Here is a 72,089-nt window from a genome sequence, read left to right as displayed (position 1 = left end):
TCTGAAAGATAAACTTGATTATTGTTTTATTTATATTTTAATATTTTTAACATTGTCAATTTAAACCGAACAATAGCAACAAGTGATCCAACATAGATATGCGGGTGAAGGATGCATCCCATCAATAGCGATCCAGTGATCCAACATAGGTCTGTGGATGAACGATGCGCCCTATCAATCCGAATTTTGAAACTATGGAAGTGAGAGTACTTAGCTAACTAACATTTGTCAAACCGACCCGTCATTGGCCCGAAAGGGACTAAATTGAGTCAAAACCAGTCCGCAATTGAATGAGTTGTGCTGATTTTTGAAAAATAAATAAAAATATAAATAATTGTTTGAAAATATGATATGTACTATAAAATCTTGAAAAAAGTTTGTGCAAGGTTAACCTTATATTGTTAATGAAAGGTACATCTCAAAAATCCTATAGTGGAGAGTGTTTCTACATAGGAGAACCCTCAAACTAATCATCTCAACCTTGAGATGAATGGACATGAAGAAAAAAAAAGAGTTCTAAGTTCAAAAAATAATACCTATTGTAAAAAGTCATCTAAACCGTCTGTTTTCAAGATTTTCAAATGTTTATTGATATGCTCGATCAGTACCATTTTGTTATTTTAAAATTTCTAACTTGAGACAAAAAGAGATTTGAAGCCATCATAAAATTTTTGATGCCCAAACCACATCTCTATGTAAATTTTATAGGTGCACCTGACTTCTACAGTATAAGGAGGCAACCTTATACAAACCCCACCTTAAATCTTTTACAATTTTGGGAACCATTTTTTATGTGGCCAAAGCCTGTATATGTATAAATGCGGGCCTAATAATAAATCTATTTTTTAGATGGATTTTTTGAGTTAATTTTTAAGAACATGTAATCGCTAACGAAATATAGGGTTCTTTCCGTTATTCCCCTAAATACCCCTAAAAAGAATATATACCATCAGTAGTGACTTGGCGATTCTAGCCACGTGGACGCCACGTGTACGGAACTTAATGGAGCTATCGTAAAGGTACGGCTTTGAATAGTTTAAATATCCGGGTAAGGGACAAGAGAGTCCACAGGTTCGTAACTGAAACCTAAAAAAGGGTAAAACCCTAATTTCCTCTGCAGGTTTTCGGCGTGATTAACAAACCCTCCTTCGATTTTCTGTCTGTCTGCAATTTCTGTCATGATTCCGGCCATGTCCTGGTTTTTCCGGCGTTTCCCTGTTATTTCCGGTGGCTATCCGGTTGGTTTCTCTCCCTCCTCTGAAATGCGTCATGTAATGTTTGTGGCTTTGTCGTCATTTTAACTTCGTATTTATGAGGAATAGCTAGCATTTCCGGTCCTTGTTTACTTTCCGGCCATTTTCCCATTTTTCCGGTGAGATTACATCCGGGCTTCTTCATTTTCTTTTTTCTTGGGTCCAAGCTTTTGTACGAGCTTCTCTGGTGTGATTCGAGCTATCATTCGTCTTGTTGTTTTGTTTTCCGGCGAGATACTTGTACTTTCGGCCATTACTAAGATAGGCATTGAAGTTCATGGCGGACGGATTCTTGTCTACTCATCTTCTCAAGCCTGAGTGAATCTTATGTATAGCCTAGTAGACGTTCCATTTCTGGTAAAATATAGCGACTACCGTCTTTTTTGCAACATTTTTGGTTGTTAGCTATTTTCAGGTGAAAATTTCAGCCATCTCAATTGGCAATATATTTATTTAACCTCATTTATCCTGTTCAAAAATAACCTACAGCTCTTCTCTATCTTTTCCTTGCAAGATTTTGGCTTTTCCACATTTTCTGGCTAGATTCCGGCTGTCATCCAAATTTTCCGGCGAGCTCCTTATTTTTCAAGTGATTATAGGGTGAGCCAACTACTCGTTATCCTTCTTATGTAATAGGGGACATATCTGTTATTACATTTTATAGTTTCCATTTTCTGGTGATATTTACCCTACCAGCGGACTTATCTTGATTCTGGAGACCTTTCTTTTAGATTCGCAGCTTTATTTTTTTCGAAACCTGATCTTGTTTATTCACCTTGTTACCATGATCCTTCTTCCTTCTTTATTCTTGTGATCTTTTATTTTCTCTTTACGGAAATCGTATTCGCAGAATTTCAGTGAAGGTTTGTTTGCGAACTTTTTTTTCCTGCCAAAGGTTCTCAGTGGCGCTTTTTGTGCAATGATGATGGCTTCCGCTTTTATAGACAGCATCGGGAAAATGCCCTCTGAGAATTTCCCTGCTTACCCTTCCTATGGCTGGCTAAGTCCAAGGATCTCTTTCAGCCGTGACTTTGTCGATGATGGCCTGAAAATAGCGGGAGATTCACCAAAAAACTCACCAGAATATGTTTCAGAGGAGCTGGAAAATGAGATTTGTAGCCAAGATTTTGAGTTTTGCCTTGAAGATCCGGTGACCATGTTGCCTGCTGATGAGCTCTTCTCAGATGGCAAGCTTGTTCCTCTCCAAATGAATAATAATCCAGTGAAAAATGTAGCTTCCACTGCTGTAGAAAGGCATAGAGAAACTCTATCCCTAGACCTCTCTGGCACTGATTCATGCATTCTTTCTCCCAAGGCTCCAAGATGTTCTAGCAGGTGGAAAGAACTATTGGGGCTTCGGAAGGCCTCTCAGCAACACCCCAAACCAGAGAATATACAGAAGAATTACTCCATAAAAACTCTAACTAACCCCAAATCTTCATTAAAGCAGCTTCTCAGAGGCTCTGGAGAATCAAATCCTAAGTCTTCGGCGGATGCATCAATGAGCTTGCCTTTACTCAGGGAGGTGGACTCAGAGTCTGTTTCACACTCTTCTCGATTCTCACTTTCTTCGAATACCTCTGATCAAGAGGATTTGCCGAGGTTTTCTTTCGATTCAGATAAGCCAAATTCCAACATTCTCAATAGAATCCCACCTAAAGTAAAAGCTGTTAAGCTCCGACGTGTTGAAAAACTGGACAATCAAAGGGGAGGAGGAGGCTCTGATACCTCGAAGCTATCAGAAAACCAGAGGGCAAGAGTTGGTAGGAGCCCATTAAGGAGATCTGCTGATCAAGGTGCCCCAATAAGAGGTGTTTCAGTGGATAGCCCAAGAATGAATTCTTCAGGGAAAATTGTGTTTCAGGGCTTAGAGAGAAGTTCGAGCAGCCCCAGTAGCTTCAATGGGAAGGATTACTATTATGGTAATTACAGGTTGAAGGACAACTTTAGGGGAATGGAGAGGTCTTACTCTGCAAATGTTAGGGTTAGGGTTTCCCCCGTTTTGAATGTCCCTGTTTGTTCACGTAGGTCTTCTTCGAAGCAGGGGTGTAGCTCATCAAAGGGTAACATATTTGGGCTTAGTCATAAGCTTTTCTCACCCCAAAAGAAGGATATTTCTTCGAGAACTAACAAAGGACGTAACGACAGCAAATCAGGGGTTTCTTCGTGAGGAAATGGAGGGATTTTTTGAAGAAAGAAGAGGTAGTTTTGAAGATATTTGCGGTTTATTTGAGCGGGGTACGGTTTTTAACCTTTTTCTTTTCTTTCTTTGGTTTAATTGCTGTTCTTCATCATACTTGTGAATGTACATATTGGTTGCAAGTTGAGGTTTTTGTGAAAAAATCTGATGTCTTTTTTCGTAGTTTCGCCAATGGGATTTTTATTGGAGGCTGGAAATTAACGTTGAGTATGGGGAGACCAATGAGGTATATGGACTTTTGGGTTTATCTGTTTCAATGAAGTGGGTATGTACACACATTGGCCTCTAATGATTTGCAACAGTATTGAACAAATTGGCGTGTGAATTATACACACATGTTGTATAATTTATGTTCTCTATTACTTGAATTGGTGTTAATTGGCTATTGTTTCAATAGGAAACACCACCAGCCTAGAAACCAAATATTCAATTTGATCTGGTATCTTACAAATTTTGGAGCATATATATGGGGATGGGTCACTTTTTCGCTTTGCGACTTTGCTTTTGTGAACCATGCTTAGTTTTAGGAAACTGTGACTGGTCTGTTTTTTGTAAACCATGCTTAGATTTTTTTTTTCTCAATGCTCTGTTCTATTTTTTTTTTACTTTTTATTTTTTTGGTCAAGGCCTGTAGCATATGAGGCCATTTTGGGTTTTTGTGCCAACTGGATCTGTTATTACATGATCGGTTTAGCCTTGTATTTTTTTTGAAATGAGTGCTTATTTTGTATTGGCTATATTGGGAAATGATGAACCATTTGAAAATAATCCGAGGCATTTTGCCATGTGCTTATGCCCTTGTTGAATTATTGCACGTCAGTCTGATCCCACGTATTTTAATGTACTTCTACTACTGCTGCTTCTACTAATACAACTACTACTACACTATTACAATTAACACTAGTGTGTGTGGTGGTGGTGGAGATTATGATAAATAATAATAGTATTTGAGTAATTGTTGCACCACTACTACCACTAATGCTACCATAATATCATTGATGATGATGGCGGTGTTGGTGATGATAATGGTGAATTGTAGCATTTTGCCTTGATCCATTATAACCCCAAAAATAAGGATGATTGTGGTAGGAGTCCTGCCATTATTACCCGAGTTAAAAAAAAAGATGGGCACTTTGACTTGAAACCAGCCGAGTGGAACCGGAACTTGCAGGTACCCTGACCGATTTTCTCTTCTCCCCAAATCGGGACTTGGCCTATTGCTCCCATAAATCATTAGAAAAAAGTTATTTATTATAAAACTGTAAGTTTATGGAATGAGTTGAAGTTCCTATTCCTTTTTTAAACATTTTAAACTTCTTAAATTTTATTTACGTTTATTTTATTTACAATTTAGTAGGTTTAGATCGGAACCGGCCAGTGGCCGGTTTTGGTGATCGACTGGTATTTAAATTTTTTTCAAAAAAATATACATAAATTTCAAAAAATAAGGGAATTTTTTTTGTAATGTATTTTTTAATATTGTTTACATTATGGTAAAGATTAAAAATTTCTTTCGTCTTTAATGCTCACTTTAATTTCAAAAATTGATTTTTTTAAAATTGATTTTTTCATTAATTTTCAATTTCATTTGGATGTGTTTTGTTTTAATTATTCTTTATATACTTTTAATATTTTAGTAGATTCTTTTTTTGTATCTTTTTTATTTTTGCAACACTTTTTTGACCGGTAAGGACTTGTCCAGTTAGAACGGTTGAATCGGCCGGTTTACTTGTTAGGCCAGATAAACCGCTTCCGGGCTTATGTCCGGTTAACCGTTCCGATTCGATTTTGGGAAAAATGGTTTAAACAGACTATTTATATCATTATTTGCACCGATAGCCTTGCACAGATTACCATATGCTTTTTATTGACTTTTGTTTTGAATTGGAGCTGTGTTAGGGTCTTTTTGTTTGTTAGGTAGAGTTACCATGTACTGTGTTTGTAGAATGGTCAGTTTATGATGGGATTCCCATCGTGAGTCTTCAACAGCATCATCATAAGCCTCAGTTATTCTAGCTATCTTGTCCTCATGCCTTTCATTGCCCACTGTTTTACAGGAGGCCTCTGGCTAAGCTTAGCTGACACTGTCCACTCTCTTAATGGTTAATAGTGTCCTCTTTTTTGTCTCTATGCCCCGAAAGCACTGTATTCATGGATTCACTTTATAACTGTAGGCATGTACCTTCAGGTACATATATGTATTCGACTGTAGCCATGTAATCGTAGGCACTTACGTTTTAGCTGCACGAGTATTTTACTGAGTTTAACTACACTTCTAGAACTGTAGTTTTATACTTCGCTTTTTATCTAGCCATGTTTCGAAATGCTTCTAACACTCGGCAAGTCTGACTCGGATTCGCGGCCTACCAAGTCCAAAAGCAAGACCATGGGAACTGGTCAATTCCTGCTGCTCTCTTATGTAATTGTAAATTATTTTCTAGGTCTGGTTTGAGTCTCTCTAACTAATTTGGCCAGTTGAGTTGCGGGCGAGTCGCTTTGCTGAGCCGAAAACATGGCTTATATGTATGAATTTCTAGGTGTAGATCTACATATAGTTTCTTTCCCCCAAAACCTTGTACCTGTAGATGGTCATACATGCATTTTGATGTATATCTCACGGTTAAGGCAATATAACCATCTGTGCTTTTACTTATTTCCCTTGAGAATTATCCATCCTTGTACTTTTTCTGGCTTTAGATTCAGCCGAGTTGGATCGCTGACTTAGGCTTTGGGCCCTAGCGATTTGAGCCTGAGTCATTGTTTTCAAACATTGGGTCTGCATATGAAATTGGAATCCTGTGATAAGCAGTCCCGGCTCACTAGTGAGAAATTCATTTCCTCCATTTGGACTGGAGTTTTGAAACGCAGTGATCTAGAATCGGGAGCCATTGTTCTGGATAGGATATGGATGGGCCATCTATGTATGCAATTTTTTCTTTCTGGTTATTTTTAAATCTAATATTCACCAATTCTGCCGATACCGATTACGAGCTGATCTGGATTGATACAGTGAGTGGGTGATCCAAAATCCAATTCTGGGTTTTAAAACGTGATCTTAACCATCATCCATGGGAATATACAAGAAATAGTTTTGAATCTAATGCTTATTGACGGTCGAGTGCTGATGAATTTATGGTCAGTTCTCAACATTATTCATAAGCTACAATAATCGTGGCTTCCCTGTCTTCGTGGTCTGTCTATTACTACTAAGAGTGGATATGTGACATTGGAGCATACACTTGCATGATGTCTTTTTGTATCTTTTCGTAGCTGGAATTGTTTGGGTTGCACATGTTTTGTTTTGGTTTGGGATCTATTTTCTGCAAAATTTTACCAAAGATAATACTTGTTTTAATCCAATTTTTTTGTTTCTCTCTTCCACTTTAGATTCCAATCTCTCTCCTATTCTCCTTCAGCATCAATAGTTTCAAGTATTCTCTGTTTTTATGCCCTCTCTGGGCCTAGCTTCCCCTCTCTCGCATTTTGTATTTTTCTAGCCCCATCTTGCCTTTCTGCTCTCTGGCGTCAGCAGTTCCAATCATTCTCTCTTTTATTTCCTTCATCTTCTCCCTCTCTGGCCCTATCTTGCCTCTGTGTGTCACATTTTTCTCTCTCTAGCCCTAGCTTCCCTCTTTCTCTCACTAGTTCCCCCTCTCTCTAGTCTTAGCCTCCATCACTCGTGGTTTCTTATTCCATGGGGTGATGAATCTCTACTTCCTCCTCTCTCTCATGATTTCTCATTCGTTGGATTAATGATTTTAAAAAATGGATTAGTAACTTGGATTGGGCACTTCAATAACCATTGGATCGGTAAATTGGTGGTTTAGATAGTTATTTTAATGAGTGGAAAAAATTGTGGCTTGGCAAAAAACATGTAAAAAAATATTCGATCGGCAAAAAACTGTCTTGATTGGTGAATCGACAGTGTGGATATTTGTTTTACTGTAAAGAATTGCAGTTTTTTTTGTTTTGTAGAATTGTTGGTTCTTTTCTATATTCAACCGTTTTTTTATATATACGTAAAATTAGAACGGGATGACCGATTATCGGGTCGGACTGGACGATTTCGTATCAACTTGTTATTTTTTAAGTCATTGGTTTGGTTGTATGGACTCCAACTACCACATCTCTCTCTTGTCTTGGGTTGGTACAGTCAGAGTTTGAATCTCATATTAGAAAACATTGTTTGTACCAAAAAACGTCGGGTAAGTACGGAATTGTTCGGTCTGACTTGAGAATCGGTCATTTATTCTAGTTTTGTGTATATATAGGAAAATGGTCGAGTCTAGAAGGGAATTAATAGTTCTGCATAACAAAATAGTGATTCAACTCTTGATTCATTAATGGTTTTTGGCTGCTACACTATTTTTTCATGTATTTTTTTATTAGTTACAGTTTTTTTGCCTAGTAAAACAGCTATCTGGATCGTTGAATCACCAATTTGAATTGGTTTTTGGTTTGTACACTATTTTTTTTATGTATATTTTCACCATTTCATTGTTTTCCTCTCGCGAAATGGCTCTATGGACCGTTGAATCATCAATTTGAACTGGTTTTTATAGTACCTGATCCATTTTTTAAGTAATTGATCTAACCCACCGATTTGGACTAGTGCCCTGGCTAACCGATCCATTTTTTAAATCACTAATCCCTTCTTTTCTTAGTGAAGCTAGAGTTAGGGTTTGAATCTTATGTATGAAGCTAACCGATCCATTTTTTAAATCACTAATTCCTTCTTTTTCTAGTGAAGTTAGAGTCGGGGTTTAAATCTTTTGTCTGAATTGAGTATTTTTCAAGATTGGTTTCAGCTGGTGTGGAATCTCAGCATTACCCTATACCCCATATTAAATGTTCCCCAAGTAGTAACTCCATTTGTGTTGTTAATCACTGGGTTTTCTAAACCTCTAAGATATGTGAGCCAGGCTGTCCACCATAGAGTTTGTCGGGTAGTTGTACAGTGACTCTCTCTCTTTCTCTCTCTTCTGAGTGTGCGATTCCTCTCTCGAAGCTACCAAACGCTGCTGCGAGTTTTGGAACCGCATGTCCACGTTACCCTTCGTCTTGCGACCGTTTTCCTCTCCTCTCTCTCTCTCTCTCTTCGCTGGCGATAAATTCGAGTCTGGAGACTACCCAGATTCCTAGGAAAATAGTTTGAGAAAGCAATTTTTTCGTTGAAAATTGCGTAATGCTAGCCACGTATATTTGTCGACATTTGGAAGAGAAAATTACTGTAATCCCGTCTTGGAATTTATCTATGGGAGTCGCCCATTTTTTAATTTAAGAGACGAGAATGATTAATATAAGGAGAAAGAGTATAGAATGGGATCAGTTGATACAACGTGGTTACATTAATCTTGATCATTGGTTGTGGTTACATTAATCTTGATCATTGGTTGTGACATTGGGTGGCCGTAATTATTCTATTGATCAAGTTTGAACCTTAAAAGAAGTTTTTTTGAATTATGTGATACATCCAAATTATCAAATTTTTTGTTGTATACAATCCCTGTAAGGGATAGTATAACGAGACCATCTAGGTTTGATAAATAATGAATATAGATAAAATCTGAACTATCATATTTTCATAGGGTGGTTTAAAATATATATTTAATCTGAATTTTAGTCTTTGTTTAAAAAATTGGATTTTTAATCAATTTTGGGCATATTGGTACTTCTCAACTTGCTAACTAACTTACGGCAGATTCAAGTCCGGTCTTTAATTTGGTCATGTCATGTTGTTCATGTTCTCTCTGTAGATGGTATTGTCCATGTTCCTTCTCTCTCTAGAGAGACTACCGATTCTTTGATGTTAGAGATATGTTGGGCACTCTTTTAAGTGGGGTTGTTTCATCTAGATATTAGGGCTGCCACCGAGCTGGCCTGGGCTCGGTGAAAGTACCAAACTGCTTTGGTCTGGTCCAAAAACCCCACTAGAAAGCCCATACCGACCGGACCAAGTATGCCGTATTAAAACCCGGACTGGCCTGAAAGAATCTACTGGGCTGGAATTGGGTCCAGCTGATTAAGAAGGCTCTTTTTCTTATTTTTAGTCTTTTCAGACTTTTTTTTTGGTTGTAAGCCAAAAAAACATATGCTAAAATATCTTTTACTAAAAAAAAAAGAAATGTTAATATCTTTTAGAAAATTTAATATTTTAATATAATTTGTGGTATATATAATAAAAAGAGATGTTTGTTTTGAAATTGGTTTGTGGAGGGAATGGGTTTTTAGAGAGAGAGATTGGGTTTTTAGATAGGGAGCATTGGTTTTGGGTTTTTAGAGAGAAAATGAGAGATAGGATTTCTAGAGTGAAAATGGATTTCAAATTTTTTTAAAAGTATTTTTACATCTTTTTATTTTTATTTTTAGTTTTTTTTAATTACTACAAAGAAGAAGATTTATTTATTTTTTAAAAAATGTGCTTCAAGGCTGGGGTTTTGTTTGGGATGGGTCTTTATCTGGCTAGGCCAGAATATTTTGGACTTGCAGGCTAGTCTGGCCTGATGGCAAGTTTTCAGGCTTTTCCTGGTCATTTCGGGATGTTCGGTCTGACCAATAATGCTGCATTTATGTGGCCCAGCTCGACATGCAACTGACCAGGTTTAAGCCTGAGAGCCGCCAAGAATCGTGCCCCGGATCGGAAGCCCAAGGCCCGTCCTTGACCATTGGCAGCCCTGCTAGATGTGGACCTCTCTCTTTCTGTCCGAGTCCACATCCGGTGGTTCCTTTCTCATTTGCGGTGGGGTTGCTCTCTGTCTGTATGTTCTCTCTAGATTTGATGCAAGATGGGGTTTCTCTTAGTGATTTTGGAGTTGTCCGCTATTTTGGGGTTGTTTTGTCCGTTCACTGTAGATTTGAAAGTGAGAGGGCTTCGTTTCTTCTGTTCAGTGTTGATTTGAAAGTGACAGGGCTTCGGTTTTTCTGTTCACTGTTGATTTGAAAGTGAGAGGGCTTCTCACATGGTCCCCAGGGGATCATTGTGATTTAAACCCATTGTCTTTTTGTTGCCATATTTGGCTTATCCAGGCCTGGTCTATTTACTCATTTTGTTGTCATGTCTAAATGCGGAAATCATGGGGACCTGCATCCTTAGTCTTTATTTTTCTTGTTCGATTGATTTTACAGCTCTTGCTCCCCTGACCACTCTCACCACTTTTTTATTACTCTCAGCAGCCACTATATCCTTGCAATGAGAGAGAGAGTCAGATTTATGCGAGGGTAAAAAGAGAGAGAGGGAGGGAGGGAGGGAGGGAGAGAGCGATATCAAGATTCACATCTCTTAAACTCTTCTACATGTAGGATCTTAAAGAATCACCATTAAATTTGTCACAAATCTTTAGAAAAGTCAGGTCTCATGTTTATGTGATAATTTTTTTAGATATCTATATCAAATTAAATTGTGATCTATTAGGGTCCTACATATATAGGTACGGGAGGGTTTCACAGGATCATTACGGTGATCTTTTGGGGATTTACATATATGGGTGTGGGAGGGTCTCACAAGGTCATTTACCATATAGAGTAATGATCCTATGAGACCCTTCCACACCTATGTGTAGGATCTCAAAGGATCGTCATTAAATTTGACACAGGTCTTTAGAAAAGGCGTAGGACTTGACTTTTCTAAATGTGAGTAATGATTTTATGAGACCCTCCCACACCCATGTGTATAGGATCTCAAATGATCTCTATTAAATTTGGTACAAATCTTTAGAAAAGTTATCACATGGGTGTGGGACTTGATTTTTCTAGAGATCTATGTTAAATTTATTGGTCATCTTTTGGGGTCTTATATGTATGGGTGTGGGAGGCTTTTACAAGGTCATTTCCCAATTTCTGTGTATTACTTTTACCCCAATTTTTATAGGTTGGGCCATTCAAATAAGGGATTTGATCGATCTGGATCGGTATAGTGGGTGGGCGATTTAAAGCCCAATTTCAAGATTTAAAACATAATGTAGAACATATAATGTAGTATTGATTTTATGCAATGGTTGTATAATAATACGATGCAACAACTTTCAAATACTATATTATAGCCATTTGTTTGATCCAAATCTTGAAAGAGGGCATTGATTTCTTAGCTTTCTCTCTCTCTAACATTCTTGCTGTGCAACCCTCTTCGTAAGCTCTTGCTTTCTCTTTTATTCTGGGTGATATTTATCTAAGGCATCAACTTTCAACGATCAAAGTAAGGTGCATGTCAAAACTATATTGAAAGTTGCAGTTTTGGTGCTAGAAAGCCTTGCGATAACACAAACATCTATGGAAAAGTTTTACAAAGAGGCTAGTTACTTTTAATACAAAGAGGTTACAACCATTCTCGTCCATCAAATTGCAAATCAAATAGTTGTAAGTGTACTTGTGACTAAACTCAAAGTCCAACAAAATTTTTTTTGAACTTCGTGACATATGCCAAGCCATCCAATTGGACATATAATGGTTATGATTAATTGTGACGTCTTTTGTATGAAAGATAAATAGTCTCATAGTATACAATCCCAAAATCTATTGACAGCCAAATTATAAAATTTAAAGCGTTAAAGATAGCGTAGATCAAGTAGATCTATAAATAATTAAAATAATTAAATATGGGTGCGGTTTGTATAGAGCTGAGGTTCTATACAATCAAAGTGATACACATCTTTAAATTGTGTTGAGAAATGTGGTTTAAATACTGGAAATCTTATCAAAGCAATTAGCTGGTTCTTTGCTTTGTGCCCTTTTCATGGCGGATCGATTGACGTTTCGCCCTAGCCGTAAAAGTGCAAAGAATAGGACTAACCCAGAGGCGAGCATGTGCTTTGATCCGTTGGTGGTAGATGAACAGGCAATTATTCCTATAGATGACTCTGACGAGGATACAGGGGATTTTGTTATTGACTTGTCGGCGCTGGTGATGGAGGAGGATGGCGTCGAGGTTGATGATGCTGGGTCTTTTGATCCACAGTCTGCTTTGGTGCTTTCTGAGCCTATTGCTCCCCTTGCTACTTTGCCTGAAGTAGCCACATTGTCGGAAGCTATGGGTGGCGGTGCTGAGAATGACAGAGTTGAAAATGCTCTTTATCGGGTGGTTCTTGAAGATATGAGACTTGATTATGATGTCCCTATTGCTAAGGTTTATCAGGCAATCAAAGAAAAAAAAAAGAGTGAAGAAGCGAGCTGCTAAGGAAGTGCAAGCGCCGGGTAAGAACGTTGTGGAGGGTATGGAGGCTAACACTGATTTGAAGGTGCCTGAGGCTGTGATGATTGAAGAGATGCAGTTGCAGGCTACGGATATGGTGTAGAATGAGGCTACCGTCAAGTCTTCAGGCACTGTTCGTCACAAAGGGAAGAAAAAGGTGCTGCTAAAAGTTAAGGAAAAGAAGTCGGCTGCTCCTTCGAGATATTCAAGTAGACTGAAGGCAGGGGCGCATTGGTGATCAGGGAGTTGAATGCTAATGCTCTACTTGTAGTGAGTTTGGAGGAGTCTACTTTTGATGATGATGAATGTGATGCTGTGCTTGATGCGCCTTTTCAGGGGCCTCACGGTGAACGTTCAGGTTCATCTTCTAATAATTTCTGATGATCATTTTGAACTGGAATGTTAGAGGTTTAGGGGATTCTAGTAGGAAAAATGATGTTTTATTTTTTGTTAGGAAGTATAAACCAGATGTCCTTATTTTGCAAGAGACCAAACTTCCCAACCCTTCTGTGATAGGTGCTCGAGAAGTCTGGGGCTCTAGTTCGTTGTGTTTTGAGGGTATTGATTCTGTGGGGGCATCGGGTGGGCTGTGAGTGTTGTGGAATCCTCAGATTCTGCATAGTTTTGAGGTTTTAAAAGGGGATAGGTGGTTAGCTATACTCTTTAATGGTCCTGAGTCTGACTTTTTGTAGGGTCTTTTGAATGTTTATGGTCCAAACAATGTTGCTCTCAAAGCTGGGTTTCTCAATGAGTTATTGGGGGTTTTATCTTAGTTTCGATTTTCCTTTATTGTGGTGGTGATTTTAATTTAATTCGGTAGCTTGAGGATTTTTCCTCAGGAGGCCGGATTAACCGTACTATGAGATTGTTTAATGGTTTTATTCAAAACCATGGCTTGATGGATTTACCTTTGTTAGGAGCTTCTTTTACCTGGACCAATAATAGTTATGGGAATCTTATCATGACGAAAATTGATAGATTTTTTGTTTCTAATAATTTTTTGGAAAGGTTTCCTTTAGCCTCTGTGATAGCTTTGCCTAGATTGTCTTCAGACCATACACCTCATCTTCTTCAGCCCAAATGTTCTCTTAGAGGTCCAAAGCCTTTTATGCTGGAGATTGGCTGGTTGGATGAGATGGGTGTGATGGATCTTATTAGGACTTGGGAGAATGCGATTACTTTTAGCTCTATAGATTTTTGGCTGCACAAAAAATTGTTATATGTGAAGTACAAGCTGATTGAATGGAAGAAGGAAAATAAATATTAATTGGGGACTAAGATTGATAGTCTTTTGGAGGATATTAAAGGGATTGACCAAACTGTACAGATTGGAGGGGTTTACTCTGAGTTACTCGTTAGTGAGAGAATTGGGAAAATTAATACTCTGAATATACTTTGTAGGTCGGAGAAAATTTATTGGCGACAAAGTTCTTGAGTCGAATGGCTGAAAGAGGGCGGTCTGAACACATAATTTTTTCATTCTATTGCCTGTGCACGCAAGCGACAGAATGATCTCTCAGGTCTTACGATTCAAGGAGTAATGCAGGAGGATATTGATAGTCGCAATTTGGCGATAATTGAGCATTTTTGAAAGGCTTTTTCATTGGAAATATGCGCTACCCTTAGATTGGGTTGTATTTCTTTTAAAACTCTTTCAGAGACAGTTGCAGCACAACTTGAAGTTGAGGTCTCAATGGACGAACTGAAATTAGTTGTTTTTTCGTTGGCAGGAGATAAGGCACCTGGACCTGACGGCTTTCCTATGTGTTTTTTCCATAGGTTTTGGTCGATGTTGTTAGGGGAACTTTTATGTATAGTACGAAGTTTTTTGGATAGGGGAGAAATTTTTAGAGGTGTTAACTTTACTTTCATTGCTCTCATTCCAAAAAAATATATTATTAAGGAGTTCTCAAATATCAGACCTATTTTGTTATTATTTAATCTGTATAAAATTGTGACAAAGGTGCTGGCTATACGGTTGAAAAGAGTGCTGAACATTGTTATTTCTGATCCCTAAACAGTTTTTATTCAAAATATATTGATTACTGATAGTGTATTAATTGCTCAAGAATGTATCCACTCCAAGACTCAAAGCAAGGAACCAGGGGTTGTTATTAAACTGGACATGGAAAAGGCGTATGATTGAGTAGAGTGGTGCATTCTCATAGAAATTTTAAAATGCATGGGGTATGGTGAGAAATGGCGTAATTGGATTTATGGATGCCTCTCATCGACACATTTTTTGATTCTTATTGATGGTAGCCCCAAAGGCTTTTTTAAATCCTCTAGAGGTCTTCGTCAAGGAGACCCATTATCGCCATTTTTATTCACCATTTATGCGGAATGTTTTAGCCTGATGATATCTAATGTGGTAAACATGGGCAACTTTATTGGTTTCCAGGTGGGGCAAAATGGTCCTTATATTTTTTATCTACAATATGCATATGATACATTAATTTTCACAGAGACAAAGAAGGAGTAGATTGAATATCTAAGCCGGTTTCTAAGGTGTAGTGAGGTGGCAGTAGGTTTAAAAGCGAACATTGCAAAAACATCAATAGTGGGTGTTGATTGCAATAGTGCACTGATAGAGGAAGTTGCATTGTTGCTTGGATGTAGAGTTGACAAATTTCCCATAATTTATATGGACTCCCAATTTCTGATTCTAAGTTTCCTATTTCAGTATGGGATAGAGTGATTCAACGAGCTCAGACTAAACTGGATCTATGGAAGCAAAAATATTTATTACTAGGGGGAATAGTGACTTTGGTTAAATCTTACTTGTCAAATTTACCTATTTATCAGATGTCTCTGTTGAAGATGCTAGCAGGTATTGTTAAGAAAACTGAAAAGATGATGAGGTGTTTTTTATGGTGGTCTTCTGAAGAGAATAGGAAATATCATTTGTTTAGATGAGATAGAGTGTGTACCCCTAAAAGTGAAGGAGGTCTTGGTATTCGAAGAGTATCTCTAATGAATGAGGCCTTGCTAACGAAGTGGTGGTGGCGGAGTTTGTTGTGTAAGGATCAGCTTTGGTGTAAGGTCCTATTTGCAAAATATGGTAGTGACAGATTTGGAGTGTGGATTAGAGGTGGCAGAAGGAGTGCATCTAGATCTGTTTTTTGATAGCTTTAAAATATATTTCCATCTTTAATTATAAAATTTAACGTTTCAAAAATAGTTTAGATCGAGTAGATTTATGAAAACTTGAAAATTGACGGTCCAAAATGCGTTATAAGATGTATTATTTCTAAACCTTGAAATCCATTTTTTTTTTTCTCATGTCAATGTATCTTGATGTCGAGATGATCAATTTGATGATATCTGGACATCAAAACAACCTCTTCTAGCGAACGTTTTAATGTGGGCTCTAATTTGATTGTTGAGAGCTCAAGCTCTATATAATTTTTTTTAAAATATAAATGGTCTAGATAATGTCACACAAAATACACAACTTTTATAAGGAACAATCTTTTATTCTCTTTTTATCCAGAGGTCACATGATTTGATGGTCTTCTGTATTGATTGCTCTCTCCCTCTTTCTTCTCGCATTCTGTCTCAATATTCAAACTGCTCTTCTCCACTTATATTATCTCTCTAGGAAATTATTACATATTTTTTTAGTGAAATTTAAAGGTAACTTTTCTAAAACAATAAATGAAAAAAGAGAGACATGAAGCTTCAAGATTTCGTTTTTTAAAAGAGGGGCAAGTCAATCCATTTACCCCTCTACAAACAGTGGGAGGGCCAAAAAGTCACAAACAGCAAAATAAAATATTGTTTTTTTTTTTTTTTAATATTTCTCATAAGGCTTTTTAATAAAGATAAGGCTTCTATAGGTCCCCTGCCTTATCAATTTAAATGAGTCTCTCAAAAAATATATAAATCCATTTAAATATGGATTTTGGATTTAAAAATTTAAATATTAAAAAACTAGGCCTCATGATTATAAATATGAAAAAAATAAATTGTTAAAAACCTAGGCCTTGACACATCAATTAGTTTTTCAATAAAGAAAAAGTGGAGTGAGCAACATGTATTCTATATTTGTCTCCCCAGATGCACTTCACATTCATCTTAGAGATCATTGCAAAAAGGTGGTGGTCCCATCAAAATCGATAAATCAAAGATTGAAAACGTACATAAAAAAATATTACCTTTTTTTAAAAAAAATGATTTTTAATTCTTTTTAAAATTATTTTATAATTCACGTTCGCCATGGTATATAATGCAAAGGTCTAAAATTTTTGGATCCAAAATTGATCTTTTAGATGGATTTTGGAAGGAGGACTTATGTAAAGAAAAAGTTTATATAAATTGCAACTTCAAAATATAGAATCAAGGATGTACCTCAAATATTCATAGAAAAAAGGTTGTTTTAATGTTGAAAACCATCTTTGATCATCTTGACATTAAAATGTATGAATATAAAAAAAAAAAAAATTTTATCCTAAAAATAGTACATCTTACAACACATTGTTTAGATCATCCATTTTCAATATTGTCATGTGTTTATTGATCTAACTGATTTTAACCATTTTTGAAGTTTTAAATTTAGTAAATAGAAATGACAATAGATTTTTAGATAATCCTAAAAATATTTTACACCAAAATTACATGATAAAATTTAGAAGTGTGTCCCTATGAGATTGTTTAAGATTGGAACCTCATAAAAACTGCACCTCTTATATAAAGAACAAATGCTTCCTGCGAAGAGGTATAAAGCCTCTATCTTAAAGATGGATGCAAATAAGTGGTCCATCTAAAAACAATTGTAGCTAACGGTCTAAATATTTTATTAATATAATTATTATTTATAGTTTTTAAAATTTATTTATTTTTTTATATTCATAATCGTTTAAAATTATATATTCTTTAAAATTAAGATCAAATTATATTTAAAAATTATATTTATTGCCAATCCCGTATTTGTACATGTGCGGGCTTGGCCGCATGCTAACTGAGTCCCTCAAAAAGTTAAAAACCCTCTCTCTCGGCGACAATTTTGATTTTTTTTTTCTCACTTTTTGGAGTGATATTTAATGACAATGGAAAAAAACGAAACCCGATAAAAAAAAGAGGAAATCCAATAATAACAAGTTTTGTAGAATTATGGATTTTTTTTTTTCTAGCAATTTGGGGTTCTCTCTTTCTGTGTATGTGTATGCTTGGATGCATGCCCGTATCAATGTGTATACGGTATACCTATTTATGCATGCATGCATATCTATCTATGTTGATGCGTGCATGTATCAGTGGGTATACCTATTTATGCCTTCGTGCCTGCGTGTATGTGGATGGATGCATGTATCAATGTGTATGATTGTATACAAGGATTATGTATTTGAATCGGTGTCTGGCAGGGTTAAAAGACTCGGACGAGTCGGTTTGGTCTTGGCACCTTCCCGAGGCAATTTTACTGGCAAACTCGGCATTATTGGTTCTTAAAAAATTAACTTCTTATTATTACTAAATACTAAATGAGTAATAAATGATGCAAAAATTCGTTCCATATAATGTTATTTATTTTTTTGGTTTTTATGATGCTTTGTGAATTTTCCTTATTTTGTCCTCTAGCTTTCTGTTTTTCCCTTTTTTATGGATTTTTTTTGAATTCTTCAAAGCTATAAGTCAATTTGTTCCATTTTCCCAATTTTCCTATTTTTGTATGCTTTTATGTTTTAATTACTTCTTGAGATTTTTACTTTTTTTTACTCTTCTATTTATATTTTCCTATTTTTGCATACTCTTATTTTTTAATTACTTCTTAAGATTTTTACTTTTTTTTAAAAAAAGAATTAACAATTATTTTTTAAATTCTTTTTGCAATTCGGAACCCTTTTGGGCTCATACACAACTTGAGTGAGTCTTTAATTGCACACTAATGTATCATCTATGGAGATTATTATACATTAATTTACCAGGTATGTATGCATGCATATATGCATAGATAATGTTAATTTGACAAACAGGCTTTTGCCTAATATGAGAAGAATTCTACCATTGTGCCAACCTATTTTTTCCTGATTCAACTAGATCTTATCGCTAATCATCATCGTGCTGTAATTGAACCTTGAGACTGTTGAAGGGATCTGCATCTACATTACAATATGTTATGTAATTGGTTTTGTAAAAAAATTCATGTATTGGAACATATTATCTTCTGCTTGATTCACTTGAGGTGTTATTATAGTGATTGGAATGCTCAACATGTATTATGCAATTTTTTATTTCCACCAGGAAAACTTACATTTCCACCTTAAGCTGAAAATAGAATAATTTTAACTACTTGTGCTTTTAGTAGATGGGTAAGTTGTGACATGGTTGTCCTTCTTTTCATTTTCATCCTTTTATTAAGTCGGCTTCTTGATTAGGTATTATTTTCCATTTGACAACAGTATGCTAGGGATGTATGCACACACTTTCAGGTTTCGTTGAGTACTCTTGGCAAAACATCATCAACATCAACAATAGTAACTGAATTACATCATTGATAAAACACTGTAATAAAAAGAAAATAATGTCAATATATATGTGTGTGTGTGTGAGGAATGAACCAAAAGTAGGGAAGAGATTTCTTGGAGGACTTGGTACGCACTAGAGAGGGATTCTAGGAGAGTGGTGTGTCGAGAGAGAGTCGTAGAGAGGTTCTAGAAGGGAGTTCATGTTGGAAAATCTATAAGGAGATCCCAGAATTGTAGAACCACTCTTCTATTTGAATTAAGACTATACGAATATCATTGTGGGTAGGCTTCATTTCTACTCTAAAGGAAGTGTTGGACTTAACTTCTCACATTTTTTGGATCGCTTTTGCATGATTTTGGGTTGTTATGGATTTCGTTCTCATTTGAGTAGTTCTTTTTTTTTCATTTTTGTGGAATAATTTATTTGAGCAAGTGTTTCAAGTTGGGAATTTTTTTACTGCAGAACTGTAGCAATGGCTTCCAATGGTGGAGATGTGGCTTCATCCCAGTCAACATCAAAGCCATCTCCTTCTCCACCTCCTCTACGCAGTTCTAAATTTAGTCAAGTAAAAGTTGTTTTTTCTAGATGTCAGTTAATGTTTCCTTGGATCAATTATGTGTGTGTGTGTATGCTCTTCATTACCATACGTCTTGCTGGATGCATGTTTGGTTTGACACCTTTTTTATGTATCATTTACTATTTCTAGGTTCGGTTTATAGTTACTTCTTCTGATTATTTGCTTTCTCTAGATGTTCTTTTATTACGTGCTGTAATTTAAGACATTGACAGGAAAAGCTATATTTTTTTCTTCTTTTGAATAATTCTTGAATATGTTTGTTTTTTTTAATTAGGTTTTAGAATCAAAACTCATGTGAGTTATATGTTTGGAACCTTGGAATATAGTTATGTGCATTCGTCATGGATGCTGTTTTCAAGCACTTCCTTTCTGGTTTCTTTTAGTACATTGTGAATGGTGCCTATATACTGCATTATTTTACCAACATGGGTATGGGTATGTATTCTGATTCAACAAATGAAGTTAACTTGGTTCATAGGATAGTTCAGTGTAAGATCTGTCTAGCTCGATTATTTGAGTCATATATACATTGCAATTGTTGAAGATCCATGAAGCGAATTGAAGTTCAGAAGAATTTCGTGTTAAAGTAGATAATTTGGAAAATAACTAGAGTATCACTTTTCAGATTAATGAAGAATAACAAGACCCTGAAGTTAAAAGAAAATGAGCATAAAAAAACTTTCCCTTCTCAGAAATGGCTTTTTAAGAGTATATTTTACTGATGATGAAATTAAATGAATTTGGAGAAATAGAACTTTTATTTTTTATTTTTTACTTGTTTTTTTACTTTGAATTTTATGCTTCACAATGTTGGAGTCTCTAATTAGCTATCCATGTTGATGGACGAAAAATGAGTAGGTATAGATTCACAGATGGGTAAAGTGGCTTGCGCCATTTGATCCCATTATGCTCTGTAAAGGACATATCATTTTAATAGTCTTCTCACTATTTTCTGTTTTTATTACTATTATTTTTAATATTTGGTGTTATCCAGTACAAAAAACTCTAGATCACTTTATGTATGGCTGTATGCATGTCAAATAACATGAGCTTGTCATTGGATCTACACTTTCTTCATGCATATAGGCTATTACTGATGCTTGCATTTTGCTGTGTAAAAGAAATTATTGTGAAAATAACAACTGAAATGTGTTTGTTCTCCTCAATTAAGTGAACTTTGTTAGACAGGGACCGATGATTCACTAGTGAAGAGAGAAATGTTCTCTAATTGCCAGAAAGAACTATGTGCTTCCCTGAAGAGTGACAAAGTTAGAAGCTTGCTGACATTGTGGTTGGAAAGGTCTTCTACAACAACATATACTGTATTTTGATCAAGTGATTGAGTGAAAAATCGGAGCTCAAAGTATATCAAGTCCTTAATCTATTGCACCTATATCGTTGTTAAAAGAGAATTAAGAATATTACAACTACTATTCATGGTCCATGTCATGGGATTTGTGATTAACAGCGTAGTCAAGACAAAAATTATTCATGTTTCTTTAAAAAAAGAAAGACAAGAAATATTCGCATAAACTATTGGGAATCCCTTCGAAACAAGCTGCTGTAAGTGGTTATTTATAATATCTATCAATCTGTGTCTTGCTTTATTAAGCTATATGCTATTATATCATTGTAGCTTATAAGAGAAGGCTTATTATCGAAGTCTGAAACCATTTGGTCTTATTGAACTTTGGAACTTTGTGCTATTACTGCCACTGGACCTTATAATGTTAGCATCAGGAAAAGAATCTGGAACATTGGAAAATATTATATTTATAGCATTAGCATGCAGTATTCATTCATCATATAGCCTCTTGGAACTTAAGACTGAAAATCATTGTTTAAAAGACTGACTTAGAAAGTCTCTGTCTGATCTTACTGAGATTCAGTGGAACAGCTCCCAGAAGTTGACTTGCTGTTTTTGAAAACTGTACTTAAAAAGGGAAAAGTAGAAGGTATATTATTCTTTGTTCATGGAGAGTGAGCTTAATTTTTACATGTTGGACCTCGTGAAGATTTTTGGCTACCCAGTTTCTCCATGTCCCTTAGTGTACCTGGATGATACTTTGAGTCAGTTCAAGGACCCCAATTGCCGGTCTCAGCCACCCATGATCTTCCGGAGTACGTGGAATGATAGCCATCTGGCAAGACAAAAGATTAAAAGTAAGACTCCATCAGTTATTAATTTGAATAGATATACGAAGTTCATAAATTGAGAGTTCAAAAACAGTAGAAAGATGCACTCCAGATCTGATTCCCAGGGTTGTCCAATGTAAGGTTAGAAATATAGATTAAAGTTAAGAAAATTTAGAAAATTTTGTCTCAATCATTTTTTACATTCAGTATTCTATGAGTCTTCTTTTTATCGTTCAAAATTCATTTACTTATGATCACTTGATATTGGATGCCGGTAACACTGATCATTGTGTTACTTCATTTGCTAGATTCCATCCACATTATTTGCAACACGTTTTTCTTATGGCTACCTTTATGAGGCAAAATGTTTCCCACTGAACACATTACACTTGCATATTTACACGCTTTTCAACCTTTTATTTTTAAGCTCTGAAATCCATGTATCATTGCATTATATTTTCTGATTCAATATAAATACCCTTAATGGTAATTTTTTTGCTTAGTGGATGTGGATTAGTGGTTGCCTTTGAAGAAACAGGTAATGCTACTTCATTTTACTAAAATAAAGCTGACTTTGTAATCTGTTGTAGCCCAAATTACGAATTTTAGTGACGGGTGGAGCTGTTGGGTTCATTGGCACTCACTTAGTGGATAGATTAATGGAAATTGACAAAAATGAGGTAATTCTGATTCTTTATGCTTGGGGGATATGGTTTCTCTCTTTTTTTGCCTATAAGAATCTAAATACGCATTTTTTGCTTCATGAGATATGGATTTGTTTTTTACTTGATTCCTATGCTTGACATCGCTTGGTCGGTTCAGGTTATTGTGGTTTGTTCATTGGTTCGAAGGACAACCTTAGGAAATGGATTGGGCATCCAAAATTTGAACTTATTCATCATGGTATATCCTTTATTTATGTGTTTTTGTGAGAAAAAAGGCATATCATTTATTTATTGTTCATAATTGTTTGGAAATACCACGGGAAAATTCTTGAGTGGCAATTCATCATTGATATTTCATAATTGTTTGATCTTGCTTCAAACATGTGAATTTTTTATTCTACATTGTTACGTGCTATTCACATCTTCGAAACTTTAATTGACGATGGCATGGACTGCTGAATCAGTGCTTTTTTCTGCTTGCAGATGTGACTGAACCTTTATTGATTGAAGTCGATCAAATTTATCACCTCTCATGCTCAGCTTCTCTCATCTTCTACAAGTACAGCCCTGTAAAGGTGAGTCCTTTCCGCACCTGCAAATATTGAAAGTAAACTACAGTCCTATGGACTCTAGAAAAACCACATTTCTTTGGGTCATTACCCTCCATGAATGGAGGTTGATTGAGAGAAGGGGTCGCCCACCAATACAAGGCATGTCTCCTCCTTTATCATTTTCCATTATTTCTGTGCACCGTGATGACCAAATGGACTACAATGTTTACTTGGTTGATTAAATTATAGTACATTTTCTCTATAGCATATTCGTGACGTGTTAAATCCATCTCATTTCTTGTAGTTAGCTCCATTCCCATATATTTCATACAGCACATTGTACCTTTATCACTGCTTTAAAAAAGATCTAAGGGTAGCCAATATCTGATATCTATAGGGACCAGCAAAGATAAGCCTGGAGTGTTTGTGTTTCATTCGTTTGTTTGCTCTTCATTTGACATCATGTCGCTTAGTAAAGAGTGTGTGGAACAGACAATAAAGACAAATGTTATCGGCACTCTAAATATGCTGGGACTTGCTAAGCGAGTTGGAACAAGGTCAGATGGTCTAAGTTTTCTTTTCATTTGGTTAATGCTTCTTTTGGTTTCTAATAGGATGGTGTTCGATTTAAAGCAGAATCTTGCTAACATCAACCTCTGAAGTCATTGAGCATCCTCAGAAGGGAGAGTATTGGGGCAACGTCAGCCCAATTGGTATGTTTAGTGCCTCATTGGCTAAATGTTCTAGCTGCTTCCTCTTGTATGTCTAAGAGTTAAGACTTTACCGCATGGACGGTTACATGTTTCTTGAAATTTTATGGTTTGTCATGAGTTATTTCATCACAATACAGGGGTTAGGGGTTGCTATGATGAAGGAAAACGTGTGGCAGAGATTCTGATGTTTGATTATCATAGGCAGCATGGCATAGATAAAGTTTTATTTTCTTCTATTAGGTTTATATTAGTTTGATTTTTCTGTATAGATAGCATTAAAATGTGATTTTTATTTTTTGTTTTGTTTAATAGAGATTCGTATTGCTAGAATCTTCAACACTTATGGACCTCGCACGAACATTGATGATGGTCGTGTTGTTAACAATTTTATAGTGCAGGCACTCAGGTAAGTATGAAACTTGCTTTTTACATGATAGACCGTACTAATTTTTCATTTGGTTTCTCTTAGATAAACTACAAGTAAATTCATTTCATACTGGAACCTTGCGAAATTTGGTATTGAATTATTGATTTGGTATCTCAATGGAATGGATCAATGTCAATTTTACAGTTTAAGTAGCACAAATTTAGGAAGCTTGTTATGTAGGCAAAGTTTGATTCTGTTATTGGCTCTGGATTATAGCAAGTTATTTTTAGTCAATGTCGTTGTAGTGGATTAGAAAATAATTATGTTGGGTCTGACTTTTTTCTTTTTTAACTAGTGTGTTGCAGACATCTATAATGGGAGATCTGTGCCTTTAATGAACTGAACCTTATGGAATAGTCCAGCTTCCGGGACAGCATTAGTTCTAAGTCTAAGTGCATTTTGCCCTGGATAAATTACCTCTTAAATGGTTAGAGTGTAGCTGGTGGAACCATATAAGTTCAACCCTACTTCTGTTCTAGTCTTTTACTTGTTCTGAAGTTTTAAGTCATAATCATTTTGCAAATATTTGCAAGTTTGTGCTGTTATTCAGATTTTACCAAGTACAAACATTTATGTGGTTATTGTGCTGTGGATTTTTATAGGGATGAGCCATTGACAGTCCAGTCTCCTGGAACACAGACCCGCAGCTTCTGCTATGTTTCTGACATGGTAGGTAGTGGGTTTTCTGTTGTAAGGTCTCAAGTTAATCCCAAATTTGAAGGACAGGGCTGTGAGCTATTATTTTGTCCATGTCAGTGAATTATGAGATATTATTTGTCCTTGTCGGTGGATTCTAGTTTACATTTTCTCAGTTCGATATCATATTTGATGAATAAAACCAACGGCTATTGTTTGTCTTATCTTTTTTTTTTGGTGAATGCTGAAGGTTGATGGCCTTATTCGACTAATGGCAGGCGACCACACTAGACCCATCAACCTTGGAAATCCTGGTAAAATGTTCGGAAAAGTTTCAACCTATAAAAGAATTATACATATTTTTCTGTGAATCTATGGCTCAATTTTGTTTCACTGTTGTCCCCAATAATGCTGCACTCCACCTACCCAAATCCAAATATCTATTCCCTAAGATTATGTACATGACAACCCTGACATAAATTACTTATAATGCAGGCGAGTTTACAAGGATGGAGCTTGCTGAAACCGTGAAAGAGGTCAGTAAGGTGCCTTTTTTCACTCTCTCTGCCTCCATGTGTGTGTGGGAAATCTTAGAAACCAGTCAGTGTGCTTGAATTTTTTTGCATCTTGCTCATCATTTTCAGCTTAGATTGCTGTTTGTTCTCCTCTATTTAGATCAGCAGTCGATATCTTAAAAAGGATTCAAGGGAAATGAAATCTTTGGATAGACTAAAATAAACTTTATTATTGCAACTTATTGATTCTTCTATCCCCGTTAAGATCATGGACAATAGACCAGATGATCCTCGATAGAGGAAGCCTGACATTACAAAGGCAAAGAAACTCTTGGGATGGGAGCTCAAGGTCAAGTTACGTGAAGGTCGCCCTCTCATGGAAGAAGATTTTAGACAGAGGCTCGGCATTCCAAAGAAGTAACACCCTCCCATTTTGCATATGCATCGTTGGGGATCTTGGATCTTTTACAGGTACCATAAGACATTGTAGGGGAAACTCTTATTCAGGTTGGTTTTTTATTATAGTCTTGGTTTTCCGAAGCTCCAATAAAGTCTGGTTCTTCCTGTGAGGCAGGGCTCTGTGCATTTCATCATGCTGAGAACGATTGTTTTAAAGGATTATTGTTCGTCAGATGAACAACTGGTGAGGTTTATAATATTACTGATTATTAAATGGAAAGAGTTGAATCTGGTTTCTTTTCTTGATTTCAGATTCTCTTTCTTTGTTATGTTTGTTTCTAGTTCAAGGACCTGGTTGCTCAGTTTTTCATGAAGTTGGTGGAATGAGGAGCCATGAATATCCAAATCCAGATGAGCATCACAATGGAGTAAGACATTTTTTCGATCTCTTTAGAAGTATGATGGCAGCATATCGTTCATCGAGACTTGGGCTTCACATCACAGAGAGAGTTCAATGACTCTGAGAATCTACCATGCATTATGTTTCCATTATCACTTAAATATTATAAGAGAATATATTAATTGTGGAATATTAATTTGATAATCATGATCATTGTCGAAGCCTTTTTCCAACTAATTGGGGTTGGCTAAAAATTGACAATGCATGTACTATATGCAATATATAATAACTATACTTATAGGAGGTATTGTGAATAATATTTATAGTATTTTAATCATATGAATTTATACTATTATAATTATACTTATAGGAGGTATTATGAATAGTATTTATATTATTTTAATCATATTAATTTATACTATTATAATTATATATATTAAGAAAATAACAATAATAATCTGATCGTAGTACTGTAATTAATAATATAATTATAAATATAATACGAATAAATTTAATTTTATTATGATTTCCAATTTCCAAATAAATCATTATCAAAACATTATTAAGTAAGCTTATGATAGTATTATTAATGAATTATTTGGCAATTATACAAATTTATACGTAATCAGTGGCATTTTTACAATTTTTATAATTTTATATTAATTATTAATACCATTCATTAATATTAATCAATATGATTATAAATTAATCATTTTGATTCTATTATTTTTTATAATTGTTGTAACATTAATACTTATAATATATCAATATTAGGATAATTAATGTAAAAATCCTTTTTTTGTGGCTAGCTGCATAAAAAAAAAAACATTTAATTTTTTTTTTTGAATTAAAAATATCCCAATATTTTCATATTTTACCATGAGGTCACTGTTTTGTAATTTTTTAATTTGCCAAAAATGCCCCCAGTTCCGTACTTGATGTACCGGACCATAGTCTATTAGGTACCTTCTCAACAATTTTATCAAAAACGCAAAACTTTTCTGTATTCTTTAGTTTATAACCCCTAACCACTCATGTCATTTGAGAGTATTGAGGTAATTTGATACACTCGAGTCATTTGAGCCAAATGGCCTCAGTATCTCTGCTCGCTTGTTTCAGGTTCCAAACTGAAAGTATATTATTTTTTAATTAAAAGAGAACATTCCGGGTTTGGAACCTATGAGGCCATTTGTTAATTTGGCTCCACCTAAGTAAGCTTGAGCCGCAAAGATGTAAATACCCTTCTTGTTCCATGTTCCACATTTATAACAAAATTCTACAATAAAATAAGGAAACAATTTATATAGAGCCGAGACTCTAAACAATCAAATAAGAGCCCACCTCAAAAATATTAGTTTTGATGCCCAAATATCCTGAAATTGATCATTTACATGAGAAAAAATGAATTTCAAGCTTTAAAAATAGTGCATCTTGCGTATTTTTGGACAGTCAATTTTCAATATTTTCAAGTTTTCATGTATCTGTTCGATCTATACTATTTTTTAGGCTTTAAATTTTATAATTAAAGATGAAAATATATTTTAAGACTATCTCAAATATTTTCAATATTGAAACCACATTTCTCAACACTATTTGAAGATGCGCTTTGATTGTTTGGAACCGGGCTCTAACCGCACCATTAAAATAATTGTCTTTTGGCTTGAATAACGTAAGTCACTAAATTACTAAAAAAGTACAAGGTTTCTATGAGTCCTAGGACTCATATTTAGAAATGAGTCCCCTGTTAAAAATCTATTTTTGAGATGGATTTAGGACTTAAATTTTATGGAATATAAATCTCTAATATGGAGATCACGAATATATAAGAACAAATAAATTTTAAAAACTAAAAGTGATAATTTCATGAAGAAAATATGTAGATCATTGGTTTTAACTGTTTTTAGAGGGATCACACATTTGCATCCATCTTTAAGATGGATTTTTTTTCCCTAGGGGGATACAAACATAAAAATGCATCCCCCGACGCATACAACACTTTTCTTTACTAAAATGCTCTCACTTGTTCAAGTTCCAATTTCCAAATGCAGGGGCAGCTTGGGCATTTTATAAAAAAATAGCAGCATCCAAGTGAAATAATGTTTAAAGGAAAAAATTTATATAGAGCCAAGGCTTTGAACAATCAAATTAGAGCCCACCCCAAAAATTTCTACAAGAGGTTTTTTACAAATGATTCGACATCAAGATACATGGACGTGAGAAAAAAATGGATTTCAAGTTCTGAAAATAGTGCATCTTGTAAAAAATTTTTGGACCGTCAATTTTCAAGATTTTCCAAGTTTCATAGATTTGCTCGATCTACATTAGTTTTAAAGCTTTAAATTTTATAATTAAAGATGAAAATATATTTTAAGGCTATCACAAAGATTTTCAGTATTGAAACCATATTTCTCGACACTTTAAATGTGCGCTTTATTTTAGAGCCTTGGTTCTATACAAACTGCACCCATGTTTAAAAGGCAACCACTTTGCTGGTAAATTATTTGATTAACCAACTCAGTGACTTTTTTGAGGTGCTCTGACCATGTTATTGATACCTCTATCTAAAGGGTAGTGGAGTTGCATTAGGCCCATTTAATGGCATCCAAGAAAGTTACTGTTGCAACATGAAATTGTTGAGAGGGAGCGGGAGCGGGAGAGGGAGAGAGAGAGAGACTTGTTAGGTTATGCTTTTTCTTGACATCTAGGAGAACCCTTGTTAGTTTCCAGATGGTTCACACACTTCCAGTTACATGAGATCTCTGGTCTCTAAATACATCTCTCTCTCTCTCCTGACATGCCAGGTTGTGTCAGGTCCAGGTTGGATGTATGTTCGAGTTGGGTCCAAGTGTAGTCGACCTTGAGCGAATTAAGATGAGAGTAGACCCAAACCCATTTCTGACCCACTTCCCATACTCGACGTAGTCCAGGTCAACCCGACTCAATTGACACCACCACAGCACTAGTGATCTCTAAATGCATTCGCCAATGTTATTTGGGAACCAAATTGAGTGTCACTAGTGATCTCTTATTTTCATGAGGGCTGAATGGACCTCGTTCATCGTTGGCCGTTCTTCGGGAGTTGCATGTGTGCATGCGATAGCGATCTCGAAGACGCTCATGATCTTAGCAACCTGTGATTCTGCTACATGGCTTGCTTGCAGCCGTTGATCCAATGCACTTAGGATCCCCTCAGTTCCATTTAGCATGGCATTGGCCACCCATTGCTGGAGTGTAATGTGTGTGCCATCGCTTGTTATCCCAATTGGGGATTTGGCAGTTAATAATTCCATAGTTAGTATGCCAAAGCTGAAAACATCGACCTTTGTGGTGGCCCTTCTCATGTAGGCAAACTCTGCATGCAAACAACAACAGCATACCAATGCATTGTCATTGAGGTTTTAGAGAGAGAGAAAGAGAGTACTTGAATCCATTCTTCTACTCAATTATTAGTGTTTCAAAAAGCGTTAGGTGGCACCTAAGCGGTCGGGGGGCTCCAGGCCGCCCAGCGCCTAGGCGGGTTCTCAAAACCTAGGCAGTCTAGTAGATTTTTTATTTATTTTTAATCTAAAATAGGGGTTTAGGTAGATTTTTTTTTTTGTTTGTTTTTTAATCTAAAATAGGGGTTTTAGGTTTCAAATGAACCTAAAACTCGTCTCTTTAGTATTAAAAAAATGACCTAAAAATACCTTCAAGGAGCTGCATTCCGCCCCTGGGCGGGCGCCTAGGCGGGCTCCCGGGCGCCTAGGAGAGCTCCCAAGGATATCCGTCTAGTTTGGCCGCCTAGGCCTAGGTGATGCGCCCAGGCATTCTGGACCGTCTAGGCGCTGGGCGGTCCATTTTTTAAAACTATGTCAATTATACAAGTGTTTGTGCAACTCTATATTGTACTGGGTTCAACTCTACATTGTACTGGGTTCGCTTTTTGTGTGTGTGAGAGAGAGATTACCTGGAGCCATATACCCAATGGTACCCTGGAAACAAGAGGAAGAAGAGATGCTGCTACTTCCTGCTTCTAAATGCACCCCCAACATTCTTGCCGTTCCAAAGTCACTCACATGTGCCACCAAATCCTTATCTATCAACACATTTGAAGGCTTCAAATCACAGTGAATAATAGGAAAGTCATAGCCATGGTGTAAATAACACAACCCATTTGCCACTGATATCGAAACGTCCAATCTCTCTCTAAAACCATCCATACTTGTACTTCCATGAATCTTATATTCCAGGCTTCCATTCTCCATGTATTCCAATACCAGGGCCTTAAACCTTCCACTCTCCCATCCAAAACCCAGAATCTTTACCAAATTCCTGTGCCTTAAATGGCTCAGAGTCTTCAACTCTGTGAGAAAGCACTTCTCAGCTTCTTTCGAGAACTGCAAATTCAGCTTCTTAATGGCCACTGCAGTTCCATCTCTAAGCCTTCCTTTGTATACTGTGCTCATGCTAGTTGCACCAATGACATTATCAGAACTAAACCCATTTGTGGCTTCATGTAATTCTTCTTTGCTGAATCTTTTGATGTCCTGTGGGGCTATCGCATCATTTGTTCCTGTATTTTCTCTCTCTAACTTTTGGAGTTTTCTGCGAACTATTAGAATTACAAGGCTTAGAAATGTGAGAAGAAAGAAAGAAGAGAGAGAGAGGATCACAATGATCACTTTCTTTGAAATTCTATGTGATTCATGGTCGGTGGTTTCTAAGAGGGTAGTATTAGTGCAAGATTTAAGAAAACTTGCACCACAAAGGCCTGGATTTCCTTGCAAGCTTGAATATCCCAAGCTTTTAAGAATACCAACCTGAGGAACAGAGCCATTGAATAAATTGAAAGAGAGATCAAGAAGCTTTAGGCTTTTGAGGTCTCCAAGGCTTTTTGGAATGAAGCCTGTGAGCTTGTTATGAGAGAGATCCATGGAGCTGAGAAGTTTCAGGTTACCAATCTCTTCTGATAATTCTCCTTCTAACTGATTTTGAGAGAGGTTTAAGCTTCCCTGCAAGTTTTGGAGAGAGAAAATTCCTTGAGGTATTGCACCAGAAAGCTTGTTTTCTGATAAATCCAGATTCACCAGACCTACACAGTTCGCTATGGAATATGGTATAGACCCTGAGAGATTATTATGAGAGAGATCCAATTCTATGAGCCTTCGGAGCTTTGATATGCTTCCAGGTATGGAGTTTGAGAAATCGTTTCCATGAAGTTTGAGACTTGTCAGCCATTGAAGCTCAAAAAGAGATTCTGGAATTGAACCAGAGAGTTTGTTCAAGCTGAAGTCCAGCAAAGTGAGCTTCTTCAGTTTTGACATATCACCATTAATCCCTCGAAACGAGTTCTCCATTAATTCTAGCCCCTGAAGCTCTGCCAGGCTCTCTATCTCGGAAGGCAAATGCCCCACAAATCTGTTTCTACCAAGCTCTAGAGAGATCAATTTGGTCATATTTCCAATCTCTGCTGGTAATTCTCCTGTAAATCCATTAGCATAAACTCTCAAAGTCCTTAGATTAATCAAAATGCCAATTTTTGAGCTTAATCGCCCGCTAAAGCGGTTCCTAGCTAAATCCAAGGAATATAGCTTGCTACAATTGAATAAGTCTTCAGGTAATTCACCAAAAAAGCGATTACCTCCTAGGGAGAAAAAGCTCAGGTTCTGTAACTTTCCAAATCCATTGGGTATTGGGCCTGTCAATCTATTATTTGTCAAAGTAAGTACAGTGAGGGAAGTGCAGTTCGAAATGCTTACAGGTATAGTGCCTTCAAGCTGGTTATTTGAGAGTATCAGACCCTTCAAATTATACAAAGACCCAATGTTCGATGGAATCGGGCCTCTCAGATAATTGAAGCTTAGAGAGAGGTTTTTCAGATTTGAGAGCTCGAAGAGAGAGAAAGGTATCCTCCCTGTTAGGTTATTCTCGTGTAATATCAGGAGCTCCAAAAATTTCAGCTCCCCAAGTTGAGGAGGTATACTGCCACTAAGCTCATTCCTAGAAAGCTCCAAATGAGTGAGGGATTTGCAGAGAGAGACTTCAATTGGAATAGGACCTGATAGCTTGTTATCATACAGAAGCAAGGTTTCTAATCGAGCCAATTGCCCGATTTGTTTTGGTATTTTTCCAACCAAATTGTTACTGTAAATACTCAAGGAAGTAAGGTTTTTACAGTAAACCAATTCAGAAGGGATGGAGCCTGATATCTGATTCTCATGGAGTTGAAGGATTTGTAAATTCGAGAGGTTTCTGATTCCAAGTGGTAGAGAACCAGTGATTTTGTTACTGCCCAAGTTTAAGGCTTCGAGTGCTCGTAATTTAGTAATGGAGATTGGTATAGACTCAGATAGTTGGTTAGTGTAAGCTAGAAACGTCTGCAAATTCAAGAGGTCCCCTATAGAATCCGGTATGGTACCAATGAGATTGTTATTGCTCAGATCTAGGGTTTGAAGAGCTTGTAACTTGGTAATGGAGATTGGTATGGAACCAGATAATTGGTTATCAGAAGCCATAAAAATTTGAAGATTTACCAGATTTCCGAGGGTTGAAGGGATCGGACCTGTGAGATTGTTAGACGAGAAGCGCAACCCCATCAAATTCGAACAGTTTCCAATGGTTTCAGGGATGCTTCCTTCAAGAAAATTCTGACCCAGGTCCAAAAGTTGCAAGTTTCCGAGGTTTCTGAGGTCTGGTGGGATCGAGCTAGATAGAGAATTGTCGAAGAGGCTCAGTAAGGTGAGCTGGGAAGAGAGAGAGAGTTGTGGTGGGATGGGCCCTGTGAAGAAATTTGAGGAGAGGTCTAAAGTTTGGAGGAGAGAGAAATTCGATAAGTATGGGGAGATTGTGCCTTTGAGGTTTAACTGAGACAGGGTAATGCTGATAACAGAGTTATCAGAGTTGCAGACTATGCCTGACCAGTTACAGTGATGGGTGGTTTGGGTCCAATTTGATAGGAAATTGGATGGGTCACTTGTGATTGAGCTCTTGAGAGCTTTTAAAGCTTGGAGTTCGATGAGTTGCAGGGAATGGTTTGGAGGAGAGAGAATGAAGATGAAGAAGAGGAGGAGAATGAGTTTGTGTTCTGCCATGGCTATGTCAGGTTTGTGGATAAAGAAGAGGGATGCGGCTTCAATATATATAGCAAATTGAAATGGGGTTGCTGCTTTTGGGCTAATTATTGATACCCTTAAGAGGGAGGGGGCGGGGGGGAGAGCAAATTTAATTGGTTTGCTACTTTTTAACCAATTAGAGAGAGAGAGAGAAAATTGAATTGAGTTCGATTTTTTTAACCAATTAGAGAGACAGAGAGCTGTACACCAGATTCGCAAGTGGTGGCGGTTTGAGACCAGAGAGAGAGAGAGAGAGGGAGAGAGCTGTAAACCAGATTAGCAAGTGGTGGTGGTTTCAGACCTGAGAGAGAGCGAGAGAGAGAGGGAGAGAGCTGTAAACCAGATTAGCAAGTGGTGGTGGTTTCAGACCAGAGAGAGAGAGCGAGAGAGAGAGGGAGAGAGCTGTAAACCAGATTAGCAAGTGGTGGTGGTTTCAGACCAGAGAGAGAGAGCGAGAGAGAGAGGGAGAGAGCTGTAAACCAGATTAGCAAGTGGTGGTGGTTTCAGACCTGATAGAGAGCGAGAGAGAGAGAGAGAGAGATTGCCTTAAAAAGTGAAAATCCTGGGTAGTCATCATTCAACATGACAGGCACTAATCAACACTTTTCTAATTGGAAAGAAAGAGAGAGATTCTCTCGGACAATCCACTCAAAGTGAGAGTCTCAAAGTCAAGATCTAGATTTGGTACTTCGTTATCAAATCATTCAATAAGTCAGCAGTCAACACTTCTCTAATCTCACTCTTTCTCTACCGGACTGGATGCCTCACTAGGTTTGGATCCAACCGGATTCGACCCGACCCGACCCGACCCGATCCGAATCGAATAATATAGGTATATATGGGTATTCATAACTATTGTCAATATGTTTGTTTTTGGTAATTTTCAAATTTAGGTAAAACTAGGTTTGGGTCTGGTCGCCCCAACCTGGTGTCACCCCTACTTGAAAGAGACGATGTTATTTATCACTCCATGCATTGCCACAATGGAAAGTCTCTCTTTGGATCGGGATGAACAATAGGAAGCAATGGCTCTCACTCTATTCTTTGAATCAATGGTGAACACCCCTCTCTCATCACTAATCTTTTAAGGCAAATTTTCTACTAAGTTTTGATGATGCAATGGCTCTCACTCCACGCTTTGAATCAATGGTGAGCACCTCTCTCTCATCTCTAGTCTTTTAAGGCAAATTTTCTACCAAGTTTTGATGAGAAGAGGTTTTGATCCGGAGTATTGTAAGGCGCAGAGACAGATTTTGGGACAAATTATACACAAAATATGTATGCAAAGGTGGAGAACAAGCTAAAAAGGTGAATCTTTTAATATAATTAAAATTTGTTGAAAAGTTAGAATGGAGCATGATAAAATGCAAATAAATGCTTTATTAAATGATGAAATAATTGTTGTAGATCTATAGCGAGCTCTAAAAGAAAGCCATACTTGATTGAGTTGCTATAGCCCTTGGACCATAGATTTTCCATAGCCATGAAATCGGTCCAAGAAAGTCATACACAATGGAGCTGCAAAAACTTCCTAATGGATATCTTCCATTTGAATTGAAATCTTTTTAATTAAGAAATCCCTTTTTAGTTGCTCTTGAACAATTAAGAGATTCGCTTGAAGAAATACGAAGTTTTGATTCTGGCAATAACATGCTATTGGGTGGCAGTCCCAATAATGGGGTCAGATTAATACGTTCTATGAAATCATTCAATAATCCCACCCCAAAAAAAAGTACTTCCATTCACGTCTATATAATTCAGTAGCATGGTTAAGTGGTAAGGTGGGGACTGCAAATCTTTTCTCCCCAATTCAAATCCGAGTTTTGCCTGATCAACAAAGGATACAAATTTTCGTCACATTTGACTACTAGAGGCAATCCCTTCCCTAACAAAGTAAACATTCTCATTATACATTCTCCATTTTTCAAATAGTTCTCGTTGTCGGCAATCCTCCTATTATTTGTAGGAAGAAGTAGTTTCATGTCTGAAGTTATTACAAGCGCATTTGATATTTAAATAATTAAAAAGTTAATTTTGTTAATAAAATAATATTTGAGAAAGATAAGGTTGATCTTCAAAGTTGAAAGTTAAAACAATAGTCAAGAGACTCAACTTAACAGCCTAATAAAAACAAGAGAAAAATGAACTCTTGTGGAAATTTTTTGTCTTTTTTGTTCAAAAGTAAACTCTTGTGAAAAGCTATACTGTATAGCTTTCTATGATTGATTGAATAAATTAGAAGGTTGTGCATGGCCGTGAGTCAAAAGAAAGGGATAGGAAATAAGCAAGCAAAGGTGATGCCAAAGCAATGTACGAAAACTCGAGCGGTTCAAATTCTAACCGCTCAATTAGATCCGGTTAGGTCGGATTTTCGGCCAGTTTTGGTGAACCAGTTGAGTATTTTAATTTTTTTTAAAATAAAATTATTCAAATCTTAAAAAACAAGTGATTTTGTTTGTAATGCATTTTTTAACTTTTTTGATCATTTTGGCAACGATTGGAAATTGTTTTGGTCATTAATATTTATTTTTATATGTTCTTATCTTTTAAACAATTTCAAAATACCCTTGGGACATATCAATTCTTTAAAAGCCATTTTTTTTTTTATTAATTTTAACTGTTCTTTGTTTAATCATGTTTTAAATATATTTTTTATATTTTATTAGATTTGTTTTTATATTTTTTAATACTTATTTTTGGACTGTTGAGACTTATCTTGTTAGACGTGTTGAATAACTTCCAGCTCTATGTCCAGGTGGTTCGATTTTTCCTCCACTGCACCAGCGGTAAATGATTACATAGCTATCACCTCTTGCCCTAAAACCAAATTTCTCTCTCTAGGCCACTTGCTCCAAATGGGTACATATCCATCAGCTCTTGGACTAAAACCAAATTTCTCTGTCTCTCTCTGAGCCACTTGCTCCAAATAGCAGGATATTCATCAACTATTTGGCTAAAACCAGGTCCCTCCCTCTCTCTCCAAGATGCCACTTGTTTCTTCAAATAGGTACGTCTTCATTACTTTTTTTTTTTTTTTTGGACCAAAACCAGCTCTCTTCCTTTCTCTCTATAAATGGCGACAAGATCTGCACTGTTTTTGGAGCACCAAATGCTCAACAAAACTAGATTCGCAATCTGTCACCAAGTTTTATGTACCACGGCTGCGTTTTTCAACGAGGTTCGGTGCTGCTTTACCAAACTTAGTAAAGTTGTGGCCTCACAAAAAAATTCTTTTCTGCCAATTTCATCTACCCAATTGAAAGGACGCCGCCAGATATGATATTTTTGGAGGAAATATTTGAACGGGTTATTTTCTTTTGCCAAAAGTTTATATAGAGCCGAGGCTAGAAACAATCAAATTTAAGCCTACATCAAAAAATTCACTAAAAGAGGTTGTTTTGATGCCCAAATATCTTTAATTTGATCATCTTGACATCAAGAAGCATGGATATGAGAAAAAACTGGATTTCAAAATTTCAAAGTAGTGTATCTTATATAGCATTTTTGGATCGTCAATTTTCAAGATTTTCATAGATCTGGCGATCCACACTATTTTTGAAGCTTTAAACTTTATAAATAAATATAAAAATAGAGTAATGATCCTATAGGACCCTCCTCACCCATGTGTGTAGGACCCCAAAGGATCGTCATTAAAATTGGTATGGATCTCTAAAGTTATCACATGGGTGTGGGACTTGACTTTTCTATAGATCCGTGCCAAATTTAATGGTAATCCTTTGGGGTCTTACACACATGGGTGGGGGAAGGTCCTATAGGATCACTTCTCATAAATATATATTTTAAGGCTATAACAAAAATTTTTAATATTTAAACCACATTTCTTGATACTATTTAAAGGTAGGCTCTGATTTGATTGTTTAGAGCCTAGGCTCTGTATAAACCGCACCTTTTTACTTTTTCGTGGGAGGACTATTTAAAGGAAAAAATTTATATAGAACCGAGGCTCTAAACAATCAAATTTGAGCCTACATTAAAAATTTCACTAGGAGAGGTTGTTTTGATGCCCAAATATATTTAAATTGATCATCTCGACATCAAGATGCAAAGACATGAGAAAAAAATGGATTTCAAGTTTTAGAAATAGTGTATTTTGTAACGTATTTTTGGACCGTCAATTTTCAAGTTTTCATAGATATATCGATCTACATTGTTTTTTAAGCTTTAAACTTTATAAATAAATATAAAAATATATTTTAAGGCTACCACAAAGATTTCTAGTATTGAAACCACATTTCTCGATGCTATTTGAAGGTAGGCTCTAATTTGATTGTTTAGAGCCTAGGCTTTATACAAACTGCACCCGTATTTAAAAGGAAAAAGTTTACATAGAGCTGAGGCTCTAAAAAATCAAATTAGAGCCCACTTTAAAAATTTCATTAGAAGAGGTAGTTTTGATGCACAAATATCCTCAAATTGATCATCTCGACATCAAGATGCATGAACATGAGAAGTAAATGAGTTTCAAGTTTTGAAAATAGTGCATCTTGTAATGCATTTTTGGACTGTCAATTCTGAAGAGTTTCAAGTTTTCATAGATCTGCTTGATCTACATTACTTTTGAAGCTTTAAACTTTATAATTAAAGATAAAAATATATTTCAAGGCTATTTTCAGTATTGAAACCATATTTCTCAACATTATTTGAAGGTGCGCTTTACTTTGATTGTTTAGAGCCTTGGCTTTATACAAACCACACCCTTACTTAAAGGACCCGGTTTTGGTGGACGGTGTAGATCTTCGGTCCGCATAGTAACTGGTGCGGACTTGGCGGCACCAAACAATTTTCCAATGAATGAAGTCTCTATAGGGCCTAGGCTTTTTGAAAAGAAAAGAAAGCCCCACCTCAAATTCACATCGGAACGTGCTTTCTGTTAGTCCCAAAAAAAAAAATTTATAATAAATAAATAAATAAATAAATAAATAAATAAATAAACAAACATCTTACGTGGATCTGTCCTTAAATTACATGAAGGACTTAAGGTTACTTACCAAAACCTATAGACGAAGCCATCCGGTGATAGGCCACCTTGAGAGTCCTATTTGGTGAATCTCTTTCACCTATTTTTCATCATTCTATCTTCTACTTTTTTTTTCACTTGAGGGGTTAACCTCTTTTTATAGATAACCATTTTTTGTAACTCTCACATTTATGGTGTTTAGGAGTTGAGATCTAAGTATAACTCTTGCCTTAATTCACTAAAGTATAACTAATTAAGATTAAAAAGTTGTTACAAAACTGTTATTCCTATATAATGAGCTAAACCTGTCATTAGTACACTAATGACTCACATAATAAGATGTCATTGAAACATTCCTACAATTGGATAAAAGATATTTAGAAATTAAATAATTTTGTACATCTATAATATAGAAAAACAATTCTTACAAAGAATCTAAACACATCATTGGGTTTTCCCTCCAGTGATACTGGGTTTCCCCTCCAGTGCGTCTCATGTCAATCACATGGGATTTTACATTTACGATATAATATGCCTTTTGTACCTTTATTGAAAAATAAATCCTATGATAAAAAGGCCAGAAACACCACATTTCCAACACTTTGGGTATTGGAAATCTTTATGATAGCTCTAAAATTAATTTCCAACACTGACAATAAATTTCGAAACTAAAAAAAATTTTGAAACTAAAAAAACGGTATAGATCTTGACCATTTAGTTTTAGGGCAAAATGAATGGTTTATATGATTTGTTGCAATATACACTATTTTTAGAGTTTAAAATCTTAATTTTTTTTGTACAACCATAATGTCCAAGATCATCGATTTAAAGGTTTTTCAACTGTAATTTTTGATGAGTTACTTTGATAGGGCTGCACCGCCTATGAAACCATCTTCCTTTTCCAATTGAAAAATTTTCGCAACTTTGTCTACCTGGGCCAAGTTTGAACAAGTTTTAAGCTCGATACACGGGATTAATCTCAACCAACTTCCCATAACCTACCACGTGGCGCCATGTCATGGGTTCAGGTTACATTATTTATAAATCCTCAAATTGTTTTGGGTGCTTAAATCCTTCCAATTTTAACTGGAAAAAAACAAAACAAAATCTTCCCTTTTTCTGATATAATTTGTAACCATGCAGCAAATGAGAGAAGAAACGAAAAAGTTCGAGAGCCCAATCCATGTGCAAGAATGGTGGAGGATCCTCAATCAGCTAAGGTAAAAAACGCTCAAGACCCAACACAGGTCTCTCTCTAGGTTTCCTTCTCTCCCTAATAAGGTTATTTTGTAAGGAAATTATATATTATGAGGCCACTTATCTTTTGTTACAAAATAATATTTAAAAAAAAACTGTTTGTTACAAGCAACTCGTAATTGCTACTGGCTCTTAAATATCAAATTAGATGGTTTTGGATGTGTTACAAAGTTCGATAATTTTTTTTTATTTTTTATTTTTTAAATTTGATTCCGATTAATGGCACTTACAACCACCCGATTTGAAATCTGATGGACAAGACTGGTTATGACATGATTGTACTAAAAGTAAATGGTTTATTTGTATATCTTTCCTTTTGTAAGTGGGCGGCTTTTTGCATTTATAATTTCATTCAAACATGTATTTCTAGCATTTTGAACTTCTATAACTTAGATAATTATAGATCTGAAAAGATAATAAACCAAGCGCAAAAAAAGTATTCCATTTCGATAAATAGTTTCGAAAAGGTATATAATGAGACCATTTATCTTTGGTACAAGGTGGTCATAATTAATCTTGACCATTGGATGTGAAATTAGATGCCTGTATTTATTCTATGTATTTATTCTATTGACTAAGCTCAAACTTCAAAAGAAATTTTCTCAAATTTTGTGACACTTCCAAGCTATCAGATTTCATATTGGATGGTAACAAGTAATTGTGACCTCCTTGTATGAAAGATAAATGGTTTCGTTGTATACAATCTCAATAGTTTTTAATTGTTCATTCAATTAATCACTGTCCAATATTTGAAAGGAAAGATCTAGTTGTTCTAGAAGTGAACATCCCAATATTTTTCTTTTGTAATAATCATCTAGTGATACTAGATGGATCCTAGAACTTGGACTCAAAAACAATTTCCCAAGTAGCTATTTTCCCTAGGGATACAGTATGCTCAAGTAGAAGCATGCTTTACGACTTCTTAAATAATTTATGGGCCCATATTTGAAAATTCCGATTTGAGATTCAAAAATATATTTTTCTTCTTATTCTGAATTTAGATCCAGCTTTTAATTAATTAATTTTCCTTTCATAGGTTGCAATCCATCAAATTTTAATTTTAATAAATATTCAAAATTCCAAATAAAATGTTTTTCTATTTTAAAGCACCATCCATCAAATATTTAATTAAAAAAAATTGAAAATAGTTATTGGTTTAAATTATTGGTTGCATATATATTGTTTTAGTCGTTCATGAAGATATTATCATCATCATCCTGGGGTTAGCTACCTGAATCATGTTTCAACATTTCGGATTCATGAGAAGATGTGATGAAGTTTTACAGTAACTGCCTGCCTAATACAATCATCTTTTATTCGGATTTGAGATCGGCCATGGCAGCGTTTCATGAAGATATATAATTGATAATCACAAGTGAACTGTGGAAAAATGGGTAACAAAATCAATTTAAATATTTTGAAATTAAAATCTGACACTTCACTAAATTTTTTTAGACACTTATATTTGACAGAGGTTTTTCCCTTTTTTATCTAGCAAATTTAGGAGGAAAGGTGATTGATGAGTCCAAGGACACATGCATCCCCTCAACCATCAAACACCTCTTTAAGTTGAGAGGCTATAAAGAAAGCCCATTCAAAACTCCGAACGCATGGGTATTAGTTTTTTTTGTCAAAATTTATTATTTTTAAAATTTTAAAATTTACTAATTTATTGTTGAGGATATGACCCTTAATAGGACAGAATGACAGATCAAGATTCATATAGTCAACTCCAATTAGTTGGAAAAAAAAGCTTTGACGATAATAATGATGAGAACTTATTTATTTTTAACATGTAGATGATCCTCATGTTTTAGATTATGAATCCCTAAAACTTGAGATTGATTTAGGATGAGGCGGTTACATCCGCTTTGAAATCTTAAAAATACTCCTACACAAGACTTTCATTGAGGGAGCATATACGAAGGAGCATATAATTTTGTGACTATATTGAATGACATAAATTAAAGGAAAAAGTTTACATAAGGTTGCAACTTAAAATGTAGAATCACATATGGACTTCAAAACTCCATTAGAAAAGGTTGTTTTAATGTTGAAAAACTCTCTAATTGACAATCTCGACATCGAGATGTATGAATATGACAAAAAGAAGAGATTTTGAGTCCCATAAATAGTTCATCTTCCAACACATTATCTAGACCGTCCATTTTCAAGATTTTCATATATTTATAGATTTACTTGATTTTAATCATTTTTGGAGTTTGAAATTTTATAATTAAATATAAAAATAGGTTTTCAAATAATCTTCAGATTTTTTTATACCAAAATCGCATGTTATGATAAAATTTGGAGGTGCACCTTAATTGGATTGTTTAAGGTTGCAACCTTATAAAAACCGCACCCTAAATTAAATCGATTTTTTTTTCTTCATATATTCGTAATTAAGAAAGAGGCAGTAAAGTTCATCCCAACTAAGGGTTCCATTAAAATTATGATACATGGAAAGAGATGGAAGGAAAAGAAAAAGCTGCAGCAGGGATTGGGCAATGTGTCGACGGTGGTCTGGCGGACCTCAAACCTATCTCCACTAATTCTTTGCTAATTCAATTTTTGTCATTTTCGTGATACATGAATTTAATAAACATTTGCAGCCATTGAATGTCTCATTTCAGAAACTAGGGCGTGTTAGCCATGATGAATTCTGCAACACCATGAATGAGAAGTTGAATTGTGAAGCTCGAATGGAAGCTGATCATGCCTCTCCAAAGCCAGACCAGCCTAAATTGAAGTAGTATTTTCCTCTTTTTTTTGTGAAGTTTTATGGAAGAAAAGTTGTTAGAGAAATCTATTTATGGGATGTAATATATGCATTTGTAATTTGTCTACGTGCTAGGCAAGATATCAATTTAAGTGTGTTATGGCTGAATTTGCCTCAAGGCTAAATTTTCTATCAGTTGATAAGCTTATTTTATGGAGTTAGCTCAAGCGCCCAGATTGAAGGAGAGGGGATGATATGGAATACCAAGAAAGGTAGACAAATTTTGTTGAATATTTCTTTAGTATATTTATATTTATTTTTATTAAGAGTGTTTAGATGAGACACATATGTGCGCAAAATGAATTCCCTTTCCTTTTTTTATTTTTTTTATTTTTATTTTTTTAAGTTTTAATTACAACAATAGGTGTTCATTTCTTGAACCTTAAATATGAACTCATAAAGTTTATACTAATATGATACGTTGGTAAGATTGAAAATAACATTTCCTAGAAGTTTAAACACCCATAATATCTATGAATGAGTTTCAACAGTATTTCACTCGTGGCTTATTATCCAAATTTCATCAAATGTCCACAATTATTAATAGCAATTGTATTAGATATATTTTCCACAATTGAATTTATTTTAAAATTTGTGTTAGGATTTAAGAACCCTCTTAGATGCGGGAAAAAGAATCCCAACAGTTGAATATCACAAGATCGTGTAGTTATCCATGTTAGGATATTGATATCTCGGGTTCATATTGATATACATCATGGATGTATGTGTATATATCTTTTGATAAGATTAAGTATTTAGAAGATAAGAAGAGATCGATCAACGGCGTCATCCGCGAGACGGCCGTCCGGAAGAGCATGTAACTCTTCCAAAGTCTAAACAGTTTGTTAATGTATTTTCTACAAAACTCAAGAGCTGCTTTAACAGAAAGTTCGACAATTCTGAGAGATTTTATTACATCGTTCAAGTCTATAAGGACGCTCGAAAGAGTGAAATTAGAAAGAGGCAGAAGTCAAAGTTACTTGGTCATCAAGTTAGTTTGGTAATAATGCCTCTTACTATTTACTTCTATCTCCCAGAATCATACTATATTTATCTCATGTAATTGTATGATTGTCCTCTATATATGGATGTCCTTATTATGGATGTACTTATTGATATAAACATTCATCCAAAATAGTGAAGATGTAGTCGGCTGAGGCTCTGGATCCGTGGACGTATTCTATCTCCATTATCCATTCATCTGTGTATGTATACTTTCACGAATTCTAACATAGTATCAGAGCAAGGTTTCTCTCTTGATCGTGGTTTATGTGGTGGACGTATTCTATCTCCATTATCCATTGATATGTGTATGTATATTCTCACGAATTCTAACATAGTATCGGAGCAATGTTTCTCTCTTGATCGTGGTCCATGTGGGTTCGTCCCCGTAAATGTTGGGGAATGAGTTGAAGCCGTTCCTTTGCCGTATCCATCATCTCTCTCATTCTTGGCTTTGCTTTGGTAAGCTCCTTCAATCCTAACTATACTGATTTGTGAAGAAACTATTCATATTACAATATTCCCCAAGAAGCAGATGTGGGTTTTGCTTCTCGGAATACAGAGGGCAAACAGGGCAGCTAGCCTTCTCAGCCGTTGTGAGAACTGATATGTAACCGTTCCTCATTGACTACAATATGTAACCGTTCCTCATTGACTACAATAAAACCCCACCATTCCTTTCTCTCTCTTCAATCTCCTTTTCATCCCTCTTCCTTATAGTGGCCTTCACCTCGCCCAAGCTTCTCCAATCAACTGTATAATATCCCCACTGCTCAGGTTCACTAACCGTTGCAGGCCAGGCAGGAAAACCCTTGACCTTTGCAAGAACGAGATCTCAAGGCTTCCATTGATGCTTAGCTGCCTTAGAAGACTTGCCCGCCCCTTTCCTCCGACCAAGAGCCATTATAAAACCCTAGTAAGAGAAACATATCCAAAGCTAGGTCAAAAGGCTTCTTTGCAACCCTAGTGAGAGAAACTCAGCTTGCCGACAACCATCTATGGTGCCCCTACCCAGCAAGAATCTAGCCGAACATCAAGAGATCAGAGACTCTTTCTGGCCATAATTGCCGGCAAACAGCTATTTTGTTTTTCAAAAAACACCTCAGAAGCCTGCAGAGGGTCTTGATGCAAAGAGAGGGTCTTCTAATTAATATCATTTTATTGGTGGGTTTGATTTCAAATCAAGGTTTTCGTATTTTCATACATGAGTTATGATCATTTTTGAAGATGGCGTCGAAAAAAGAAGAAGAAAGGAGATCTAGTTAGGAACATCGAAAGATCGAAAGTTGTTACATTTTGTTAATTTGATATAGTTTGAGATATTATTTTGATGTGGTAAAGGTTGATTTTTGCCTCCAATGATTTTGGATTTTGTTATGGACTTTTGGGTAGAATTTGGAAGTGAGTTTTGTATATCAATCAATTTTGCAATGGACTCGAGAGAAGTTAATGGCTGTGGAGTCCTTGAAATAATATTGGAGATGGTTTTGGTTGAGAGATTGATTTAGTGCACCATTGATCTTGGGGTTTTTCTGTGTGTGTGTGTGAGAGAGAGAATAAATTAGAAAGCATACAAGTTTGTAGGATTCTCTACATTGTTGTCTGCTGCGTGATTGCCTCTTGCTGGGATCGAAGTAGAGAGAGAGTTGCAGTGCTCCAGAGATCGTTGTATAGAGAGAGTTCCAAGTGCATCCTGTTTGATGATCGAATATTTTGATCCTGGTTGATGATCAAGTTTTTCGTTACTTGATCCTGTTTGATGATGAAGTTTTCCGTTACTCCACCTTGTGTGATGATCGAATTTCTCGATCCTGGTTGATCAATTTTTTCGTTATTTGATCATGTTTGATGATGGAGTTTTTCGTTACTCCATCCTGTATAATGATCGAGTTTACTCGATCATGTTTGCTTTAGATGTTTGCTTTAGATAGCCTATGTTTAATGATTGAGTTTTTCGTTACTCAATCCTGTTGGATGATGGAGTTTTTCGAATCCTGTGAGATGATAAAAGTTCTTTATGTTATTTGATCTTGTCTGATGATCAAGTTTTTTGTTAATCGATCTCGTTTGTTTCTGAGGCTTGGATGTTCCTGAGGTCGTATGTTCATGTGAGGCTGCTCGTGAGGCTGTCTGTTCTTGAGGTTTGCCGCTTCTTGTACTTGTAGTTCAAGCAATCTGAAGATCACTACTCGTTTTTGGCACATTAGTATTGTTCAAACTCCAACTGCTTCGTGTCGAAGTATCTTGAGTTTGACGTTTTTGGCACTTTAGTATTGTTCAAACTCCAACTGTTTCGTGTCGAAGTATCTTGAGTTTGAGGGGGAGTGTTAGGATATGAATATCTCGTGTTCATATTGATATACATCATTATAGATGTATGGGTATATATATCTTGATAAGATTAAGTATCTAGAAGATAATAAGAGACCAAAGTCAAAATTACTTGGTCATCAAATTAGTTTAATGATAAGGCCTCCTAATATTTATCTCTATCTCCAAGAATCCTACAATATTTATCTCATGAAATTGTATGATTGTCATTTATATATGGAGGCACTTATTGATGTAAACATTCATCCAAAATAGTGAAGATGTAGCCGGTTGGGCTTTGGATAGATGGATGTAAGGCTTCGGCCTGAACCACATAAATGTTGTGTTCTTTCTTCTTCTATCTCCATTCTCGTATGCTCTCACGAATTCTAGCAATCCAGCCATAATACGAGAAAAAAAGCATGAAACACACACCCCACAAAGACATAGAGATTTAGGTAGTTCACCCCAGAAGGGCTACATCCACATCCATTACGTGGGTCACCCTAGAAGAGCTACATCCACATACATCCATAATACCAAGACAAAAAAAAGCGTGATACACACACATTATAAGAACACAGAGATTTACGTAGTTCACCCCAAAAGGGTTAAGGCATTGCAAACTGAAATCCACTATATCCAATGAAAGTTACATCACATATTTGAGTTACCTCTCTAATCCTCGACATAACCCAGTCGAGCAAATCTTTTTAGACCCAGTCTCCTGATGGGCACCATCGTCGATCTCTCATCTCTATTCTATAGTCTCCTGATGGGCACCATCGTTGATCTCTCATATCTATTCTATAGCTAAACCACTGTTCAAGAAGAGTCCATCTCCATTTCACATCTAAACCACTGTCTAGGAGGAAAACCTTGAGAGCAACAGACACCTATCCAAGAATAAACCATTTCCATTCAAGAACTAAACCACTATCCAAGAGGAGAACCTTGAGAGCAACATAGACTTTCTCTCACTAAAAAGGAAAACCACCCAAAATCTCAATGGGAATGGAGAACCTTGAGAGCATAAAAGGGGTAACCACCCAAAATCTCATGGGAGCCTCTTGTCACACCACCCAAAATCTCGTGGGAGCCTCTTGTAGAATCTCTTGTCTACAAGAAATCAGCCTCGGGGAAACTACCCAAAATCTCCATGGGAACCTCTTGTCTACAAGAAACTAGTCTCTCAAAATCTCCATGGGAACCTCTTGTCTACAAGAAACTAGTATCTCAAAATCTCCATGGGAACCTCTTGTATATAAGAAACTAGTCTTTTAAAATCTCCATGGGAACCTCTTGTCTACAAGAAACTAGTCTCTCAAAATCTCCATGGGAACCTCTTGTCTATAAGAAATCAGCTTCTCAATCTACATGAGGTATATCTGTGGTGTTTCTCTCTAAAGGAAGCTCTCTTCTCTCTAAAGGAGGCATTGCTGAAATTCTCTTCTCTCTAACGGATGCCTTGTCGATGATGATGAAGCCTTCTCTCTCTTTAGAAGAAGAGACCTTTCCTATATGATGACTCAAATAGAGCACAACAATTTTCTGTACTTTCATCCCATATATATATAAAGTTAAGAATCCACAACAAATAGTAATCTTCTTATAGCTGTTACATAAATCTCAAAACCAAGAGATATACCCAAGATTCCTAATTTTTTTTTGGATTTCTACTTTTTTTAAAGAAACTTATCAATATCAATCTCCATCCCACTATAGAATTTTATTATGTGGGTGATTTTAGATATCACCGTATCCAAAAATTCGGGGCATGCGTAAATCTAACCATCACCATCACTCATAAGAAACAAATATAAAAAAAGTAATCATCATAAAATAAATTAACCAAAATAGTCTTAAAATATTCATAGTGCACTTTGTCATTCTTATTATTTGAATCACTTTTTATATTATTGGGTTCACCTCATTGAGGCACATACACTCTCTCAAATTTTGAGGTTAATTATTTTCATTTCCTCATTCTGTATCATATTTATCTTTTAGTGTTAAATAAATCAAAGACAAAGGAGGAATGATGAGGTAGAGGCGATCTTTTATTTTTGTTTTTATTTTTGGTTTTTGGATAATTCAGTGGGAAGGCCCTACCCGTTTTTTCAATAAATTGGGGAGTTACATTTTGAAAATGTTAATTGAGAGTGTCAGCGGTAGGAATGGATGCAATCTACCTCCGCTAACGTAGGTGCCACACTAACATCGTTGACCCACTAAAACCGTTGATCATTTTCTTATTCATCAAGATCCACCATTGGATCTTTCCCATTTAGTCATGAGTCTTGACCAAGAGAATTCAACGTTGATCTAACAACACGAGAGAGGGAAAAAAATGGTGCAGCCGTGTTTGGTACTAATAATGCTCAACGTAAAGCTGGTCTTGCATGACCATTCCCCTTTCTTTTATTTATTTATTTTTCGTAGTTTATTGGTGTGACTGAAAATCAGGAATAAGTGGGTGTGACAAAATATCAGGAGTGGGTGTCTCACTCTATTAATTGACATGAAGTGACTGACCAATTACCGAGGTGGCCTACCGATAAAAAGAATGAGGTATGAATCGTGGGTGCGATTTATGTAAGGTTGCAACTTTAAACCATCTAATTAAGACGCACCTCAAAATTTTAGTAAATTTTGGTGTAATTTTTTTTTAAGATTATTTCAAAATCTATTTTTATATCTAATTATAAATTTTTAAGCTTTAAAAATAGTTAAAATAAATTAGATTTATAAGCATATGAAAATCTTGAAAATGGATGGTCTAAATAATGTGTTCCAAGATACATTATTTTTTAGACTTAAAATCTTTTTTTTTTTCATATTCACAAGTCTTGATGATCAATTAGAGGGTTTTTCAACATTAAAATAACATTTTCTGATGGATTTTTGATGTGCATGTTTAATTCTACATTTTAAGGTTGCAACCTTATATAAACTTTTTCCCTGAATCATGCTTCAATAAAACTAATTAACAAAAGAGAAAATTATATAGATAGCTTTTATTTTTAACGATATTACAATATTACCTAAAATTTCCACTTATTACATTTAAAATTTCGTATATTAATTTACATGTATATATGTTCTTAGGAGCCCCAATTTTTTATCTAAAATTGCCCTTATTTCTGATGGTCATGATCCAAAAAAAAACAAAAACAAGGTATTCAAGATCCGAAATTGTGGGATTTCGGATCATGAAGGGTAGTTTGGGCTTTGTTTTTTTTTTCTTCACATAAATTTTTGGATGTTCAATAGTAAGGGTAAAATGTAATTTTTGGATTTTGAAAATTTGAAATTTAATTTTAAAATAAATTTCAGATTTTCAAAATATGAAATTGTGGGGGCACTAAAATGAAGTTTTTGGATTTTGAAAGACAAAAATTGCAGTTTTTTTATTTTACTCAATTTTTAGATTTTGAAAAATCTGAAAATTACAATTTCTGGATTTTCAAAATCTAAAAATTTAATTTTCATATGAATTATGGATTTTCAAAATCCAAAAATGTTGGGGGTCTCTAAAAGAAAATGTTCGTATGTTAAGCATCTGAAAGTTTTAAAATGGATTTTGAAAATTGGAAACTATAAAATCTTTGGATATTGAGAAACTGAAAAGTTCAATCTGTGTCAGTTGGTGCAAATGTTCATTTTGAATCTTGAAAATCCAAAAAAAGGGCAGTTCAATCATTTTAAAAAATTCTAACCAAATGTTGTAATAAGAGGTATAACGCGAGAAGAGTGGTAGTAACAGAAAATTTGTGGTCACTTTTAAATAACAGTAAAAACAACCGATATGTGCGCAATTTTTTCTTAAAAAATCATCAAAATAATTGAAAACTGTACGCATTTTTTAAACACAGAATTGAAATCATAAAAATAGACATTTTTTTAATCCCATTTTCTTGCAATTTATTTTAATCAATTTTCTATGTATAAGTTTTGAATCAGTTTGAAATGATCAGACTTGCAATAAGAGAGATGTTGGTTCAAAATCAAGAATCTCAATTTCTAGAACTTTGATATGCAAAAGTGGGGCTTTGAGTCAAAAAAAATCGACCCACAAATCTAGTACACCTATCGCAACATGATTTTTAATTGACGAAAATTTTGGAATGAAAGATTCGGAATTAGTGAAAAAAAGTTATTGCTTCTCGCAAATAGTGCTTTTGTATTGACCTTGTCCGACTTTGGGAGAATGTGATTCTTTCTATAAGGCCTAGGCTCCATGAAAACAAAATAAAGGCTCACCTCGAATCTTTATTTGGAAAGCACTTTCGGCAATGAAAATCTCTATGATGGATCTAAAATTAATTTTCAACACTAACAATATGATTTGAAACTAAAAAGTAGTACATATCTTGTGGATATATGAGTACTTTTTTTTAGGGCAAACTGGACGCACATCTGTGATGTTTGTCTCTATAGGAAGCTCTTCTAAGAAAGCATGTTTTAGTGTTGCTCTCCATAGGAAGAGCTATTATCTCTGAAAAGGGGCCTTGTATCTCATACACATAAAGCCTATGCCTCTTTCCCTCTAAAGGAAGCTACATTTCCCATAGTGACCCAACTAGGGCACACATACTCTCTCTTCTTTCATCCCATATGTATAAGATTGGAAGTCTACACTAAATATGAAACTTCCCATAGATGTTACATATATCTCAAGAACCAAGAGATATACCCAAGATTATTAATCTTATTGGATTTCTATTTCCTCAAGAAACTTATCAATATCAACCCAATCCCACATATTATGGGATTTTCTTATGTGAATGGCTTGGGGTAAGTCATGAAGTTTGAAATTTTTTTTTTTTAACTTTGTATCTATTCAATGGCAGTCTTACAATTACCCATTTTGAAATTGAAAAAGTATACAAAGATACCATTACTTTTAATACAAGGAGTTTACAATGACTCTTGTCCATCGGATTTCAAATTGGGTGATTGTGGGTGTGCATTGACTAAAATCAAAGTTTCGAAAAAAAATGAAAGAAAAATCCCGAACTTTGTTTCATACCCCTAAGTCATCCAGTTTGACATCTAATGGCCAGTAACAATTGTGACCTACTTGTAATAAAGATAAATAGTACAATAGTGTACAGTCCTAATATAGGGTGTGGTTTGTAAAAGATTGAGGCACTATCAAAATTGGACGTATTAATAATTAGTATCAAAGGATGTTGTTTCAGTATTGAAAAACTTTGTGATGGCCTGAAAATTTATTTGCATATCTAATTATAAGGTTTAAAGCTTAAAAAACAGTGTAGATTGAGTAGATTTAAGAATGCTTGAAAATCTTAAATTTTATGGTTCAGAAAATGCATTATAGGATTTGAAATCCATTTTTTTTTCTCATGTTAATACATATTGAGTTCGAGAAGACCAATTTGGGGATCTTTGGGCATTCAAACAACCTCTTCTAGTGAATTTTTGAGGTGTGCCTTTATTTGATTGTTTAGGGCCTCACCCTTATATGAACTTTTTCCTCCAATATATGGGTAGTTCATGTGCACAATAGTGTAAGTGTATAGTGTGCTCTTGCAAGAGTATGCTATATATATATGTATATTACTTTATGCAGGACAACTGTGGGAGCAGCTTTGCTCTATAAGGCGGAATGTTGGATAAACAAAAAACAATATACTCATAGAATGAGTGTAGCCGAGATGAGGATGTTAAGATAGATGAATGTCAAAATGAGAAAGAACGAAATTCGAAATGAATCCGTTTAGGAGAATTTAAGTGTGGCACTAATAGGAGATAAGATGAGAGCTAATAGACTTAGGTGGGCTGACCATGTGTGGCGCTGACCAAATATAACACATGTTAGGATGTGCAAGCTAGTTCAAGTAGAAGGATTGAAAATGGTAAGGCGCATGCCCAAAATGACGTGGTTGGAAGAAGTTTGAAAAGATATGGGGACTTATGGCCTCACTGAGGGTATGAATTTTAATAGAGCAGAATGGCGGATTAAGATTCGTGTAGCCGATCCCAATTAATTGAAAAAAAGCTATGATGATGATGACGACTTTATGCACCTTTATGTACGGACAAGTGGTCTACACAACTCCTCCCCATATATAGATGATTTTATAATTTTTTGCCTTTTCGTTTTTCCATTTCTTCTGCCCTTGTCAATATAAGTATATTAGTTTTATTAAAAAAACCAAACCGCACTAACTTGTCTGACTAGTTGGATCACTATACATATCCAAATTGGTTTGGTTTAGTAATAAACTACATCTTGAGAAAAATCAAATTTTTTGTCGTTTAGAACATTTTTAAATGGTTCGACTGGTTTCATGACCGGTCAAACTGTTGTTAATTAAATTGTACTTAACACCTTTTTAGTTCGATCAAATTCTGATAACATTATTCCCTATGTATCACAATTTTCTCTTTTGTAGTTATCTAGCATATTACTGTTATTTTTATTTATTAGTGCAACAAACCTTACCCTTTCATGGATTGCTTCCTAGAAAAAAAAGAATCCTCTTTTATTTCAATGTTATGAGGATTGGATTGGGCACCATATGGGTGAAGGTTTTGATCCAGTTAAAGTTAAATACTAAAAAAAAATATAAATAGTAATTTAAATATGGGAAATGTTTATATAGAGCCGAAGCTCTAAACAATCAAATTTGAGCCTACCTCAAAATTTTTATTAGAGGAGGTTATTTTGATGCCCAAATATATTCAAATTGTTCATCTCGACATCAAGATGCATGGACATGAGAAAAAAATAGATTTCAAGTTTTGAAAATAATGTATTTTGTAACGCATTTTTGGACCGTCAATTTTCAAGTGTTTCATGTTTTCATAGATCTATCGATCTGCACTATGTTTGAAGCTTTAAACTTTATAAATAAAGATGAAAATATATTTTAAGGCTATCACAAATATTTTCAGTATTGTAACCACATTTCTTGACATTATTTAAAAGTAGGCTCTAATTTGATTGTTTAGAGCCTAGGCTCTATACAAACCACACCCTTTAAATATATGTAGTATATTAGACAAAAATATTCCCCACTTTGTTTAACCAATTGGTCAGACCGGCCACAACTAGTTAAGTACTTGACCAATTAAATATTGGTTTTGATCAATTTTTTTACTAAACTCAATTTTTACTCTAGACCAAACCTCCAAGACATCGGCCAATGGTATGACGGTCGGATCATTAGATTTCGATAACTATGTCTCTATTTTTTGAGAAAAATGATCTGAATGGCTTGACATTATAAAAAACAGCCGTGCATATCTCAAATCGCAACTCCAGTCAAACCTTCCTTAACATGCACATCTTTCTCTAGAATTTTATTTTCCTATATATATTATATATAAACTACAGCTTAATTTTCATTTCTTCAAGAAAATAAGATAGGTTAATTTTATTGCTTCTATATATAAGATAGGTTACTTTTATTGCCCCTATATGTATTACTATAATCAAATAGGTTAAATTTTCATATTTATCAAAATTTAGATTGTCAGTACTCTCTCTCTCTTTCTCTCTCAATTAGTTGGGAACGATTGAGTTGGAGATAGATACCTATTTTAGGAGGTTTGAACGAAAAAATAAGGGGAAAAAACATAGGGATGACTTGCTTGCCCAAATTTTGGGAAAAAGGGGGATCAAAATAAAAAAATAAAAAAATGCAAGATCTAATTGTTTCCAACTTTTAGAGGTTTTAAAAACATAAGAAGAAACAATGTTGAGAAAGGAGGATATGTAAATCTTTCTCTCTTGTGCCTTCCTAATTAAGATATGAATAATGATGGATATGAAAATCTCTCATTAAGATATGGAAAGAATAATGATCTCTCTCTCTCTAATTAAGATATGGAAACCTAATCTTAGTTATTTTATGCATGTCTTAAGACATGGAAACAATGTGGAGATAAGTATCAATGTGGAAATCTCTCTCTCTCTCATTAAGATATAGAAACCTAATCTTAGTTATGGTATGCATGTCTTTTTCTTTCTTGAATTTTATTTCTCCTATATATATTATGAGAAATGATCCTATAGGACCCTCTTCCACCCATGTGTCTAGGACCCCAAAGGATCACCATTAAATCTGGCACGGATCTTTAAAAAAGTCAAATCTCAGACCCATGTGATAATTTTTCTAGAGATCTGTGTCAAATTTAATGGTGATCATTTGAGGTCCTACACACATAGGTATGGGAGGGTCTCATAAGATCATTACTCATATATTATTATATAATAAGATAGGTTAATCTATATTTATCTTATATATATATATATATATATATTATGGGAAAGCTTTCTATATTCTCCCTACAACATAGAAGTTCTATCCTCCCCCTTATCCAACTGTCCATTTTTTAATGGATGCCTAAGATTGCCCCAATCACAATGTTACGTCTCTACATTATTTTATTTTTATAAACTATTTTGACGCCAAATTTTGGATGTCCATTCATCTATTAAAATCGCACTAACGAAAAATATAACAAAAAATATTTTCATTAAAATAAAATAACCAAAATACCCCTAAAATTTTTAAGGGATATTTTGGTCATTATATTTTATCAAAAAATTATTATTAATATTTTTTATAGGTCTGCCTCAATGAGAAGATAACATGTCCCAAATTTTATATTCAGAAAAATTGTATTAAAAAAAGTAAAAATAAAATACTTTGAGACATCAGATCTAAAATCAAACGGTGAGTGGCTCTCTTGATAAAAAATGGATGACTAGATGATAAGGGTGAAAGGGATTTATGATAAAATACAGGGTATATATTTTTAAAAAATTTTTTACCTCTACACCGGCAAGATCACTTACAATGTCCAATTATAATCAAACCACTCTTGAAATAAATAAAATAAAAATAAAATCGATTCTCAATTGCTGCCTTATCAAATACAATTCTTTATTCAAGAAACAAAAAGTAGACTTTAACGTCTTATGAGAAGATAAATAAACATTTAAAAAGATAATTGCCAAAGATTACCTCAACCGTGCTTAGTACACCTCACGCCGAGTCTCCTCCTTCCGATAGTGCTCGAGATCTATGATCGGTATGTTGATTTCTCTACTATGGCAAAAATCCACTCAATGACTTAATCTTTATCAAGCCTCTTAGCTTGATTTTAGAGAGATGAGAGATGAATATGAAGAGAGAGGGAGAGATCTACTAGCAAGGGGTTCCATCCCTTTGCCACCCACAAAGAACAGTGGTGGTACGAAAACATAGTGCAACTTAGAGAGAGATAAAATTGGGCATGCCTCCCCTTTGGAAGAGAGGGGAATTTTGGGTAGAGAGGGAAAACTGTTAAAGAGAGAAAATATAATACATATCTCATTTTATAAGGGAACATCTCATTTTATAAATTTTTTATGCCATAGATTTTCCCTCAATTCCCTCAATTGGTAGCCATGTGTGGGGCCCACCTCATCCACATCTTTTTAAATTTTGGGCCCCATATTTTATAGAGGTCCCAAATACGTTTAGAAAATATTTTATTTCATATTTAGAATTTTTAAATCTTATATTTTATTTAAAACATTGAAAAATTAATTATAAATTCAAATGATAAAAATAAAATATCAGAATATTCACAAAAATTCAAATAAACATTCTAAAAATCACATAATATAAAATTAATTAAAATTAATTAATTTTAATGGGAATCAGATCCGTTAGATCTAGGAAATTATCAATACATGGGAGCACTCCACATTCAACTGCGAATCACGATCCGCCTAGCTTTTTCAAACTGACTCAGTAGTTCCCATGACTCACAGTCTACTGCAGGGTTTCATGATTAAACCACCAAAGCCAACCAATGGACTAGGGGACACAATCCCACAATTTATAGATTTCAGGTTCTCCCCTAAGGACAAAAATCATGATCTTCCAGACCATGATGCAGCTATGACTCTATGATGCATAGGGGTAATCTCTCGCACATGTACACGCTTCACCCACATTGGTGAATCTCAAAACAGCTATCTTTGTACATGTCGTGTAAAGATATAATGATGAGGTTTTAGCCTTGTCTCTAAAGGCTATTCATCACACACAAGGGCCGCACAGTCCCTTGACTCTCATCTAAGCATACTCCGACCTCATCAAGAGATAACCTACTAAACCCTTATTGTTAGATCCCTATGCTCAGGTATCTTGGGTTTCTAAACCTCGGCTGGCCTAGCTCGTCGAGCCTAGTTCTAGTATCAGCAAATAACATTTGCTTAATATGGTCCACAAAAGGACCACACTCCCACTGAGTTTATGTTCTACTATATAAAATGTTCATACAAGCTCTCATAAGGCCTTTAAAGGTCACATAAACTAAACATCTCCCACTTGGCCTTTGAAGGCCTGGCATTATCTCTTCCTCACTTTATCTCATCCCCATATGTCTCTCTTAATAATAATCTCTCTCAATACATTAATCATGGCTTTCGCCATCCTTTCACAAAAGGACTCATAGGGGCAATACTTCTTTCTCTTTGCTGCTCGGATCTCATCCCGAAAGTGGTCGTAGTCCATCTTTCATATCTCATCGCGAATCATGGACCTGCTGTCACATAAAATCATCACGTATCCTTATCGTATGGGATTGTATCTTCATTAACTTAAAGGAGTTCTTCAAGCAAGCCGCTTCTTTCTGTAGCCATATAACCATCGTTACACATCTGGGTTCCATGGGTGAACAACATCATAGTTTGTTGTTCCAGCTGGCTTTGTCAAACACTTGGTGCTCCCACTGGAATATTTAGTTTTTACGCTTGGAGTTATTATAGAATCCTAGCTCCTTTTTACATGCATATCGCCGTCGTGTTGTTGCAGAAAATGGTAACTGCCTCACAACACATGGGTTAAAAGTCAAATCGATTAAGAAATTTCTTAATCCATACTGCCTCCTTGACCACCAAATAACACGCCACATATTTGGCCTCTAGGATGGATAATGCCACCGCATCATGTGTCTTTGATTTCCAAGAAGTTGTTCTCTCTCCAGGCATGAACACGTATCCAAATGGACGGTCGGATGGTAGGGGGAAGATATAACTTCTTTGTTGTAGGGGGAACATAAAAAGCTTTCCCATTTATTATTGTAAGATAGTTTAATTTGATTGCTCCTATATATATTATAATAATCAAATATCTGAATTTTTTGTCTTTCTCAAATTTTAGATGGTTGGCACTTTTTCTATCTCATGATTAGTTGAGTTGGGGATAGATACCCATTTTAGGAGGTTTAAACCATAGGGCAAAAAAATGAGGATGACTTGCGCACAAAATTTTTAGAAACGAAATGGGACAAAAAATAAAAAATGCACAATGTAGTTGTTACCAACTTTAGGAGGTGAAAATGTTTATATAAAGATGCAACCTTATAATATATAACTACGGATGCACTTAAAAAATCCACCGGAAAAGGTAGTTTTAATGTTGAAAAACCCTGTGATTGATCATCTCGATATCGAGACGTATGACTCTGAAAAAGAAAAAGATTTTAAGTCTTGCATTTTACAATATATTATTTACACCTTCCATTTTCAAGATTTCATATGTTTATAGATCAACTTGATTTTAACCATTTTTTAAATGTAAAATTTTATAATTAGATATAAAAATAGATTTTGAGATAATCCTAGTAACATTGTACATCAAAATTATATACCATGATAAAATTTGAAGGTGCACCTTACCTCTACAGGTGCGGATGCATCCATATGCCAACTGCAACCTTTAAAAAAATAGAAAGACACAGTGTTGAGATAAGAAGGATTTGGAAATCTTTCTCTCTTGTGCCTCTCTAATTAAGATATGGAAATAATATTGAAATAAGAATGGATATATAAATATCTCATTGAGATATGGAAATAATGATGATCTCTCTCTCTTAAGTTAAGATATGGAAACAATTTGGAGATAAGCATCAATATGGAAATCTCTCTCTCTCTCTCTAATTAAGGCATGAAACAATATTGAGATCTCTCTTATTTGTGTTAGTTATCCTATAAAATAGGTGCGTAGATCTCTTTCTCTTGCGCGTACTCTTTCTCTTGTGCCTTACTCATTCTCTCTCTATTTTAGCTATTTGTATTCTATCTCTCTTCCCCTAAAGTTAGAAATGTGTGCAACAATCTCTATAAAATTAGGGTCCATCTTATTTCCGCAATATTGTCCAGCCTTTAACTATGGCTTAATAATGTAGTATAGAATATTAGAGAACCAAATAGTTTCTCAAGTCATCTTAAGAATTTTTGACACCTAAATTACATTTATGATAAAGGGTGTGTAATAATGTAGTATAGAATATTAGAGATCCAAATAGTTTCTCAAGTCATCTTAAGAATTTTTGACACCTAAATTACATTTATGATAAAGGGTGTGCCTTAATTTGATCCTAACCTTATGCAAACTACACCCATAGTTAAATAACACATCTCCTATGAATTTTTTGACAAATTTCCTTAAAAAGAACGAAAGAATCATATGCACTTCTGTATTTCAATGGAAGAATTAATATATTAAAATTGAATGGAAACTGTCAAATTTTTGGATGACCACACATCTAAGCGATTTAAAATTCAAAATTTGTTTTTCTTTCTTAAAAATACTCATGATTATAAAATGAATCCTAAAATTTCATCAAAAAAATTCTCTTTGACTTTTGTCCAAGGGAGTTGGTGCACAGTGTATTCCATTGGCAGTGAATGGTGTGTTATGTGGGATGACAAAGTTCTATACAATTTATTGGGTATATTTCCTCTTTTTTAATGATTTAGGTTATGTTGGGATTACCCATCTAAATTTTAGGGCTGAGAATTTATCTGATCTGGATCCAAAATCCGAATGTTGGATCCTATTTAGATCCGGATATAGATCCAAGATTTGGATTTAAAATTTAGATTTGGATTAAAAATTTACTATTCGGATCGGATCCAACCCGATTTTTAAATAGTAATATATATATATATATATATATATATATATATATATATATATATATATTGGTATTTATTTATTAATTTATATACATAATGTGTATTATTTTTAAAACATTTAGAAGACCTAATCCATATCCCTTGTATAATTTTATGATCTAGATCTGGATCCAGATATAGATCTAATGTATACTTTTCATATCTGGATCCGGATTTGGATGGATCCTGACCCGATCCGAAAAATTCTCAATCTAATCTAGAAGTTCTCGTTTCTATTCATTTCCTATTTGGACTGCCTCAAGTATTAAATCGTGTTGCTTTACCTCACCTATATTGGAAGGGAAATTTGTCAACATATACCTATGAGATTAACTATTTAATATTTATTCGTGTGTTTTGAAATAATATCAAATCACCATCAAAATGCACATAATTTTGACTTGAAATAGATTGAAATATTGCATAGTTGATATGTGAGGTGTACATTTATAAATTTCCCTTGTTTGAAAAACACCCACTTGAATGAGAATGTCTTTTAACCCCATCTCTAAGCCCCAATTTGGATTAGATTTTTTCAAAAAAGAAATTGCATTGTTTTTCCTTTCGCCTTTAAAAAGTGAAATCAATGTAGCTTGGTCCTCTCCACTATTCACATATATTAACTCCCTTTCGTGATTCTGCTTATTGACACGAACACATAATTTTGAAAAAAAATTGTTTTTCACCTTATCATCATCATTCAACCCTTATCCCAACTATTTGGAGTTGCGTTCTATCATTCTGTTCTACTAAGGACTCTACTATCACGCAGGGGAAATTTAGTTCACATATTTTGTATTAATTCCCCTCCTTAGTGGAGTTGTTGAGCCATCTACACTGATGCAAGTAACTCCATTGACGTTAAAGTCCCTGGTGCAGCCAAACGGGCCTAATCAATCACAGGTCAATAACAAGACTCCAATAGGCACCGGGTTCTTTCAGGAATCTCATAATGGGTGCAAATTGACTCATGAGAATGCTTCTTTAGCCATATTATTATGCAATTTGATAGTATATTTTAGGCTCAATTTAGATTCCTATTTACTAACGAATAATCTCGTTCTCTCCCCCGCCTGTTCATGAGTGGGAAAGGTCATTTAGTCTGCTGTCTTTATTAATGTATAGGGGTCATTTCTCTCTCACCTTGTACTATCAAGATTTATAAAAGATGTTTTTGTGTAGGTCATTTTTAGACTGAGGTGGCACAGGCATTGAATTTCCTTTGACAAACGATGTGGTGGCCTCTTAATATAATATTACTTTTTTTTTATTTATATTATTATTAAGGGATATGTATAAGGTTGCAATCTTATACAATCCAAGTAAGGTGCACCAGTAAATTTTATTATAAGATGTAATTATGATGTAAACAATAATTAGAATAGCCATATAATCTATGTACATCTCTAATTATGAATTTTTAAACTTAAAAAAAAGTAAATTAAGTAGAGCTATAAACTCGTGAAAATCTTGAAAATGGGCCTTATAGATAATGTATTGCAAGATACACTATTATTGGAACATAAAATATTTATTTTTTCATATATTTACGGATCTCGTTGTCAAGATGATCAATTAAAAATCTTTCCAATATCAAAACAACATTTTCTGATGGATTTTTGAAATGCACCTTAATTCTTCATTTTAAAGTTGTGACCTTATATAAACTTTATCCTTTTATTATTGTAATTATTTTGTTTTATTGCTTTATTTTTGTCTTAAAAAAAGAATAACTTGATTAGAACTTTCTCCCATAGGCCGAGAGAGAGAGAGAGAGAGAGAGAGAGAGAGAGAGATCCGGGTTTGTATTACTCTATCAGAGTTGTGCAAACAAAATCAATTGCATATATTTCCAATATAAATATGACAAATACATACACCCTTTATTACAGCTACCAACATGAGGATATCACAAGGGTAGGAGCACAGCACAATTTACTATGACACACAAAGTGCAATGAAAAACACAGAAATGAGACAGGAGCGGCAACTAACACAAATTCATGTGCTCAAGGCTCCCCAAATGAATACTAACTCAAGGCATGGAAATAATAAAAAGTGCAAGTAGACTCCCCTACAAGAGAGTTATGAGAATATAGAAGCATATGTGGGCCAATCAATATGTAGAACCTGGCCAATGAGAAACTGGCAGGTGGTGCTCTCAAGGTACTAAAATTGAAGAGATGTCCCCTGTGAGCCCCACATTGTCGATAGCGTGCGCGATATTATTTGCGGTGTCCGGAGCTTGAGAGAGTAGCGTGTCTAATAGGCAGCGAGCCGCTAAGCAAGTATTGTCACCGAGCAACGATAGAACAATGAGCATTGCTAACAAAAGAGCAGCGAGCCGCTAAGCAAGTATTGTCACCGAGCAACGATAGAACAATGAGCATTGCTAACAAAAGAGCAGCGAGCCGCTAAGCAAGTATTGTCACCGAGCAACTATAGAACAATGAGCATTGCTAACAAAAGAGAGATCTTGTGAAAAGCCATGAGGGCAAGAGAGAGGAGAGAGAAGGGCTAGAGAGGAAGGAGAGACCAGGACTAGAGAAGAAATTAGTGGTGAACAAGGGAGGGGGTAGGGGGATCCTTTAAACGCACATCCTTTTTTCCATTTTCTCACTCTAAAAACGCAATCTGTGGACGTGCATGCCATCTTCTACTATATTACTACATTAGGCACGCCTGGAAGATGAATTGCATTCCCAAAATTTATTTGGTTATATGCTCCTGCAGGAGCGCATTGTTCATTTATCCCATGATTAAAATCCATCTAGGCGTACACCCGGAATTATGCCAAAAGTAACTTCCTTGAAATGGTGACCAACCCAAAGAAAGAAACAAGAAAAAAAAGAAGAAGAAGAGAAAGTAAGATGAAAATATTATAAGCACTCATTTTGTGCCTCAAGAAAATAATGTCACTTCAAGTGTGAGTTCTTCTGTCTATCATAAACAGGCGTTAATATTTAATGGGATTTGTATATTATAAAATCATTTATCTTTGGTATAAGCTGGTCATAATTGATATTAATCATTTGATATGAAATTCGATGGGTGTATTTATTCCATTGACCAACCTCAAATTTCAAAAGAATTTTTTTTTGACTTTTGTGATACACCCAAGTTATTAAATTTCACATTGGAAGGTTATAAGTGATCGTGACATTTTTATATCAAAAGTAAATAGTCTTATTGTACACAATCCCATATTTAACTACGACGAGTTCAAAATTGAAATTTTTTTTATTTTAAAATACTCTTGACGTTTTAAATGTGGAGAAGCCATAAGGGCTAAAGAGATGAAGGAGAAAGAAGGGCTAAAGAGAGATAAGAGACTAGAAAAAAAGAGTAGAGAGGGTTGAGAATAAACTAGTGGTGAACTTGAGAGGGGTTGAGGGATCTTTATATATAAAGAAAGGGAGATGTTTAGAAGAGTAATATAACAATAGTTAGAGAGAAGAAGAAAAGTATTTGTTATAGTGGTTGGCTTCTTGGGTGAGACATTTAATTAATCCTCCCATCCACCATCTTTGTGTTTTCTCTCTCTAAACACACATCCTTTTTTTATTTTCTCACTCTAAAAACGCAATCCGTGCAGATGCGAAAACGTGCATGCCATCTTCTACTATTTCCTGTGTATTATAATTTCTTCTATTTTGTAGTTATTTAGCATATTATTGTTATTTTTATTTATTAGTGCAACAAATCTTACCCTTTCATGGATTGCTTCCCAAAAGATTAAAAAAAACCTCTCTTTATTCAATGTCACGAGGATTAGATTGGGCACCAAACTGGTGAAGGTTCTGATCTAGTTAAAACTAGGTACTAAAAAAAATATGAATAGTAATTTAAATATTGTAGTATATTAGACAAAAAAATTTTCCGCTTTGTTTAACCAATCCAACCAATTGAAACAAGTTGGTTAGACCGGTCAAAACTAGTTAAGTACTAAATTAATTAAATACTTGTTTTGATCAATTTTTTTACAAAACAATTTTTACTCTAGACCATACCTCCAAGACATCGGTCAATGGTATGACGATCAGATCATTTGATTTTGATAACTATGTCTCTATATTTTGAGAAAAATGATCTGAATGGCTTGATTGTAGGTCCATTCTTTCCCTCTTATGATCATCCACCCATTTATGGATGGCGATGACACTTGTGATCATATATGACATGTTATTTATCAATTTATTATGCATTAGGATAATGCAAAGAGAATGCTCAAAAGGCTTAGATGACAAAATGAAAAAAAGGCAAAGAGAAAGCTCAAAAGGCTTAGATGACAAAATGAGAAAAAATAAGATGATTTATGGTTTGATTTAGACTATGACCTTTGATAGAGTAGAACGGGGAACAAAAATCAGATAGATGACCCCAAATAATTGGCATTAGACTCAAATGATTATAGTGATAACTCAATATCATAAGCATTCCTAAAATTTTCTTTTAATTTCATCAATGTAAAAAAGTTTATATATAAATGCAAATTGATTAATTATATATATTAAAAAAATAACATCCTAAAATTGAATATAACATCCTAAAATTGAATATAGACCGTCTAATTTTTGTACCACCAAACAGATCAAAAGATTTTATTATCCCTTAAATTACTCATCAGCTGTATCCTAGTAAGCAAGTTTTTGCCCGAGGAAGCAACCGGAATAGTGTGCTCTGACGGGAGTAACTTTGTTGGGACTGTTTACGGTATTTCGGATAGTTTCAGAGGTAAATTTAGTCTTATGGAAAACTCGGATTTCTTCCATCTCGTTTTCGCCTTTTATACCGAGCCTGGAGGGGCAGAGGGAAAGAGAGAGGGGGGGGAGGGAAATTGGGCTTAGAGAGAGAAAGGCTTTGAGCTTTGAACAATGACGAGTACCCAAGAAGCGGAGAAGATGATGATCAAGGGTGACAAACTGTAAGTCAATGTATCTGTTGCCCATAATTTTTGTTTTGAATATTTCATTTGTGTATCTGAATTGTGAATCAAATGTTAATTATTCAAGTTAACTAGATTTCCATTGGCCATTTCCATCCATGAACATGAGAGGTTTCTTTTATTCATGAAAATGTTCTCTGTTGGTTCATTTTTTGTGGAAATTACTCAATCAAATGCTCTCTTATGTGTTGTTTTTCTTTGATAAACTCTGTTATGTGATGTTCAAATAAGGATTACTCGCTGTCCTTTCCTTTTTAATTCATCATTTTAGTTTATGATCCCACAAAAATTATTTCTAAAGATTAAGAATGAGTGAGAATATGGTAAATTCTTATATTGCGTAAGAGAAATTTTGGGTTTAAAAATTCGTGTAAATTGGGTATAATAGTCTGAGTACTAATATCAAAAGACTAGGGATGACGCAATCCATCTGCATAGATGAGAATACCGATAAAATTCATATATTGGGTATAAGAATTTAGAAACTGAATTGGGGTTCATCTTTGCTGACCTGGTGAATTCCTATTAATGAAACTGCACACATTGAATATGCAATAAGATGCATTCAACATTTGATAGCTTGGATTGAATTGTCGATCTCTTATGCTTTGTGCAATCATTGTACATGATCAAAAAAATAATCGACAACCTTATCAGAAAGAAAATAACCTGCATATACTAAGAGTTTTACTGCTCTTGATAACGTGGTCAGCATAAAGATGCTTTTGTTTAAGGCTTGCTTTCTAGGGTCCTCCTGAGGCAACCGCACACTAAATTTATCAAACTAAGATTGTAAAGCTTGTTTTAGATCAAAATCTTACAAATAACGATAGGAAATACGAACTAAGGATCTACACAAGATATCTCATAAGGTCCAATAGGCATTGTGAAGAACAAAATTTACTTTGTGAAGAACAAAATTTACTTTGTTCTTCTTTTATGGGGGGCGCTATTGAACTACTGTAAATGGGCTGACAAATCTCATTGTCATCATCTTTGCAATAGGCTGGGTCTGTTCGATCATCCTGCAACTATCAACTTTGTATCTCTCTAAAGGCCTATTTCTCTCAAATTTGACTGATATACGTATTTTCATCAAATTGTCTCCTTACTTGGAGGCGAAGTCTACCAAACCCCATATGTAGCTTGAGACAGGAAAAAGGGCAAGCCCAATGTGTGGTTTAAATCAAGAGTTTATGACTCTTGTTGTATGGATAGCTCCAATTAAGGGATTGAATATGCCTCCCGAATCTAAAATGGTGGCAATAAATGATCAATTCCTATAAGAAAATGACTCGTCCAGAAACACTTTGAGTTGAATATGTACATGCAAACATATGTGATTGCCTAAGAGCAACTGGGTGTGCAGATGACGCCAGAGGAGGAGTTTGCTGAGCTACCTGGTATGATACTCTAAAGCCTAATGAATTTCTTGAGCGTAGATGTGTAAGTGCAAACCATGTTTGGGAAACAGATGAAGCGATGCAATCTCTTATTTGAGCTAACATTTTTGGAGAAATGAACTCACGAGATAGTTATCACATACAGCAACATCGAAGTAGTATGGCTCAGGGCTACACTGCTTTGGCCCACCTAGATAGGTTCACCATCAAAGTACAAAAAGTAGCCCACAACCACACACGACTATTTTCATCATACCTCCCACTCTTCCCCCCCTCCCCTCCCCAGAAAGAGAGGAGGAGGTTGGGGGTTATATAACCCCCAAAACCGCTTAGAACCAATTTTTTTTGGTTCTAAGAGCTTACATCTAACTACTTTTATTTTTATTTTTATTTTTTTTAAATTTTTTATGGTGTTTGGGATGATTAAATCCAACAATGTCAAAATTGATTTTCTTTGTATTTGTGTGCAAAAACTTGTACGATTTTCTTGCAAATTCCAAGTTGATTTTGTATTCACTTTGGAAGGATTTTGGACAAAATAAATCTAACAACTTTTTGAGGGTTTGAAAGTGATTGAATAAAGAAAGTGATTGAATAAAGAAAGTGAAAATTTTAGTCGGTTTTGGATTTGGGACAAGATATAAATTAGGGAAACGTACTAAATTAAAATGCTTACTTTTATATAAATCACATATTTGTGCTATTCTTTATATTCTTGTAAATTTTAAGAATTTTTATTAATATCTCTATAATTGCTGCCCACATTAGAACTGATGCGCTGGCCTGGCATCCTAATCGAGCTGCATAGCCCATCAGATCCCCTACTGTATGGGATCCGCAAACTACATCTGATAACACAGGACTTAAGAAGTGAACCACAGGTGACTCCCCATATGCCGTGCAAACTTTGTAGGTTATGCCTTTTGATAATCCATATCTATGGATTATAGAAGAAGACTCAGCAAAACAAATATCCTTGGGGTTGGTTTCTTGAAAAATGAGAAACATAGGGATAACAACTCTAGGATCATAGCAGCATTAATCTTTGTAGGTTTCTCCATAACCAAAAAGACATGCATGGCTGACTTGGGTGATGAATCATCTTATCTATTGAGACCCATTGGCAAAAGAAGTGCAACGAAAAGCGTTACTCTGCCATAATCAGGTCAGTTCCTAATTGAAGGTTGAGGTAGTGCAACTTCTTTAATAACAGAACTCTAATCTTATTGACGTCATAATTACCCAAAAGACACGTGATCCATGGGTCTTTTACTCAAGGCATTTTAAAGTTCCTATGGTATATATTTGTTTGATCTTCCCAGCACCTGGATGCATACATATTTCCCCTACTATAATATGAGATTGTCTACAAAGAGACCATTTATTTTTATTACAAGGAGGTCACAACTATTCCTAGTCATTAGATGTCAAATTGGATGGCTTGGGGTGAGTCACGAAGTCCGAGAATTTCTTTATGTCTATTCAATGACACTCTTACAACCACCCATTTTGAAATTTCAAGGACAAGAATGATTGTGACCTCCTTGTACAAGAAATAAATGGTTTCTTTGTAGACAATCGTTTATAATGTCTCTAATATGTTCTAAGAAAAGGTTTTCTAGGAATTAGTTGACTGCTCATGTTATGCAATCCACTCATTTTTTAATTATGTCACACAAAACAGTGTGCGGGAAACATTTTGGTGGCCAGGGATGCCACTAATATTTTTTTTTGATGGAGTTAATGGTTTACTTTTTATTTACTTGGGCTGCACCGCATAGTGCCAGCGATGCGATCAGCCTATGGCACTAATATTTTGAGTGGCAATAGAAGCTTGGATGGATTACTAAAAACATTATAGGTTACTCCATCATATACATATCTGTTATAATTAGAGATGGTTTAAATATTTTGCAGAACAAAACTAAGTCTTACTAGGTGGAGTGCTGACTGGAGAAATGCCACGTCCCTGTACGAGAAGGCTGGTAGATATTTACCCTTATTGCTTGTTTCATGCGGGATTTGACTGTGGAATTCAATAACTGTGAAGTCTCTATAGCATTTTTCTGGGGTTATCTGCAATCTCTCTATTTTTTGTGTAGCTGTTGCTTTCAGGTACGCCAAGGAAAATGAGAAAGCAAAAACAGCATTTGAGAAAGCTGCAAAAGGACAGGAGATGCTCTCATCGTATCCTAAAAAGCTTTTGCAATTTCCACAGCTTGATTGGTCTAGCATGAAACATTAATGCTACACTTGCCAATCCAAAGAGGAAAGGGAAAGTATACTGTGTTCCAATTGGCTTTGGTTTTGGATAATCACTATCTGAGGAAATGTAAGAATGGTGATGGGGAGAGTGTGGGACTCGCCTTTGGGGTCACATGCTCTCTCTTTCCCCCCCCGGGTCTCGCATCCCCCCTCTTCTTTCTTCTCATTTCATTGAATGGTGAATGACCCTATTGGACTAAGAATTTCATAGTCCATTAGATAGTAGTAGAACTATCTTGCGAAAAAGAAAAGTCGTCCTTTACTAGCCCTCTAGTCCTTGGGATGCAGCCAAACACATGGAGTCAGCTGGTGCTATAGCTAAGGATCTTGGCAACTGGAATGAGGTTTCTGACTTTTATAGGAGGGCATCAGAGTTGTACAATGAGTGTGGAAGATCACAACCTGCATCTGATGCTCTTGCTAAGGGTGCACGGTAGGGACTTGCCTTCTTGGGAAAATATATTAATCCAATGACTGATGGTATACTTATAGTACATAGGGCTCATTAGTTGTTACTATCTGATAAAATGATGTACAACAATGGAGAGAGTAGCTTCATGAGAACAGGATTTGACCCCAATGTTGGGCCTCTCTCTCCATCACCCTTCACTGTTTTATTGGATGATGTTGACCCGTTGGGCTTTACTTTTTTCTTAGTCGACTGGATACTTATGTTGCATTGTTAAGATGTTCTCTTTTGTTCAAATGCATTGTTTGATTCCAGTATGGCTAGAATTTCTAGTTAGCTTACCTTGATAGTCTGATAGCTTTCGCTGTTCATGACGATACAATATTACAGTTCTCTAGAAGATGCTGCACCTGATGAGGCTGTTCGAATGTATACTGATGCCTGTGCCATCCTGGAAGAGGATGGAAAGGAACAAATGGCATTTGACTTGTATCGTGCAGCAACAAGCATTTATCTGAAACTTGAGAGGTAAGAAGTTATCACGTTTCACATAATTGATTATTCATGAGAATCCACATCTTTTTTTTTTTTTCTCTTTCCTCTTTCCATGATAAAATTTTGTCATTTGTTTTTCTGCTGAATGTTATGAAATTGAAGAAGATGTAAATGAAGAAATTTTGAGTTATTCAAGGCCCCCCCACCCCAAAAAATAAAAAATAAAAAATTTTGAGGTTAGTTTCCTTAGTTGATTGGGTAATTTGGGCTAGGTCTAAGGTATGGTAATATTAGAAACTCCTATTGATGTAAGGAATTATACTTCTCACTCAGTTGTATGGAAATGAAACAAAAATGAAACAACGTATTGGAAATATTTGTTTATAAACTACAAATTTATTTTCTACAATAAATTAAGTTCCATGTGTTTACGAGTTTTTATTTTGATTTTTCACCTTTAGGCATGTACACATGTTCTGATGTGCCAGGATAAATTTGCTTCATCATTCTTTGTCAACAAGTGCATGCTAATTTATCTAACATTTTAATTGGCTTAGTTGACCTGATTTTGTTTAGTCTCATGTGGCTGTATTTTTTGTTCCTAACAGGAAATTGCAACTTTATTATTACTTGATTATTCACTGTTTGATTATTCATTATTGTTGCTTCAGTCATAGGTACCGGGATCTCCCAACTTGTTGGCGATGCCGGCAATCCCACGATCCTGGAGCTGGACCTTGGGTGGATCCCGCTCCCATATGGGGGGAACATTATCCCCATCCCTTAGAGATTGGTTTATATGAATGACATGCATGTTGGATTGATCTTTTATTAGGAATCAATCGTAAATGCGATTCCATTAAAAAAAGAAAGCAATTATATTGCAAAATCATGTTCTGTACTTCTGTATATTCTTCAAAGAGAAAATATATGCTTTCACCAGATGGTATATCATGCGATACCAAAAAGTTGGGATATAGCACTGTAACGACCCTAAATTTTTAGAACTGATCAAATAATAATAATGAATGTGATAACCCTAAAATCTTTTTTTTATTGGAAAATAATAGTGCGCATAATAATAATATTAGTAATAAAATAAAATAAAAAAATAAAAAACAAAATAATTATACGAAGAAATACAATTTTTCTGATAGCCCATTGTACTAATAATACACCATGGGACCATTGGTTTAGAAGAAACTTCATATTTTTGGACCAGTTTCATAGTGGACCTTTTTTTCCTAGCGTGGTCCATGAGGACCACTCTTTCTTTTTACCCCTCCTTAGTTTCACGTGTTAGTTAAGGTTTTTCCTTACCCATCATGTGGCATGTTACTATGCATATGGGATGGGTACTTAATACACCTCTAAAAAGTCACCTCTCCTTCCCTCAATGTGGCAGCCCACAAATAAGGGTATCCTTCTCTTACAACAGCTCATACCAATAACTCTTCATCTCTCTCTCAACGTGGCAACCTATCTCATTTAAACTCTCACTCCCTCTCCATGTGGCAGCCCCATCTTCTTGAAACAATCTCTCCCTCTACATGGCTGCCTGAAGTTTCACTCTCATTCTCTCCAGAATGTAACAGCCCTAAATTTTTAGAACTGATAAAATAATAATAATAAATGTGATAACCCTAAAATTTCATTTCTTCATATAAGTATTTTGTTTTTATTTTTATTTTATTTTATTACTATTATTATTATTATGTTCACTATTATTTTTCACTTTTAAAATTATATATCTTATATAAAGGATAAGGTGCCACGTTTGGTGAGAAAGAGAGCGTTTAACTATGAATTGCCATGTTGAGAGAGAGAGAGGAAGAGTTATTAGTATGTGCTGTTGTAAGAGAAGGATACTCTCATTTGTGGGCTGCCACGTTGAGGGAGGGAGAGGTGACTTTTTAGAGGTGTATTAAGTACCCATCCCATATGCATAATAACATGCCACATCATGGGTAAGGAGAATGCTTAACTAAAACGTCAAACTCAGGAGGGGTAAAAAGAGGGAGTGGTCCTCATGGACCACGCTAGGAAAAAATAGTCCACTATGAAAATGGTCCAAAAATATGAAGTTTCTTCTAAACTAATGGTCCCATGGTGTATTATTAGTACAATGGGCTATCAGAAATTTTTATTTCTTCATATAATTATTTTGTTTTTATTTTTATTTTATTTTATTACTATTATTATTATTATGTTCACTATTATTTTTCAGTAAAAAAAATATTTTAGGGTTATCACATTTGTTATTATTAATGTTCACTATTATTTTTCAGTAAAAAAAATATTTTAGGGTTATCACATTTGTTATTATTATTTTATCAGTTCTAAAAAAATTTAGGGTCGTTACAACCGCCCCAACATGTTGGGATCGAGATCCCTAAAACTCAGGCATATTGACAGTGTTCCGAACATCGGGCGCTTCTAGCCTATTATGATCCCACACTCCGGTCCCGCTTCTGATTCCAACAAGTATTGCTTCAATTATTTCCAAATTTTAGTATTAAAGTGAGAAGGGAAACCGCCTCGGCCTTATTGGCAGTGTCACTTGTACCCAGAGGACCCACATAGATGATGTGAGCATTTGCTAAATTGACTCTGATAGCTCCCCCAACACCGGAGGAGTATGGCCATATCTTTAGTAACATAAGTGGTGTGTGGCCGGGCTTTATCTGGTTGCCTACAGCCTTGAGATGTAACATGTTTAACGAGAGCATGGTTGACAAGATTTTGTTTCTCTGCATGCCATGATTAAATGCATTTTATTGTGAACGGTCTTGTTCTCTAGCTTTAGAGTATTCTTGTCAGTGGAAATGCTTTAATTACATCGGTTTCACCTCTAATGTTAATCTGATTCGTGGTTTTCTAGCTTATAGCCTGATAAGTTCCTATATGTTATTGACAAGTACTTATCTTGGATTCGCATTGTTTTGCTTTCATGGAGGGATGCGTTCTGCTAGTTTTTAGTTTTTTTATTGAATTGGCATACTTAGATGTAAATTTCAGAAGTCGAACTGTTTCTAGGCTTTCCTTTTCTGAAGAGCAAAATTTCTAATTGGTGTATTTATTCATCTTCTGATTATCAGCAGCTGGTCTTTGTCTTGCATGATTGTGTAAATGCAGGTACACTGATGCCACGACTTGCCTGTTGAGGTGGGGCTTAGCTGCCGATAAGTGTGAAGCTGTCAATAGTCAATGCAAGGTGCTTAGATTTTATATATCTTTGGTTAACATGAATTTTACTCTGATGTGTAAGCCCATAAAGATATTTATTTTCTACTCTCTTATTGGATTGTCCGATAATGGTTCAATTTTGTAAAATAAAAGTCATTTCAGAAACGCAAATAGTTTATTTCTAATTCCTTATTGAAGCTAAGAAATTGATTGTTATGATAGCTATTTCTAATTTCCCTAATGAAGCTAAGAACTTGATTGTTATGATAGCTATCTTATCCTTGATAAAGGAAAACCAGAAATATTTATGGGGCATTAGATCTTGAGTTTGTTCTTCCGTGAAATAACCAGACTTTGATAGATGGTTATAAAACAATCACTCTGAAGTTCGAAATAGACAGGAGATAGAAATATGCAGAACCATCCTTTTATTGCAATACCATACCGCATATTGCCAAAAATATGATCATAATAACTTTTGATTTCAGAATTCTGTACCTTTAATGCGTAGTATGATTGTTTTCAGCAGATTCTACATTTTTTAATCTATCTTTTTTTTTAACTTGAAGTTTGGGTGTATTTTAGATACTTTATAGAGATAGGTATGCTCAGAATATGGATATAGAAACATTTATTTTGGGGATAATTATGTATGTTATATTGACTGACATGGCTGGGTTGTTGGTTGCAGGCATATTTGAGTGCCATCATAGTGTACCTTTATTCACACGACTTCAAGCAAGCTCAAAAATGTCATAACGATTGCTCTCAGTGAGTTCTCTTCAAATTTACAACTTCACTTCCGTTTTTGGTTTTTATTTTTTAAGAAGGAAGTTGGAATATGAAATGGAAAATGT

General features: G+C 35.1%; 4 protein-coding genes, 1 long non-coding RNA gene and 1 other non-coding gene across 10 annotated transcripts in view; 5 read left to right on the top strand and 1 right to left on the bottom strand.

Moving 5' to 3' along the window:
• Positions 1-1,067: 1,067 nt before the first annotated feature.
• LOC18427289 (uncharacterized) lies at positions 1,068-6,106 on the top strand. 5 transcript variants are annotated; one of them, XM_088857199.1, is made up of 3 exons: positions 1,068-1,238; positions 1,768-1,853; positions 2,104-6,106. In XM_088857199.1, the coding sequence occupies exon 3, from the start codon at positions 2,173-2,175 to the stop codon at positions 3,421-3,423; it is 1,251 nt and encodes a 416-aa protein (XP_088713325.1). In that variant the 5' UTR covers positions 1,068-1,238; positions 1,768-1,853; positions 2,104-2,172; the 3' UTR covers positions 3,424-6,106. The 5 variants fall into 5 exon arrangements, with proteins under 5 accessions (XP_088713325.1, XP_020518691.1, XP_088713324.1 ...); XM_020663032.2 differs by having other exon boundaries at positions 1,068-1,610; XM_088857198.1 differs by having other exon boundaries at positions 1,068-1,668.
• LOC148783027 (small nucleolar RNA Z122) lies at positions 4,192-4,285 on the top strand. The gene has a single exon (XR_016050734.1). It is a non-coding gene; the product is annotated as a small nucleolar RNA Z122 (small nucleolar RNA).
• A 12,231-nt stretch (positions 6,107-18,337) lies between the features above and the next one.
• LOC18427290 (UDP-glucuronic acid decarboxylase 3) lies at positions 18,338-42,556 on the top strand. Its single transcript, XM_088857197.1, is given in 16 exon segments — positions 18,338-19,667; positions 22,406-22,718; positions 22,964-23,055; positions 23,524-23,588; positions 23,668-23,744; positions 24,057-24,150; positions 24,467-24,598; positions 24,774-24,840; positions 25,058-25,121; positions 25,303-25,352; positions 25,588-25,793; positions 25,897-25,965; positions 26,064-26,149; positions 35,968-36,219; positions 39,334-39,410; positions 42,081-42,556. Coding segments are annotated over 7 exon segments (774 nt in total). The 5' UTR covers positions 18,338-19,574; the 3' UTR covers positions 24,507-24,598; positions 24,774-24,840; positions 25,058-25,121; positions 25,303-25,352; positions 25,588-25,793; positions 25,897-25,965; positions 26,064-26,149; positions 35,968-36,219; positions 39,334-39,410; positions 42,081-42,556.
• On the bottom strand, positions 28,527-33,831 carry FLS2 (Leucine-rich receptor-like protein kinase family protein). Its single transcript, XM_006836344.3, has 2 exons — positions 30,068-33,831; positions 28,527-29,473 (listed from the first exon to the last, which is right to left on the bottom strand). The coding sequence occupies exons 1-2, from the start codon at positions 33,189-33,191 to the stop codon at positions 29,136-29,138; spliced, it is 3,462 nt and encodes a 1,153-aa protein (XP_006836407.1). The 5' UTR covers positions 33,192-33,831; the 3' UTR covers positions 28,527-29,135.
• Positions 42,557-63,339: 20,783 nt separating the features above from the next.
• The window catches only part of GSNAP (gamma-soluble NSF attachment protein), a 14,298-nt gene continuing 5,548 nt past the window's right edge, over positions 63,340-72,089 (top strand). The window contains exons 1-7 of the mRNA XM_006836345.4: positions 63,340-63,453; positions 66,795-66,862; positions 66,980-67,064; positions 67,417-67,575; positions 67,942-68,079; positions 71,182-71,260; positions 71,924-72,003. Coding sequence (XP_006836408.1) covers positions 63,404-63,453; positions 66,795-66,862; positions 66,980-67,064; positions 67,417-67,575; positions 67,942-68,079; positions 71,182-71,260; positions 71,924-72,003 — 659 coding nt within the window. The 5' untranslated portion in view covers positions 63,340-63,403. The remainder of the gene's footprint in view (positions 63,454-66,794; positions 66,863-66,979; positions 67,065-67,416; positions 67,576-67,941; positions 68,080-71,181; positions 71,261-71,923; positions 72,004-72,089) is intronic.
• Positions 64,792-66,042, top strand: LOC148783026 (uncharacterized). Its single transcript, XR_016048743.1, has 2 exons — positions 64,792-64,877; positions 65,646-66,042. It is a non-coding gene; the product is annotated as an uncharacterized LOC148783026 (long non-coding RNA).

This window comes from Amborella trichopoda, chromosome 2, assembly GCF_054954075.1.
Source record: "Amborella trichopoda isolate Santa Cruz 75 chromosome 2, AtrichopodaSantaCruz75HAP2 v2.0, whole genome shotgun sequence".
Taxonomy (NCBI): domain Eukaryota; kingdom Viridiplantae; phylum Streptophyta; class Magnoliopsida; order Amborellales; family Amborellaceae; genus Amborella; species Amborella trichopoda.
Note: the sequence above shows the minus strand (reverse complement) of the source record. Positions and strands in the feature narration are given on the sequence as shown.

Coding starts and splice junctions, on each gene's coding strand:
- LOC18427289 (XM_020663030.2), top strand. CDS start 1,179: ATGATTCCGGCCATGTCCTGGTTTTTCCGGCGTTTCCCTGTTATTTCC. Junction 1,239..2,103: donor TTATTTCCGGTGGCTATCCG/GTTGGTTTCTCT, acceptor TCGTATTCGCAG/AATTTCAGTGAAGGTTTGTT.
- FLS2 (XM_006836344.3), bottom strand. CDS start 33,191: ATGGCAGAACACAAACTCATTCTCCTCCTCTTCTTCATCTTCATTCTC. Junction 29,474..30,067: donor CATTGGGTATATGGCTCCAG/GTAATCTCTCTC, acceptor GTTTGCATGCAG/AGTTTGCCTACATGAGAAGG.